The 72,089-nt window shown below is 37.3% G+C and overlaps 2 protein-coding genes across 2 annotated transcripts; one reads left to right on the forward strand and one right to left on the reverse strand.

Annotated features, from left to right (window-relative positions):
- The first annotated feature begins 308 nt into the window (after positions 1-308).
- On the forward strand, positions 309-26,571 carry LOC118810753 (methylthioadenosine phosphorylase). Its single transcript, XM_036574783.1, has 8 exons — positions 309-418; positions 2,860-2,946; positions 3,174-3,232; positions 5,520-5,687; positions 11,854-11,956; positions 14,518-14,757; positions 22,955-23,077; positions 25,417-26,571. The coding sequence occupies exons 1-8, from the start codon at positions 335-337 to the stop codon at positions 25,453-25,455; spliced, it is 903 nt and encodes a 300-aa protein (XP_036430676.1). The 5' UTR covers positions 309-334; the 3' UTR covers positions 25,456-26,571.
- Positions 26,572-29,655: 3,084 nt separating this feature from the next.
- Positions 29,656-35,242, reverse strand: cdkn2a/b (cyclin-dependent kinase inhibitor 2A/B (p15, inhibits CDK4)). The gene is made up of 3 exons (XM_036574784.1): positions 35,195-35,242; positions 34,948-35,089; positions 29,656-31,926 (listed from the first exon to the last, which is right to left on the reverse strand). The coding sequence occupies exons 1-3, from the start codon at positions 35,206-35,208 to the stop codon at positions 31,666-31,668; spliced, it is 417 nt and encodes a 138-aa protein (XP_036430677.1). The 5' UTR covers positions 35,209-35,242; the 3' UTR covers positions 29,656-31,665.
- Positions 35,243-72,089: the final 36,847 nt, after the last annotated feature.

The raw sequence follows: 72,089 nt of genomic DNA on the forward strand, positions 1-72,089 counted from the left end.
TTCTCTTCTGGGAAGATTTTACACTGCGTTGGAAGATTGCTGTAAGGATTAGATTGCGCTCTGCCACGAGAAGCGTCCCCATTCTTTTGGCAATGCTTTTCTGTGGAGATTTTACAAGCTTTGTGTGCGCAGTGTCAGCAGTGGGGTACCTGAAATTAGACGGGCTGTCTTGATACATACATAGGTAGTGTATGTCTTCTCCTTGTTTGTGCTGAATAATAATGAGGAACTGATGAATGAGAGTAAACGGAGAGCTGTGCGCAGAGTGACTGCGGGGGGGCGGCAAAGTTCAGCACCATAGAAGAAACACAGGCGGGGTATGTGACGTCTGCGCATGTGCACAGGGGCAGCAGGAAATCACTTTATTTTCAGAATTTCTGCAGTTTGTACAGATATGGCCTCGACACCAAAAATAAAGGTATTTTTTAACTCAATTTTAGTTCAGTTTTCGCGATATTTGTAGCTGTGTACGTCGCTGCTGCGGTGTGAGTGAGTGTGCACAGTTTACAAACTGTAGGTTAGCTAAGTGTGTATGGCCGTTATACTGATTGTGGGCAGGTTTTTTTTAAGCCGCCATTAACTGTAACTGTAATTTTTCTCTGCCGCACTAAAACGTGTTTTAAACTAAATGTTTCTCTTCCCACCTCTTTCTACATTTACTGTATTTGCTGTATTTATTGTAAACTTGTTGTTTCACTAGCATGTTTTTCCTGCTGGTTGTGCTTTGTTGTATCAATTACTGCAAATGTAGAGGTCACACAGGACGTTTAAAAACAGATGTGCAGATGTGACGTTTAAAACAGATGGAGCAGTTTACTATGTCCTACGGTTGGGCAAAAAGTTGCAAGAAAAAACTTTAAACCTTTTTGGTAAGACCTGGATTTGTGTACTTAATTGCCTCTAAAGTGTGATTTGTTCTTGAACTACACATACTAGTTTTAGTTGCTTTTTAAGCACAGGAAAAAGCAGAATCTGTCGTCTTGTACACTGTCAAGGTCCAGTTGTGTACTTTAAAGCAATTTTAAAGGTACACTACATTCACCTACCAAGGGGAAACATTTACTACATTTACTACAGGGCAACTGTTTACTATATACTCCATTCACTTTCCAAAGCACTTACCTTTTCATAACCTAATGTTTTAAAATAAATAGAATTGTATATTCTAAGATAAATAGAATGAAAAGCCTGGAATAAAGACAGCATATATTAAAGGTACCAATTCCTGGTGGAGTAATGTTATATTTTATCTCTTAAGGTATCTGCTATTGGTATTTAATAACATCCATGTTGGAGATCAACATATCAGGTTTCCTTAGAAATACAAAATATACCAAGGTCCATAGCAAAACAACACAGTGCCAAAAAGGTTTTGTTGTCATAATCACAGTATGAGACGAGAGTAGTCTTTCTGTCCTCCCCGCTCTCATCTAATTTTTTCAGCTCATCATGTTTTTCCCTATGTAAGGGTATTTTAGAGATATTTGGTCTATTCTTCTAAACAAATCTATTTGACACCATGTATCATTTGTCTTGTTAGAACAGGCTGAGGGATTTTGGTGCTGGTAGGCAGCGATTTGGTTCCTCCAAATATACTGCTGTGTACATTTACCTAAAAGTACCCAGAAAACTGTTCATGTAGCCCTGTGCGCCGTCTGGGTGGCTCTTCAGTTTGTTTGTTTGTTTGTTTGTTTGTTTGTTTGTTGGTTTGTTTGTTTATTTATTTATTTATTTATTTATAACTGAAGAGCAGTTATTTCCACTGTGGTATTCATGAACACCACACTTATTCAGTGTATTGACAGTTGGCCGACTCATAAAAACTGACATTATTAAGTGCAAGAGGTGCCTGATGGGTTCTTTGTCATGTATTTAAGGATTGTATGCAGCCCTTGCACTGTCATCCACTCTTAATGACAGTAACAGCTATGATAAATCTGCCTAACTGGACTGATGCAGTCTTAAGAAATATTTTTGGAACTTCTTGAAGTCTCATGAGCTACAAAACATTTATTCTGATGTCCATATTGAACTTGTCAGTATTGTCATTTGGGCTATAATGTGCTTGAAGAGAACTGGAGTAAAAAATAAGAAAGCTGAATTCTAAATGCTTCACAGACTTTTTTTTTGCAGCTGTAATCCTACAAGTGACTTTTCTATTTTGATCCGTCTTTGCCATCACAGAGGCTGATAGTGTAGTTACTCTGCAAACCACTCTCATATCAAAAACTATGAGAATTTCTTTCAACGTTTCACTCACTGTGCTGCTCTAAATCCAGTTAAACAGGGATAATTATGCTCTTGACATAAGAACATGTAGTTGATCAGTGTTCTTTAGGTTCTGACTGTATCCATTATATGATCAATATAGCATATATAACAATAAATACCATCATAATGCCCCTCTGTGAAAGAGAATAAACATCTGAATTTCTAATCAGTTATTAAAGTTTGTTTCATTAGGTTCTAAATTCCATCTTAAATACTGACTTTCACTGCTTACAAAATGGCTAAACTGAGCTGAAATAGTGGGTAATAACTGGGTACAAATACACCACTGAGGCCTGTCTGACACATACTGCCACAGCATGACCGATGCAACTTTGAGACTGCTACAGCTTGCACGTGTTGACCATTGACACATACGACATCTTTCCTAGTCTTATCCTGCTAGGACTACTCTGAAGGGATCCTAAATTTTGTATTCACCCTAAGATATGACCGATGATTGAGTTGTGTCCAGATGTTTATTCTCATTACAAGATCACATCTGGCTCTACGCCACTATTTTAGACTGAACTAGTGACAACTAAAAGCTAAAATGATAACGTTCACTCTACACCACCTATTTTCTTTCAGATTGGCATCATTGGCGGCTCTGGGCTGGATGATCCAGACATACTAGAGTGCAGGACGGAGTGCTTTGTGGACACACCCTTTGGAAAGGTCAGTTTGACCTTTCAATCCTGTTTACTAAACAAACCTGGCATAGTTTTGTAAGCGCATGATTTAGGATTATGCATAATCCTGAAGTAATCCTCTTTAGATTACTTCATATTTACTGAGATCAGATACTGACCTATTTGTTTTTCTGTCTGTTAGTACAATAGTGGAACACAAGTGCATAATTTGTACAGAAATTATCTAACACACACTCTCATCCTCTTTAACAGCCATCAGATGCTCTTATAATGGGAAAAATAAAAAATGTCGATTGTGTGCTTCTTGCCAGGTAACTGCTGAATTTTCTTTTCATTAGTCAGTTTTTAACTGAGTGATATAAATTGTAGTGATATATTTCTGGTTCTTGTTCTAAGAACTTTGTGTTGTATATTATATTTATGCTTTAATGATATGACTCATGCTCCACCCACAAATGTGTTTTTTCATAGCTACTTTTATGAGGTTGGACAAGCTTTACAGAAAACTGGTAAATTCACTTTTAGCACATCGAGAGACTGTAGAGCACAACTTGATTTTAGTCAAAAAACAAGTCTACATAGTAGAATTGGTACATAACGTTAATTCTTTTGATTAAAACTGCTCCACTACCCAGTTGATGAGAGACAGACTGTGTTCTTGTAGCTAATGGAAACTAGGCAGTTTGGAAACAACATCAAATTAGCCACCATGCTAATGTTAACTCAATTACACAACAAAAAATTACACCTAATCTATCCCGCTATGTGTAAACTTTCACACACATACAAAATAAATTACATTTGAAATTAGTAACATGCTGTAAATGTAGGTATTGTGATATTGTGCTACAGTTTCTCATTAGGTCAAATGAGATTTTCTTTAACCACTGTTCTGTAAAGCTTGTGGAGTCTCAGAACTTTGTTGAAGAAAGTCTGTATAAGTAATCAGTTAAGTACAGTACTGAAAAATAGTATTTTCCCACTCCTAATTTCTTCTGTTTTTGTCACACTTATAGTAAATTTAGTTTGAAGATCTGAAACAAATGAGACAAAGACAAACTGGGTAAACACAAGAGTTTTTAGTTTTTAAATAATCATTTCATTTATGGAAGGAAAAAAAATCCAAAACCAATTTGCCCTGTGTTACTTACTCAGTAAAGCCTTGCCAGCCCTGTTGGATTTAAACATGAGTGAAGTAGAAGCTTTCCAGTGATGTGACGTAAGCTTAAAGTTAGTCTTTTATTTTTCCTTTACAGCAAACAGCACAACAGGACCTAAAGCCAAACAAAGAGTCTCACTCTAATAATTTAAGTAACAAACTAAAGATTTTGGTTGTTGGTGCAGCACCTGGGGGCTGAATGCCTTTCAGTCATAATAATAAGTATTATAAGAACCTTTAAACACAGTTTAGTGCACACTCAAGGATGGTTGGAGTGTTCATACCTGTCAGAATGGACCGAACTCAAAGTTATTGGGTCTGCATCAAACAAGGGAGGTGTATACGTGCTTTAAGTCCATGGAACTCCAGCCAACCATATTGAAAGCCTTAATCTCGAAGTGGAGAAATCTTGGAACAGTGATGAATGTTTCCAGAAGTGTCTGGCCTACTAAAATTCCTCCAAGAGTGCTGTGACGACTTTTACAGGAAGTCACAAAAAAAAACCCAGGCGAACATCTAAGAAACTACAGGCCGCTTTAGAGCAGGGCTCAAAAGACACAGTATTAAGGTTTTGAGTGGCTTAGTCAAAGTCCTGACTCGAACCTCCTTGATAATGCTGTGTCAGGATCTTAAATGGGCACAACGATGATCTCCATCTGAAGGAAGCATTTGGTTGCAGTTGTTGCTGTTAAAGGTGGCACAACCAAGCATTAAGTTTAGGGGGGGCAATTACTTTTTCACTTTTTTCCTTCAGTAATTGAAATGATCATTTAAATATTGGGTTTTGTATATCCTCGGGTTCTCCTTATCTTATTTTTCATTTTATCTGAGCATGTGAAGCCATTTAGTGCGACAAATATGCAAAAATAGATGAAAACAAGAGGGGGTGAATACTTTTTCAGGGTGATATACTTGTAAGTAATCAAAGGGGCTGTTCAGCAATTATTAGTTTTCAGTAACTTGGGTTACTCAGGGGGGAGGGGGGCATATGTGTTCACATAGGATGTGTCACTGCCTTTTATGGCAAAATTACCTAAGATAAAGTTAGATTTACATTAGATTTACAAAGTATCATAAGTCATTTTATTGTCTAATGTACCTAGACTTATGTAAGACTTTGTAGAGTCATGTAAGATATACAAAGTTGTTTCTTAGGGCAAAAGTTTCACACAAGGATCTAATGATCGTGATACTTTTATCTATCTAGTTTTTTATTTGTTTGTTGCCATACAGTTGCTCTGTTTCAAGTCTTATCTTTACGTATGTAAATGTAGAGTGTAGAGACAAATTTGTACTGCATGCTAATGAAAACGGAGAATAAACCTCATGCAGATTCTGATTTTAATTTGTATAAAGTGTTCTTAGTTGATCAGTGGTAGGTGTGGCTCTAACTTGTGTGTGTGTGTGTGTGTATGTGTGTGTGTGTGTGTGTGTGTAAGGCATGGGAGACAACACACCATCATGCCATCTAATGTGAACTACAGGGCTAATATCTGGGCACTAAAGCAGCAGGGATGTACTCATGTAATTGTGACCACTGCCTGTGGGTCGCTGAGAGAGGACATCCAGCCTGGAGACATTGTCCTGCTTGACCAGTTCATCGACAGGTGCAGAGTATTTCCTCTCTGTTTCTGCATGACTAGAATTCCACTGATTTTAAATGTTGCATAGTTCAATGGTTGAACTGTAAACAAAGTCATTCAGAGTGGTTTGATGTAAAATGGTTCACTGTTGAAAAACTTAACAGACTCTTATTTCTTTACAGTGGTAGTCATGTCTACAATGCAAAAAAAGCCATTTTATTAATTTTTTTTCCTTCATTTCAAAATTTCAAAAATAAACATTTTATGGCAAACCTTCTCAGAACTATTGTAAAACAATGTCACATGCACCTGGCAACATATACGTAATAATTTCATATAATAACTTCCTGCGAGCTAGATTTTAGCAGACATTTAGAAGAATTGGTAGAATTGCCCTTTAACCTCCAGTTACCAGACTCCGTTCCTTAGATTTTGTGACTGGAGGAAGGGTACTGCGCACATTCAGCAAGTCAGTATCTTGCTGTGTTTGTTGTCAGACAAAAATGTCCTGAGGGTCTTTGTTGGTGTACATGCATGAGCTGTTTCAATTGTTTTACATGGAGTACTAACCAGGGTTAGATAGTCATGGAATACATGTAACAGAGTTACATAATCAGAATGTTAAAAGGTAACTGTAGTCACATGAATCATGTAGGTATGAAGAGTTTCTCATTTTTTGTGAAGAAGAGAGGGGTGGTCCTCCTGTCACCAGAGTTATGAAGAATCCCCTTTCCCCAGCAGCAGATTGATGTTTTTATTCAGCCAATCTATAGAAATTTTAGTACATATTTCTTTTTTATTGGCAGAACTACGATCTGCAGTGCTTTCCTGAAGAAGTTTGAATCAGGCTTTTACCCTGGTATTCTATAATGCCAGATCCTCCAGCAGCAAATTGATTTGGAAGTAAGCTAAGCTCCTTTGTTCTCATTTGTACTGCATAAAATGATACAGTTTGCCTAACTATAAAGCAAACTTTTACTGATGTTAACTGGCCTGGGTTTAATGCTTAAGTGAGCTAACATTAACTAACAGTTTCGAAACTTTTTTTGCATAAGTTATTTCTTTTTTCAGTAGTTTTATATTATGGATGCAAATGTTAAAGTGCAAATTAGTTATTTGTAACCAAGACAATCAGCTTCCACTTTTTTGGCTTACACAGTTTTTTGTGTGAAGGGAATGCTTTTATAAACTTGTGGGACACATTGCTGGTGTCCAAGCACCACACACCAGCATGAAGCCTTATGAAGTGAGGGGTCTAAAAAGAAGATGTGTTATATAATTGATTAATCTGGCTTTGGTATTTTACCCATTTTTTATAAATAATAAGTCATCTTGTCAAGTCATCATCTCTGCTCCCAAATGCACTTATGCATATATTGGCAGACAACTTCCTTCCTTCTCTTCACTTTGATCTCTCACTTTTGATGTTTGACAAAATATGCTTGGTTTTTTTGTTACTTTCAGGCTTTTCTGTAAAAGATGGAATCTCCAATTCCCTGTTCATTCTGGAGCGGCCAATTTTCACTTTTTCATCTGTCCCAAAATACATTTTTAAAGCAACCCTCCCAACACTGCTGCTAACTCAGTTTATAAATAAACTGGAGAGGAGATGAAGAAGCTATGCAGCTCCTGTTGTCTCTGCTAGGATGACTCGGCTGATTAAGGCAGTCACTAATAACTTAGCAGTTATTGAAAGTTGAAAGTTCACATTTTATTTATTAATCCGTTAAAGGTACTTTGTTTCCAGTTTGGCTGTAACGTGAACAAAGTTCATGGTATGAGAGGAGGAGAGAGCAGAGCAGCTGTAACCTGACAGAAACAGAGCTGATGATGAGCAGAGTAGAAAATAACCAGACTGAGCAAGTAAAGCATTTTCCTTACCTGCTGTCTTCATGATGTTATTTACTCTGACTTTAGTAGCCAGTAACTTAAAAATATGTGAAAAGTAGTTTTCAGTTAGCAAACATGGATTGTTTCATGTATAACATGTTTAAACCATGAATTCTCAGGGTTTTTTTTTCATTTTTCATTTTTCATTTTTAACAGTATAATGGGAAATAGGATGGACAAAATCTTAAAAGATCTTTTAAACTTCTTTCTTTGACACACACAAAGGTAGTAGTAATAGTAGTAGTAGTAGTAGTAGAGCTTTTTATAAGGCCACATCAAATGTGTCAGAGTGACAAAACATGCACAAAGATTCATTTAGAGTTTTTTCCATACCATGACCCTCTTCTTGAGACCCACCAGACATTTTAGGAAGTGAAATAAGACATAAACTCATCAAAAAAGTTCATAAGTCATAATACGTTTTCAGCCCACTTTTACTCATACTATTTTTTTTCAACCAACAGGCGCTGTAACAAAGCCAGATTAATCAATTATATAACACATCTTCTTTTGAGACCCCTTCACTTCATAAGGCTTCATGCTGGTGTGTGGTGCTTGGACACCGTCAGTGTGTCCCACAATGTGTCCGACATGGATCAAATCAGATTTTAGTTTTTTTTTTCTTTTCAAATTTTCGTTTTTCTATTCCACCATATGATAGATATGATGGAATAGAAAAATTAAAATAATGACATGTAGAATGGGGTGGACCAATCCGATACTTAGTATCAGTATCAGTCTGATACTGGCTAAAATCACTGGATCGGATGTTGGTACAGAATAAAAAAAACTAAAATCTGATTTGATCCATTAGCCTAAACTATCATGTGCTTAACTAAACTTTGAGCGAGGTGTGTCACAAAATAGGGCTGTCAACTAATATTCTAAATTTGATTATATAATTTGTAAAAAAAAAAACAAAACAAAAAACAGACATACTGCTGTGTGAGCAGCGCTGAAAGGTCAGTAGACGGCAAAATTGTGTAACCTCAAGATGAATGTAAGCTACAGTTAGACTACCATTTCAGCAGTAGCAACCTGAGGGCATATCTCGAAAATATGCACCCAAATGCATCTGATTCGGTTCCTCCTCAAATCCATGATCCCCCTGATAAATCATGGTAACAGCTGTGTGGAGTTAGTAATGCAGCTGACTTGATTTTAAGTGTAATAGCCTAGAGTTCCAGTTCTAAGTAATTATGGTCTGCATTGCATCTTGTTTTTAGAGGTATAGGCTACACTGAGTGGTGGAACGTTTGCACAAAGTTTGGAACTTGTGCCAAAGTGCTGCAGAGATTAGCGTTTACCCTCATCAAGTTCATGAAGGCTGTCAGGACCAAGGGCTATCCCTTCAACCCCAGGCCTCCATCATAATATTATGAATAAAAAGAAATCTTTTAATACTGGATAAATTCTTTCACTAATAACTATTCTAAGTTTTTAAAAGATGTCAAAAAGGAAAGAGTCTTCAAATGCTGAGTTCGTGGAAAGAGGGAAAAGGGCTTTTTCTTTATTTTAGCATCAGATGGCACAGGGTCTCGAGAGACCCAACTGCACAAACTGTTCCAAACAACAGTTTATATACCATTTATGTGGAGTAATTTGATATCCCCCTGCCTTACTTCTCAAATTTTTATATTAGCTTATTCTCTGATAGGTGCATCTCTTTGTCCATCAATTTGGCCATCGTGTGTTGCACTTACTCCTAAAAACTGGTTTCAGCCAGTTTTTACCAGTCTGCTTTACCTTTCAAGGTCAACTTGTCCCTCTCTTCCCTGGGTCTGCAGTGTTTTAGCCTGCCAGAACTGGAGCCTAAGACGTGTTCTTGACAACATAGTTATACATTCTCATTCTAAAAAGAATGGTGGTGTGATACCTTTTAAAAAATAAAATACATAAAATACTGCATTTCTCATGTTCTGCATGAGAAATTTAACCTGAACTGGCTGGAACACCAAGCTTCGTGAAACCTGGTGCTGTCTTAATACAAAACTGTCTAAAGGACTATGCAGTCTCTGTGTAAAATAGTGGCTATTCATGTGTTGTGTTAGTGTATGCTATATATATTAGCATATCACTGTTGTAACAAAACATGATATCTCTGAAGTCAAAAAGAACAGTAGCTTTAAATAAGATTTTTCCCCAAATAAATTTAGACCATTTTTCCATTTATAAGATTTTGACAGCAACATCTTAGTAATGTAATAGTTATGTTAATATTCAGAACGTTTTGAGTAGAACCTAATAGTGTCTGAAGTGAATGAAGGCTAAATGTTTGCTGCGGTTGTAAACTGATATTTGCTCGCACATTTTCAGACAATTATTTACATTCCACCATGAATTCTTTTACGTTCTGGCGTATTGGCTTACACAGAGAGCTCAGAAACATATTAAAGTCACGTTTGACGTTGTCTTCCTGAGAAACAATTCTCCGTTTCTTTCTCACTGTATAGCACTGAAATGTGGTTTGTCTTGTATGGTGGTTAAGGCCTGCACTGCGTACATTAAAGCTAGAATTATAGACAGCACTAAACACAGTGGAGAACCATTTATTGGCTTTGTAAGTCCATGTGATAGTCATTGACTGGGCTGGAATGATATTTGTTTGCGTGTCATGGTGAAGACGCTGAACTGTCTCTGCCATGGGACAGGTGAGGTTTTGTAGGAAGATTGTGTGGCTGTAATGGCCACACACAAGTTTTCCCCATACCTCATCTGTTTTCTTTGTTCAAACTTCAATCTTATCAATCTTAATTTACCATGTAGCCATCTTGTCTAGCACCACCTTCAGTGCATGCTCACAGTGCATTCCAGATTGATTGCTCAGGTCTTCTGTGGTTTGCAGACGGATACCAGCGCTGGGTTGGTGCTTCACTATTGTTGACCGCTATGAGTGAAATATATGGCAAAAATATAATATAATATGGCAAACTATTTTAGCTTTTAATCCTGTTTCATGATGTTTGAAATTTAAACAAGCAAACTGAAATTTCACATATAAATGTGAAAACTACATTTTACTAGTAAGAAATATGGTTTTAGTTCTCATTTCTGATAATTAATTTTCCCAATTCATTTTAGTCACGTTAAACAAATAGTTGTTTTTATTTATTCTTTTTTTATTTTACTTTTACCCAATTTTCTCCCCAACTTTCTCATGTCCAGTTTTACCCACTATTGAGATCTCCCCCATCACACAATACTGCCAAGCTGGCAAGCACGTGCTTCCTCTGAGAAACGTGAAGCTCAACCATGTCTTTTCAAACTAATGCAATGTCACTGGACAACTAAACATGCTTGTATGAGTTCGCTAACTGCGGATCTCCTTATATTAACGAACACATGCCTGCATGTGTTAGCATCACGCTGAGTAAAGGGGGAGAGGGAGGGCCATCCCAGAGAGAGTGAGGCCAGTTATGTTCTCTTGGTCTCCCAGCCAAGTGGTCTCAGGTTGTGATCTCCCGGTCAATGTGAAATACAACTTATTACATGTTTGAAATGAATTTTTATTATTGAAAAAATAAATTGTTACATTGTCACAAAAAACAGCTGTTTTGTGATCCATGCTGTTGTTCATGGACCCTACCCATCATAAGCTATGCAGAGTATTGTGCTGAAATTTATTACGATGGTAGTAATGTATCATCACCCAGCACTACTAGCTGTAATATTGTTCTATTTAAAAAATGAAAACAAACTTTTTCTTCAAAACGGCACCCACAACACTTAGTTAATGTGTCCTTTCTGGCTGTTTTCAGTAGTTTAAATTTCAGCACGTTTCTGTTTTAAGAGAGGACTGAGCTATGATTCACCACTGTAGGCACACAGGCTCCAACACACAGACACACTGAGACACTCCACAGTTTGGTTAAATGGAGATGTCTTCTGGTCATGACTCAGCTCAACCCTATCCAGCAGGCCGACTAAACAAACATTTAAGAGTTTGTGTGGGGAAGAGAGAAGGGTGGTGTGCATGTGTTAGTGTGAGTGTGTGTGTGTGTGTGAATGTGTGTGTATATATGAGTGTGTGTCAACGCCCATCCTCACACAATACACATGTCTACACACTAAAAACTGTGGGAAAGTAGCCTGTGCGGTAATCATGACACACTTTAGAAAGTTTCCAGTGTTTTAATTTCATTTTCAATATGGATCCTGGCTCTGTTCAGGGCAGAGGAGAGCCACTGGTGAGACACTCACAGCATTAATCTCTCTCTCTCTCTCTCTCTCTCTCTCTCTCTCTCTCTCTCTCTCTCTCTCTCTCTCTCTCTCTCTCTCTCTCTCTCTCTCTGAACTGAAGGACCACCAAGAGAGAGCAGACATTTTATGACGGCTCTCCCAGCAGCTTACCAGGAGTGTGTCACATCCCTATGGCTGAACCATTCTGCTCTAGGACCAGAGAAGTAAACACATGCACAAATCATTTCATCTCTCTGTTAGCTATGGCTGTATAACAGACATAAACTGCAGTGATAGTTATGAAGGCTCTGGGGAGATAATAATAATAATTCTAAAAATAATAATACAATAAATGCAATACAAAATATAAACATAATACCTACAAACTAATTTTTTTGAAGTCTCTAATATTTAGTAAACAGTGTTCCAATGTCTTGGAGATGTTATAGCAACGGCAAGATTTCCTTTCGTTTGCCTTGGCACCACTCTATACGGCTAACTTAACACAATGAAACGTACTGCTTGTAGGTTGCGAGATGCATTAAACATCTGTGCAAAAAATCACAGACAGGCATTTTAACTGTAGCCTTAATATTGGCAAGCAGCGATCTAGACCAGAAAGGTTCTGTATGTTAAACATAGAATTTCATCCACTCTAGCTCTTTACTACTGAATCGCACACAGGAAAGTGGAAGTCATACCAAATCAGGTCCACAATGTCTGCAAAAGTAGCATGGGTCACCATTAACACATGGAACTATAGACGGCTTTCTCCCACTCCTACACACAGATGCTTCTTAGGTAACATCACAAAAAAAATTAAAGCTTTATTTAAGTTTAATACAAAATCATCATACATTTTCCTAACACTTTGTTAATTTTATGGCATTACAGAGATTAGATAAATCATATTACAGGCTTGCTGGCATGACTGCAAGAGACAAGGCTAAACAGTTCCCCACACATGAAATGAAAACTCAGGAAAATGCTGCATGTATTATAACTACTATGCTATGAAAAAGTAAATACATTGCTTCTAAGGGTGTTTTTTAAGACATATTTACATGTAAAGATATTTTCATGCCATATCAACAATACTGATAATCAAATCTCACTTGTGAACTCACTTGTAATATTTAAATCGACAGGAATTAATTTAGTTGTATTTATCATTGCATCAGATGCCAAAAATTAAATTTGTGTTTCAAAACTAGTCAAATAATTGGCAAATAATGTAAACATAATCCAGATGACAAAATCATCATAAACTTGTTGTCTGGTTTGGCTGTAGCAGCTGTGATGTTGTTACAGGTCGCTGAGGTTCTCCAAAGAAAGACTGTTGATGCCTACATGCCTGGTAAGGGTGTTACAGCCTTTCCCAGCAATCTGTGGTCCACACTCCACTGTCTGAAAGATCATCTACAAATGAAAAAAAACCTAAACTGATGTTCTGTGTAGACCAGGCTGCATCACCAAATTCAGCCCTAAAGCAAACTAAGTCTACTAGATGAAGTCTTTGAGTGTGTGAGTCAGCCCTGTGAAAGAGATTGCATGACTTTGCCCTACATGTAAAATCAGGAGGGAAGAAGCCTCTGCTCTAAAAATAGAATATGGATGCACAACTGAAGTTTTCCAGACAGCACTAAGATGGAGATAATTGTTTGAATAATGTTCTCTGGACAGTTGAGACAAAGATACTGTTGTTTGGCCTTATCTACCCTGGAAGCACTATAAGTTAATTGAGGACCACATCTCGATCTGTCCTTTTGTGATACTTTTCATCCTTTGAGTCCCAAAGTAATCTGAGCTCTGTGTAAAATGAGAAGAGAAATGAATCCAGCTATGTAGATTATGATAACAGCAGGCTAAAGAAGAAGAATAAATGGTGGCACAAGCACCTCTCTGTTTAGACTGTTTAAACTGCGTAAACAGTTGCTACTGTTAGCTGGCTAGTTAACGCAGCTGGTTACAGAAATGTTAGCTTTGAGAAACTCTTGTTTGCTGTCATGGCTCAGGAAACTGACAAGAGAAAAAAATATCTTTGAGTTAGAGGGGTCTCCTTTCCAACACACCAGTGAACCATCTTATGTTCTATTCTCTTGCCCATTGTTCTGGTGAAATTAGTTGTTTAAGTATGTCATTCGATTGTCGTTGTGATCACATAATGCGTTATTGCTGCTTTGATTGGCTGTTTCATGAAGCATGTTTCATGAAGAGACACTTTCAGGTGTTGTGGCTGAGTTTCAAGTAGGGACACTTTACATTTTGCAGCTTAAATGCAATTTAGCTTCTTGTAGGTTTCAGGCAAATAAAGTTGCATGAAAGTTTCACTGTGTAAAGCCAGCCTGACTAGTGAGCTGCATAAGCAAGATATCTAGCTGAATTGCGGTGAGTGTTAATTTGTTTAAAAGAAACACTAACATTAGAAAAAAAATTTACTGTTACAGTTTGAGTGGTTTATTGTTCCAAAACAAAGTTCCAATGAACAATGTATCCAAAAGCTATGAAATAAAGTACATTAAGCATAGTGAAAAGACCTAAAGTGTTAATTATTTTACACTTTTTTTGGAACAGAGATTTTCCTCCCATTTATATTGCATCACTATTTTTTGGCCATCTTATTAATGGAAATGCCATGTAACTATATAAACATGCTTACCCACTTAATAAACTTAAACGTCATGCCAAAAACTCCAAAAACACTTCAAATATAGCGCTACAGTACAGTGTGTGTGTGTGTGTGTGTATATATGTATGTATGTGTGTGTGTGTGTGTTGATCTCAGGTGTTAATAGACGTGGTGAAGGGTTTGGGTATACGTTATCACCCCCGTGGGACAATGCTGAGCATTGAGGGGCCGCGCTTCTCCTCCCGCGCCGAAAGCCTTATGTTCCGCCAGTGGGGTGCTGACGTCATCAACATGACCACCGTCCCCGAGGTTGTCTTGGCTAAGGAGGTTGGCCTGTGCTACGCAAGCATTGCAATGGCAACTGACTATGACTGCTGGAAAGAACATGAGGAGGCAGTAAGTCTGTTTGTATTGTTATTTTCTATTGCAGCATTTTATAGTTTTTGCATTTTCAAAAGTAGAATTTGTCTATAAAAGTGGACCAAAGTACCAACAGAATTCAGGTGTCAAGATGACTAGTGCTGTTTTTAGCTATTTAATGATCTTTGTCTGTATTTCTAAACCACAGTATGTCATACAGTATCAGAAACTCCATCACCAAGTCTGTTTGAGATTACTTAACAACTCAATATGGTTTGAGGCAAGTGTGTGTGACTTAGGCTTGCAGTTTCCACAATGCTAAGTTATACAGCTTGCATTACATTTTAGCTTTATTTTAGCTCCAGTGCTAAAACTATGGAAGCAAACTTAAGATGCCAAATATGTCTTGGCAGTTAACATATATATGGGGTAAGATGGGGGGACAGGGGCAATTTAATTTTTTGCTGTCACTTTAATTTAAAGAAATATTTTACTTCTCAGGTTACACATTTGTTGGAGTCAAAGCGTATGGTTTAGAACAACAAGAGCCTAATGTAGTAAAGGTTTTAGAGGTTTTTTTTTTATCCTCTGATGTTTGGGTGGACTGATCTTTTTCCAGGCACCAAATTGTTGTCCTGAATGCTGTAGAACGTTCAGCCCTTGGACGCTGAACATTCTTACATGAGCTTCAAATACAGTTTTTCCCAGTACAGCTAGAACACACTTGCAGGCATTTAATATTGAAAAAAAAAAAACACCTTCAGGCCTTTTTCAGTCTTTCCTTATGTTGTGGTTTCATAATGCATTGTCAGATATGTCCATAGCATCATTAAGGGACTGAAACGATGAATCTATAATTATTTTTTATATTAAGCAAACAAAAATCCCTCTGTGTCCCTGGTAATGAATCATATTCTTTTTTTCTGGAACTGAGGTTAGATGACTTTTGGCATCTGGAAAAGCTACAAAACTCTGTGAGACAGGGTTGGCACTGATAAGGTTACAGCCTGTCATTCAATGAAGAACATTGGCAGGGATGTACACACTGCTGTCAGATTTTCACTGTTTTCCCGTTAGCTGTGAGACTGTCTTGTGTCCTTTTATCTCTTTTAGCTCTTGCCAAAGAGTAAAAGCCAGTCTGATATTTACTCTCTTGCTCTTCTTATAGCTAGCTGAGTTGTTGGGGTGTGATGTGGTGTTGTAAAGCATTACGCAGTTCTTGCGAGAGGTTTCATGCCCGCTCCTCCAAAGTTACATAGAGTGGTGCTGCATTAAATAATTGTTAATGCTATTAAACAACCCTATAGACTCAGTTTAATAAAAAATGCTTTAGTCCTTGAAAAAAGGACTAAAAACAGTTAATGACATCATGTATTTTAAATCAGTTTATTGGCTAAATTAAAATTTGTGTCTTGTGTTGGATAAATGTGCTGATCATTCCGTCTGTGGTGAAATGTTCTTCATTGAAACCCATAGAAAACCCTGAACAGCTCACCATTCCTCAGTACAGGCATTTAGCTAAATGACACCTCAACACTGATTCATTGGCATGCTGTGAATCTGCTTAGGACACAGAATCCTTGAGAAGAAATGTTTTGTTAAACTCTTGTAAGGCTGCCAGCGGTTACGGCGTGTTCAGGGTGTAATGCCATGGAAAGGAATAATCGCCACAGTCTCTCAGCTAGCTGGATTAATCCAGCCCCATGTCCTTCTGCACAGGTCACTCAGGAGCTCAAACACTGCTCTGTTTGGATAAAAATGAATACTTCCTATTTTAAGCAAACTATTAGGAATGCTGCTGCATAAAACCTGCATAAGTTAAGTTTCCTTTACTGTCATTGCACAGAGCACAACAAAATTGACATCAACTAGGAATAAAAAAAATAAAAGCTAATATAGTCCAGGCTAATATAAAATGCAAGATAATAGAAGTAAAAGGCTGTATAATTTAAAATTATAAAGAAGTAAAAAAGGGTGTATATAAAAGAATGTAGCAGCTGTGATATACATGAAGATATTGCACATTTATGAATAGTAGTAATTCTATTTACAGTCCATATGAATATATAAATATAAAGGTGCCAATGAATGTAAACATTTTTGTAGCATTCCTGTTCGTATATTGGGATGAACCGATAGACACTGAGTTCCTGTGCTTTCAGTGCCTGGGTGGCAGTGTGCAATGTCAGTGTTGGCGAGTGTTTAGTGCTCTTATTGCTCTGGGTTAGAAGCTGTTCTTTAGTCTGTTTGTCCATGATATGATGGCCCTATAGCTTCTACCTGAAGGTAGCAGGTCAAACAGGTCATGTCCAGGGTGGGATGGGTCTTTCAGTATGTTGGCTGCCCTGCTGAGGCAGTGGGCCCTGAATACCTCCTCCAAGGAGGGCAGTGGGAAGCTGTGTGTTTTTTTTTTTGTTTTTTTTTTCAGTTGTGTTTTGATGGCTCTCTGAAGGCCTCTCCTATCTGCTGCTGAGTAGGTAGTAAGACACCAGTAGCTTCTCTTGCAGATTGTTTTTCCTAAGGATTCTCAGGAAGTAGAGTCGCCACTGTGCCTTTTTTACTAGTGCCATGGTGTTGGTGGTCCAGGAGTGATCTTCAGCAATGTTTATACCCAGGTACCTGAAATCATGTAGTCTTTCCACACTGTCCCCGTTGATGTATAACGGATCTGGGTTTGTAGAAGTCCTTGGACTTTATCCCTGTAGGATGTCTGGTTCTCTTTTCGAGATAAGTCCAATCACGGTCGCGTTGTCCGTGCCATTTGCCATTGCCATTGAGTTTAGTGACCAGTCTGCCCGGAATAAGTGTGTTAAAGGCAGATCTAAAGTCTATGAGAAGCATGCTCACATAGTTCCCCAGGTGTTGAAGGTAGGTCAGTGCTGTGTGAAGAGCAGTGGTGATGGCGTCTTCCGTGGACCTGTTTGCCCTGTAGGTGAAGTGGTATGGGTCGAAGCTTAGTGTGAGGCTGGCTTTGATGTAGGACCAGCCTCTCAAAGCACTTCATTATGACAGGTGTGAGTGCGATTGGATTGTAGTCGTTTAGGTCACTGATGATAATACTACAGTTTCACTAGAGGGCAAATCTGTAGGAGTGGGAGACAGTGTCAGGAAAAAAATCCCTCGCGGCATGAGTAAGAGTGCTGAGAAGAACAAAGTTTCAAAAGGAAAAACTTTCTAACAACATGGGGAAGAACCATTCAGAAGAACCAAAAACATCCTAAGAGTTTAGTGAAGAACCACTGAGAAGGAACAAAGACTCACAAGGGGAGCCTATTCTCCTCTGGGATGTAGTGTAGTTAAAATAAATAAATAGTTATGTGGATTATGATTTAATATTAACACTATCAAAGACACTATTAAAAATGATCATAAAAGGACTGTCAGGAGTAGATTTGGTGGACTAGCAATTGTGTTAACATGGTTAGTAGGGAGCTCACTATAGTGTAGAGCAGATGTAGAGTGTCTAGAACAGATTAGGAGCTCATTCAGGGATCGGCGTTTAGTGATCTCGGCACAGATTAGTATTATTTAAAGATCATGATGAAAGCATTTAGAGCTTTAACAGAGTAAAGGTCTTTAAACTTGCACAGAATATAACCGTGTTCTCAAAATGCATCTCGATATTATCTATCTTATGCAACCTCATAATAAGAAGCAACAAGTGACTCTTTTGTGAAATACACCACAAAATGACCTAGTTAAAGCTCTTGCTGCAGGAATGCCATCTGTAAAGCAATACACGATGCAAGGATTTCTCCATTCTTTCGGAGGAAACCACTGATGTCTTAGACACAGAGCAGATGTCTTTTGTGGCAAACATATTAAATAGTTAAATTACAGTACAAATATTGGAAAATGAGTTTGAGACATTAGTTTGAATAGTATTACATCTGCTGTCACATAAGTAGACATAAGCCAGCTAGAAGATGGCACTTCCCAAGATTCTTAGCAATTTTTTTATTAGTTTCTGGTAATTACCTCTTATTTTTCTTGTTTTCAGTGAGTTCAGTGAGTTGCAGTTAACTGCATTTTGTGAAATGTTACCTTCTTGCTAAAGCTTAGGTTTGGATGCATTTTACCCTGTTTTTTGTATTGTAACCACAATGGTGTTTTGTGTTCAGTTTGTGCTTATGTAGTGCATCATCAGCTAAATGTTGGCCATGAAAGACAGAATTTAATGTAGCTTAAATGTTTTGAATGTGGTTGCATGAGCATTCCTTTAAAAAACAATTTTGAACACATTGTTTTAACTAAACGCATTATTGCTGATGCAAACACAGTTCTTTATCTGCTCTTCTTGTCTGTGTCCTTTAAAAAAAATGATAAAAAATATAATTACATAAGCCTTGTGTTGACATCGAGACTGCTGAAGATACATCAATCAACACAGACACATGCATTCTGCAGACGATGTGTTCCGCTAGCCGGACTACCGGCCCATTTGCCAGGTGTTATTAGTGTATTTTGGCAAACAAGCTTTGGTTCCTGCCGCATTTTAAAACCTCCTTCCGAGTTCCTTCCACTGACCTCCTCTCCAGCCCACACTACATCCTTCCGGCCCCATCGTCTCTCTCTCTCTCTCTCTCTCTCTCTCTCTTTCTCTCTCTCTCTCTCTCTCTCTCTCTCTCTCTCTCTCTCTCTCTCTTTCTCTCTCTCTCTCTCTCTCTCTCTCTCTCTCTCTCTTTCCCTGTTGGCAGTCGCTGAGGAGGCTGACTCACTCTGACTCACTGATCACACAGCTGAAGGGGGTGGAGTGGCGTGGCCGCATTAGCATCCTCAGTGGCATTGAATTTGTGCTTTATGCAACTGTCATCATGTTTTAGATTGAATGATGCTTGGTACATCTTGGTATCATTTTTGTTTAGTAAAATGAACAAATAGTGACATCATTAACATCAAAATAATTAATGTTTGTTCACGTTCACACACACACACACACACACACACACACACACACACACACACACACACACACATTTTCTAAGCCACTTACCCTCCTGGAATACACATTGTACAGGTCACCCATCCATTACAGGGCTGAACCCAAAATTACCAATAGCAACCAGGTGTGTGGAGCCATACAGAGATGTGATGTTTAAAATGATATAAAATTAGTTTATGAATATTTTAATGTAAGAATAAGCCTTAAATAAAAGGCTTCTAACTCCCCTTGCTCGGTGTCTCATTGTGGCCCTGCATCAATTGATTCATAGCCTGGTACTGATCCACAGACCATGGTTGGAAACCTCTGATTTACAGTTTGTGGTTAAATCAGTAAAAAAAAATGCAAGTCTACTCTACATCTTACTGTCCATCTGTCATAGTCTGGATGATGGGAAAACAATCATAACATAGACATACACACCTACACCTTGTCTTAGTTCCACACATGCTGTGTTCTGCAAGGATATTTGGTGAGAGGAAATATGGAGTTTGGAATTAAATAGGCTGTAATGTTCACAGCCATTCAGAGTCCTCTCTGAAGATTATTTAGCAAAAGATCCAGAGTAAATGACCAATCGGAGAGTCAATATTATTATTCTATACCTACACTTTGATTGGGTAACTGATCCCAAGACCATCTTCGTTTTCTTAACCCTCCAGTCACTGTTTAGAACCCATTTAGCGTTTCTGCATTGGATTTCGGAATGCAGTATGTCATGAAGATATTCCGGCTGCACGCTAGTACAGGTAGCCTGTGATTGCATGTGTTGCTTATGTAGTCAAATAGACTGTTTCTGTCAGAATAGGTGGTTCTTGGGCATGTAGAGCAACAGGCCTTGCCAGTCTCTCTGGTGATAGGCTGCACTCATTGCCATGTTTAAATTTAACCAGTGGTCACCAACCCTGGTCTTGTAAATCTGCCTTCCTGCGGAGTTCCAACCACAATATGTCATACTGCTCCACCTAGTTAACTTCTATGGAAGTCCTTGATTGGCTGGATCAGATGCATTAGTGCAAAGTATGGGAGGCAGCAGCCTGTTAGATGCACATTGGAACTAAACTAAGGAAAGTAAGTCTCCAAGAAGAGGACCATTGGACTACCCCCATTTCCATAGTCATGCTATTCCCATTATCATTGTTACAGCTTATCCATTTCCATGGTTACACTACACACATTTCCATGGTTGCTTTATAAGTAATGAGTTGTGAGATGATGTAGTGAAGATGAAGAGATGAAATTAGTTTAAAATGTTCAAAACTACTGATCAAACGATTGACTGATGTAAATGATTTGATGAGCTGATAATCCAGTGTGTCAGCACTAATTTAACTGGCATTAAAGTTTTCTAGCTCTGTTACAGAGTGAAATGGAGTGACTTAGTTATGCAAGCCTAGCTGGTGTTAACGTTAATACTATCTGTTATCATACAGAAGTTGATTTTGTCAATCTTAAGCTAGCTCCTATAACTAAAGTTAGCTAATATCCACACTGGCCATAATTGTATGTACAAATACATACACTGATTTTTGGTGTAATTGTGTGTGTGTGTGGTGCTCAAACTTCATAGAAGTAGTAGTAATAATAATAATAATAATAATAATAATATTGTAACAATAGTGCCTCTCCCACGAAAATGACACCCCTTGCTACTGCTGTACCTGAGGCACCTGAGGATGTCGCTGCATGTTATTTTTACACTTGTACATCGGCGTACATCAGATTGTAGAAAAGAAACTGAAAGTGTTGGTTGTGCAAACGCGGTTCACTGGCAGAAGTACTCGCTCATTATCTGGCCATTTATTTAAACGTGGTACGTTTTTATACTTGATGCTGATTAACTATATCTGTCTCAGTGTCCACATTAATGCAAACAATTCCAAAAGTGTGTGTTTCATGGTGTTTTGTTGACTGTATCTGGTTGTAATTTGTATCAGTGAGTTCTAAACCCCAGTGACTCAGTAGTTTCATGTTGTTAATATGTTTGCAACTATTTAATTGGGAGTAAAGATAGGAGTAAAAACAGGGAAATGGAAAGTATAAAGAACAAAAATGAATAACAAAATGCAGTAATGTACTTAAAAGTCCACTTTAATCTCTCAGTGATGGTATGAAATAGCTGTTAATCACCCTTTGAAATTCTAAGTTATAAGTAGTAGTAGTAGTGTAAGTCAGTAGTATGTTTAATTTAGCACAATGATGGTGTTTGTTTTATGCTTTTTGAGGTTGGCAGTATTTCAGTCTTACTACCTCTGACCTGACAGCAATGTATTCTCAGAATGTTAGACAACGTATATAAGCTAAATGTTGTTTGCAGGGCACACATGGCACTTCCAGTTTAGTAGCTCTGAAAGCAGCAGGTTAGACAACAGAGATTTTATCAAGCTTACATTAGTAAAGAAACCCTTGTTAACCTTCCTTACTGTAAAGCTGCAAACTGAAATGCATATTTAGGAGGCAGTACGAGGTATACATACCTGCCTGCTCTACACAAAGCTCTTTTTTTTTTTTAACTATTAAAAATATTTATTTTCTCTTTTAATGGAACATACTGTCTCAGAGGCAAATTAAAAGGATACAGTGAGACAGCTTCAAATTAAAGGATAAGGTTTTTCATCATTTTGCATGTGTGTACCAGACTTAAGACCATTCTCAAAGTGAGTGTCTTTAAATTAACTAGAATTATTAGCACCTTTACTTATTATGAGCAAGAAAGGCTACAGAAATGTCTGTTGTTTATCATGTGAATCTGAAATCAGTCCTTTTCATAAAGCAGAAACTATTCAAAGGTAAAATCATATATGAATTAGCAGCACCTCAGAAATCCATATCAGCAAAGCTTTACTGATATTTAATTAAATTAATGGTTTAAATGATAAATGGTTCACTGACCTTTGAATGAAGCTTTCTGCAGTTGCCATCCCGTCCGTCCGCCCTGCTGTAAACCTGTTGCCTGAAGAGGAGATTCCCAAATAATGAAATCTGGAGAGTTTTATATGGAGAAATGAAGGATTTTATGTAGAGGAATGGCTTCATATTCCTTTATTTATGTATCCTGCATCATTCAGCATTATAGGGGAAAACTCTGTTTACTGGATAAAGGGTAGGAAAGTGGACAAAGTACAAGAGTGACAGTATTTTAACGCGTTTTTAATTAAGAATGGAAAGTTGTAAATTATTTTTTAATTGAGAACAGAGAATATGTGCACAACACATTTTAAATAAACATAAATGAGGTTGTCTTAAATTGAGAGCATCTGTAACTGGATTTTGTTTGCGTGGCTTGTCCAGGTTTGTGTGGATAATGTCTTGAAGACCATGAAGGAGAACGCCAACAAAGCCAGCAGCATCCTGCTAACGGCCATCCCGCTAATCTGCCAGATGGACTGGGAGCAAACCATCGCCGGACATGGAGTAAGTGTTCCACAGCCACTCAGAGAGAGAGTAAGATTCCTGTCTTTTTGTTTTCATGGTGATGACCCTGCCAGGCTTGGAGTTGGCTGGCGTTCAACAACCTACATACTTAATTCACTCTGTGATGAACCCAACCCACATCTGAGTAACACTGCTAGTGTTGGAATCCAGCTCGTCCTGTAGACCCTGTGTGATCTGTGGGTGGGTCATGGATACAAAGAATTTCCAGCAAGTAAAGATGAACGAATCTAAGCCTATCATCAGACAAAGACACAATGGCAATTTGAGCTTCCTCTGTGGAGGCACTAAATTGTGCTTGACTAACCAAACCCCGTGGAAGTGAAGTGAAGATTAAAGTGAAGCGTTCTCCTACACACTGGCCAAAATAATTCTGGGGAGCATTCACTACCTTATCCTTCATCTACAAAACTAGTACAGGACCACGACGTAGGTGTTGTAGAAGAACTGTAGTAGGAGATAAAGAAGTTTAGTGAGAGTTGTAGAGGAGTCATTAAGGCTGTTTACACTTTGCATCAACCTCTGCATTTTGGTGATTGGATGACATTCGGATTTCATTTCAGTGCATGAAAAGTAAACATGCGATTGTGGATGCACCGTGATAGGTTTATGATCAGAAACCACATTCAGAGGTGGTCATAGACGTATCCTGATCAAATTCAACACCACAGGCATTCAGTACACACACCCACATACTTTTATTGGTTCTTTTTGACCAAAAATGAAGGCTCTTGTCTCTGACTTTTGCACATGACTGTTTGTAATGATGTGCTTTCAGGAAAATAAAATTAGATCTTGTCTGGTCAAACTGGGGACACATTTTAGTGAAAAAGTGTAAATGTAATCCTGCCAAAGTATATCTAGAAAAAATAGAGGCATGAAACACATGTTAATGCAATGTGTAAACAAGCTCACACAGTAATGGGTCACTCTCCCATTAACCATAAGCTCAAAAAATAAGAATAAACCACAGAAAATTGATTCTTAAATTAACCAACAGAAAGGTACTGTGCACGTACAGTTTTTGTTCAATGTAGTTGTACTGTCAAAGGTACAACAATGGTTTTAAGGTCCAACTGTGTACCTTAAATAAGTTTATATTCATACCTGTTTATAACCTAATGTTTAAAACAGAGCAGTAAAATAAAAGGCCGGAGATAAGAGTGAGTGTGTGGAGTCAATACAAGTTAAACAATTATAGTTGCAATGGATTATGGGTACAGTTATGTTCCCTAATTAAAAGTACTGAAGATGTACCCCTGAGGAGTCCACCCCAGTGACACTTTTGTAATTTTTTCTGAGAGTGCAATAATTCTTCTTTTGGATTTTTTATTTAGTGATCATGGGCATAAGAAAAAACAGCAGTAAGTTTAGAGATGCTTAGGTTTAAGCATTTTTACGTGAAACAACATTTATGCTTGTTTTAAAGTTTAAATTGTAAAATTGTGTCACAATTATTGTCTGTGCTTACAGAGAAATGCTGGAATTTTCATAGGATTTGTACAGAAGTTTCAGTAGCTTTCTAGCTATCAGTTCCACCGTACTGCTGGTAATTTAGCTAAAATTAATGCTGGCCTAGCTAATGTTATGATTGTTTGGATAGTGTTTTTCCTTGGTGGACTTTCCCATGATTATAGGTGGATCTCATATCTTTTATTGTTCGTCCTTAATTCCTTTCCTCGCATTCTTTTCTTGTGTCTTAGCTCCTCCCTCTAAGGATGCGAGAAAGAGATTTAAGAGGAATTGACAAACGTGTTTACCAAATGATGTCCTTCACGCACAACATAAAAGACTTTTGTGTAGGATGCACGTGTTTCCTTGTTCTGGAAGCCTCTTCTCTCCTCTTTCCTCACGCACATTTAAAGAATTGATATATCCTTGAAGATGGTGGATTTCGATTGATTTCCAGGTCACAGGCTCAAGGATGGAGGAGAGAGGAAACATCAGTTAGAGTTATACCCTATATAATGATGAACAACAGCTGTTAACCCAGATTTACAGCTCTACCAGCTGTAAAGAATATTGTGATTTCAGAATTACATTTGCTTTGAGAAACTATCCTAAGATCAGGGTTGGCTTTAACGTTTAGATCTAAGGATAAGAGATTTAAGAGGAATTGATACCAATATGTTTACCAAAGGAGACGTCCTTCACTCACGACATAAAAGACCTTTGCGCAGGATGCTGGTGAATGCATGTAGACATTGTTTAATTCTGAGCTGTAGCATCAACCTTTCAGTACAGTCAAACACATAAACACAGCAGTTGTGTGTGGTTTTGATGTGTGAGTTATGTGTGTGTGTCTCTCTGTGTTGCTACAGGCCATGGCACAGAGCTCCGTCATGCTGCCCAAACACTGAAGCTCCTCTCAAGCCGAAGAGATGACTGAGTCAGCCCATCTGTACACACACTATACCCCATACACTTATCGTAATACCGGATGAAAAGTGCCTGATGTGCGTGTTTCAGACTTCCTTACGTTTATACACTTACATACAGCTGTGTGCAAAGGTTTGGGTGCCCCTGCTCAAGTGACATGTTTTGTTGATTTTCTGAGTGAAAAAAGTACACATCCTCTGCAGAGAAGACATACATTTTAATGGACAGTTACTGTTTAATTTCTGAATTTAACATATTAGGGAGAAAAAAAACATGTCAGAATGTGGCCTGTGTAAAAATGATGGCAAATTTTATATTGTATGTTTATTTTTTTTCTTAGTCTTTAGACTAAGTAAATATTTAGAAAAGGTATACACTGAAATTAGCAGAAAAATAAAAGCCTTTTAGCATTTCAGAGACGGTTTGAGATTTGAGAACGAGAATTGCATGTATATCATTGAATGTGATCCATGAGCAACTTTTCTTGTATCCCTCTTAGCTTACTCGCTGATTATTATGTGCCTTGTTTTCTTTACAGACGTACATCCTCTCTAGTGAGGCAGAGAGAGGTCAGATAGTGGGAATGCAACTATTTTAAATTCATTCACATTTAGCATTTATAGTGTTATGTCTCCTTCTTCTGGTCTGCTTTTAGCATCTTTCAGAGCTGCTTTTGGAACATACATAATATGTTTTTTGGTTTTGGATTGAGATTTACTTATGTTTTACTCATGTTACACTGTGCTAAAAATATGATTTGGGCTTACCAAGGTAGACCCAGCTATTTCAATCACAGTTTCTATTTTTGAAGTGATAAACCGCAGCATGGCCCACAGAAATATCTGCATGACATTTCAATAATCTCTACTTTTTATCAGATCTTTATACCAGTTTTTTGTTTGTTTGTTTGTTTTTTTGGCATATGCATCCATCCTCTGGCTCTCCTTAAGTGAGACTGCAGCTGCATAGACTTATTGTGTTCCTTTCTGTTTTGTACATGGCATATATCTGTGTAGTTGAAACCGCTCTTATATCTATTCATATCCTCTAAACCTTGGTTTTGTACTTTTGTAGCTTCAATAAAAGTGTTACATGCACAAGCTGTGCTTTTTCTCTTCTGTTATTCACGTTAATGTTAGCATGGCAGCGACTGAAATTTACTAAAATTCTGTTATATATAAATATATAATATTGAATTTATAGCCCTTTGTGACAATTAATTTTCAATCATCATCATGTTGGGTGGATTTTTTTCATTTGCCTTTCTTTTAGCCAAAATTACGTCTTTTTCTGTTAATGCAGGCTTTAGTATTACTTTAGTAGCATATTAGCAAATATAGCAGAATAAGGCATGATGAAGCATCCGAAATGTTTACCAAATTAGCAGTAGCCTATATTTGCGAAACCATTGGTTCTACACTGCATTAGCCATGTTGTTAAATAAGTGTTAGCAAAACGATATGCTAACTATCTTCACTTTACTGTAGACAACACACTGAAATTGTTTATGACAAAACAGTTTCTGCAGATTATCAGCAGATTTAAACAACACTGCTTCTAACTACTTTGCATTCGCTAAATGGCTAGCTATATCTAGTTAACTTATTATAATTAGATAATGTGACAGATTCACGTTAGCAAGACTACAGCTAGCTTCACTGCAGATTGAAGCAGTTTGAAACTGTTAATGGCCAAAATAATTACTGCTTGTTATAACTATTTACGAAGATTAAGCACATCATTAAATTTAATGCACACTTTCGTCTGTTTCACATTCTGTGTTTTGAATCTCGTTGTTCTAAATTAGCCTCAATCTTGCTTTAATTCGAATAAAAGTCTCCACTTTTATTCGAATTGAAGCAAGATTGAGGCTAATGGCGCAGTGAAAGCGTTGTTTACTCTGCCACTGTAACACACTGAACAACGTGTTTATCTTTCCACATTAATAAAATATATTGCCTCAGTACTCAACCATCAAATGTAACAAAGACAATTATGCTGAGATAATATATTTTACTAATTTGGAAATGAGATAATTTCAGTCCAATCATTGTCATGTTTCAATATAAATCCATAATAAATGTGCACATTTTTTCAGTAATCATGAAAACCCACCCACCTCTGACTTACCTAAACGCAACGATAGATGTACGTTGTGCTCGATGTTGATGTGACCGCTGAGAGCAAAGTCTGCACGCTCGTCCAATCGAGAGTCGTATAAGCTGCGCGAGCCTTTTTGTGTTGCGCTTTTTTCTGGCCGCAGCTCCGCAGTCACCGCTAACACTCAGTAATGGGTCACTCCCCCACTGCAGCGGTAACTGGTGTCCCACAACACATATAGTTACCTCAAAAATAAGAGTAAACCACAGAAAGTTGAAGTATGTGTAATATTTGTTGTATTCTTAAATTAACCAACAAAACAGGTACTGTTTATGTTCATCAAGTTACAAACGATGTAGTTGTACTCTCAAAGGTACAACAGTGGTTTTAAGGTCCAATTGTGTATAGTAAGTTTTTCTTAGAGTAGAGGTACATATTTATACCTCTTCATAATCTAATGTTTAAAACAGAGCAGTAAAGTAAAGGCTGGAGATAAGATAGATTGTGTGGAGTCAATAAAGTTAAACAATTATAATTGCAATGGATTATGGTACAGTTACATTTTCTAACTAATACATTTTCTGATACTGAAGATGCACCCTTAAGGAGACCACCCCAGTGACACTTTAGTCATTTTTTTCTGAGAGTGCAATGATTCTTCTTTTTGAATTTTTATTTTGTGATTTTAATCATGGGCGTCACAAAAAACAGCAGTAAGTTTAGAGACGCTTAGGTTTAAGTATTATTTTTACGCGAAACAACATTTATGCCTGTTTTTCAGTTTAAATTGTAAAATTGTATTGCAATTATTGTCTGCCCTATCCTTATTTATTTTAACTATATAAGTCTAATTGTACTGTTATAATAGATTGTCCCATAGTGTTACAGGAAGATAAAAACAGGGACATCTTTTTGAATTAGTCCTTGTATGGTTATCTCAAATGAAGAAAGACTGAACTCTGAGAGGTCCATTGTGATCCACGTTTAGTGAAGTCTCTTTTTATATTTCTGATAAATTTAGTTAAAATTCTAAAAATTTCGTGTTGCAAATATGTTGTGATCAGTGGTGTTACTCATAAACATTGAGATATTTTAAAGAAATTAAATAAAATAACAGCATGAATGCAATATTTGTGGCAACGAACCAATTTTCGAAAAGCTCAGATTTGAGTAATTTTGTCTGTGGTGTTACAACTTTACTGCTGTTGTTCAACACAACAAATGTATACTCAAATTACAATTTAACATTCGTGCCCCTTTTGCCACCACAATGGTGGGCTGACCTGAGTGTAAGGCTAGCTAGCTGACTAATCTCAGTAATGTAAGAATGCAAATCAAAGCACGTTATTAGAAGATGTAAAGTTGGATTTGACGACATTCCTATCCAATCAATCAGGCTTAACGTCGATCAAGTAATTATATTCTCTGAACTCTTTCACGCTTTATACATAAATAAATGCACCTCATTCTGAAAAAAATAGCTAATGTTATTTTCATAGTTCTACAATCGCTTATAGTAGACTGTATTTAGTTTATACTGTTATGTGTTTATCATTTTCAGTCTGCAGTCTAGTTTACAGAAGGAAAAAAGGAAAACAAAAATTTAAAGGCACCTAAAGCGATGAAAATTTAAAGCCAAAAGCTCAAAAAAGGGGGTCCTGGGTGGGTTCAGGGTGACCTAATTAACCTTCTTGGGGCGTCCTTAAAAACACAAACAACACGTTGTAGTATTATGAGATCCATTAACCCCACAGTTTCCTACATAAGAATTCAGAAAAAAGTTTTTTCATTTTAGTCTGCTTTACCCTTGAAATGGAAGTGTTTCTAGTGTGAATGGAAATGGAAAACGTAAGCAGCACCATTATAAATTGTTAATTTATATTCTGTAATACCAAAGTTAGACACACACACACCACTGACTGCAGCGCATGGTAAGGTATAAAAAGTTCTTCTGTACAGAATAAAATATTCCAGCTTGCTGTGTGTGAGTGCTGCAGCCTTATTAATCTGATGACTAGTCTCTTTACTGCAGACAGTAAAACGGAGACTGGATTTTAAAGAGCAGCGCTGCTGGGATGATGACTTGCTGTTTGGAGAAGCTTTAACTGAAACATGAACTGAAATAAACAAACTCCAGCAAGCTCCAGTCATTTGACCTGTATTGCAAACCCTCATTTGTTTATGTTCAAGTTTAAAGAACTTATTTACATTCTTTCACACACACGCTGTAATTAGCTTCAAACTTCAAACTGCACTGAGAGAGAAACATCTCCGACCTGCTGTTATAACTTTTAAAAAAGACCAACATTTCTGTTATCATTTTGACAATAAATTCAAAAACAAGCACTTTATACAGTATCGTGTCTTCTCGCTCATAAATTGCCCTTAAAATGTAAAACAATTTTGGAAGAAAAAAAAAAAGTACGCTAATAAAATCAATAAATACAGTCATTTTGATTTCTGTCCGTGTGATGAAATAGTCATTTTTAAAATCCTATTAACACGGACACACACCATACAACAGCACTGATACAAAGCCTGAAAATAAACAGCACAGCGAGTTTAATCATCTAATCTGATACCTCAAAGATACAAATCAGACACCAGCGATGACTTTTACACTCAAGAGAGCAGAAAAATACAGAAATACAGGACAAAGCTCAAACGCAATAACGCTTATTCGTTCACTTTAAAATAAAGCACTAAATAAACTCATTAAAGGGTTTGAGCGCTTTGTAAAGCAAACATAGTTAAATTAACTGAACTAAAAGAACCAATGATTTTTTTATTCATAAATAACCTTCTGAGTGAAGCATATACAATAATCTCCAGTCTTAAACTGCTGTTTTAAACAGTTTCTGCAGAATAAATCCGCTATAGAGCTCACATTCAGCGCACACACACTTTAAACTGTAAATAAATAAGGAGCTAAAGCTTTAAGGTAAAATTGCACAAACAGTTTTAAAATAGTAGTAGTAGTAGTAGTAGTAGTAATAATAATAATAATAATAATAATAATAATAATAATAAGGTAGATTTCGTTTGAGTATCGGCTCTGCGCACGCAAAACAATAATGTTTATTAGTAATAAAATAAAGGTTGTATGATGTAAACTCTGCGCGCGCGCTACTGACCATTCATTACGAATTTTCAGAATGAGTCAATTCAGTTATAACTCAGCTCAGTAGAGTTTATTGAAATTATTAGTCATGATGTCGGTCGAACCCAAAATCAGCCTTCACTTAGCGCTGAGTTTTCACACATTTAATTCACAAATCAAATTTTTTTTTCAGTAAAGCCGAATAGAAATGCTCCTTACTTCTTCTCCTTTTGGACAGGCTTGATTTCGAGCTTTACAAGCATTGACTGCGTCCAAAACCACATACTACCATAATAAACAGCATGTCAAAATAAGACATCCCCTTTAGTAGTACACGTATTAGCATAGTATAGAATAGTATAATGCAGTATAGTACGGTATAGTTTTGTATAGTAATATAGGTATAATATGTGGTTTTGGATGCAGCCTCATTGACTTTAGCTAAAGTCTTATTGCAACTCTAGTTCATAGATAACTATTTAATGCTACACCATATCAGAGATATTACAAAGGTGGAGAAGACAGTTCACTGATGGGAATCTGAATGGGCAAGCACTTTACCCTTAACATGATGCCTATATTATGGAAAGTTCTGCCCCTCCACTTAAAAAACAGCCAGTCACCAAGTGGTAACGGTAAAAGTGGGATGCGCATGCAGCAACCAGATCAACCTGAAAGAACACATTTTTGAGCAAAACACATTAAAGTATTTGTGTAAGTTACAGCTTGTTATATAATACTACACTATATAAGCCTAGCATTACTACTTAGCCTTGGCTAATGCTAGGGTAAAGGTTTCTATCTGTGTGCTGTGGACAAAAAGTGTTCTGACCTTGCATTACTGACACACCCACAACCACCACCGTTCAATTGATCTGGATAACTGAGAACGTTCTTCTCTGTGAAGTTTACTCATGAAACAGGTTATTATTATCGTTGTTGGTGTTGTTGTTTTTATAGTCCGTGTTGTTGTTATGATTATAGTTGTTGTTTAGGTGATTGCGATGTTGTTGATATACTCCGCTAGGTTATTGTGTCCTGCCTCCCACGCGCTCTCCGCTGGTGTTCTGCCTCGCTTGTCTCTGTGCTCCGGATCAGCCTTAAACTCCAGCAGCACGCACACCGTGTCCAGGAAGCCCGCGCGCGCGGCGTCATGCAGGGGGGACGCGCCTGTGCTCCTGTCTGACACATTAGGCTCCGCTCCGCAAGACAGCAGCAAGCGCGCCACCCGAGTACTGCCCATCATCATAACCTATGATAATAATAATAATAATAATAATAAACATATAATTATTATCGAGAATGATTTCCCTATAATAGTTTCATTCTCGAAAATGAACTTTGCATATAAGATAAGCAGATGAATCACAATGAAATAAACAATGCAAAAATAAAATACATACAAATGCAAAACAAAGCGTGAAATGCAATGATTCTCAAAACATATATATAATAACATATACTACTACTACTACTACTACTACTACTAATAATAATAATAATAATAATAATTATAATAATAATAATAATAATAATAATAATAATAATAAAGCGCATGTGTTAGTGTAACACCGAGAGTGTGTGTGTCTGTGCTCTTCACGACAGCACAATTGTTTTAAACTCCATGGGCTTTATAGCCCTTTAGTATGTAATGTCTACAGTCTATATTATTATTTAAATTTTAGTCATTCGTAGTTGATGTTCACACACCAGGTTTCCTCTTTTGTGTGTTCTACCAAAGTAGTACTAAAACAACGCAGTCACTGTAAGATTGCCAGGACCTGTTTAGATTCATATTTATCTGAAGCTAATAACTCACACTGAGCTTTAATCTGCCATTCCCTCTTTTTTGTTGTTTTTTTTAAACAATACGACCACCAACTATACATATAGTATAAGTGAAAATACGTTAACACAACCACTACAGGGAGCAAACCTAAATATATATATATATATATATATATATATATATATATATATATATATATATATACACAGTAAATAAATAAGCAGTACACTGTGATTTGATGTATGTGAGGTTTAAGTGTGTTGGCTTAACTATTTTCAATTATTTTTCCTGGAGGAAGCTCAGTATAAACTCAATTCCCATCCAATACCTAGTTTATCTAATCAATCCTTTATTAAATTAAATCAGGTGCTACTGATGGAATTTCCACCCAAAGACTAGACTGCAGAGAGAAGTCAGAAACAAACCCTGTGTTTATTTATATATTCACCTTTAACAAAACACACTTACTGCCCAGATAAATAGCGATAAAGTTTTAAATGATTTCTTGGCTGCAAATAACCATACTTTCATAATGATAATTTTACACACACACACACACACACTCACTTCCAGCAAAATGATATAAATGCTGACTCCAGTGTGTGTGTGCTTGTGTGTCACTGCTGATGATACCTGCAGCTAGCACATAATACTAATGCTATCTTGCCCAAACTAAAACAATAACGAACAACTTTGTGTCTCCCTGATGAAAATCGGGGGTAATATGCTAAAGGGGCTCTTCTCCCCCATGTCCAGGGAGACTTCTTACCCCAAAGTCTAACTTTACACTTTCACTTCAAAAGTATTTTTTTCCTCTCAAAACCAATGACCAATATACAGTCTTATGCAAATATTGCTGGTTAAATACATGTTAATTCTAAGTGTCAAAAAGTTAATGGATTCTCCACAGGGAGCTAACTTAAATAAAGCAAAACTTTAATTTCTATAGCAAAATTTATTTTTATTTGCTCAGAGCCTAACATATTGGAAAAAAATCTCTCTATATATAAAATGTGCCATAACTTTTGCACAGGCCACGTTTAATGTTTGATTTTGTTCCCAATATCTTGAATTCAGCAAATAAACAGTAACTGTGTATTAACATGCACATGTGTATTCTCTGTAGAGTTTTTAATCTGTACAGTTTATTAGAAATGCTGCAGCACTTGCTTATTGTCAATTGTAGGACAATATAAAGACACACACACACACATGTATATATATATATATATATATATATATATATATATATATATATATATATATATATATATATATGAGTACATTTGCGCAATTTATAATTTTAATTTATATAAAAAGCACTCATCAGTTAAAGAGAGCAAACACACACACGCATAGAGTTAACTATCATATACACTGTGTTGTATTAACACTTCACTGTGGTATCATTTATTTGTTTATATGTTATATTTTGAAGTATTTTTTTTTTGTGTGTGTTCGGGAGCTGGTTGGCTGGTTTACTGCATTTCTGATCTTGTATTTTGTGTGTTGTTCTTTTAGATAAGACAACAAATTAGGAGATTAACCTGGCTACTGACAGAGTAAAGTTCCTACAATATTACGACCGATTTTATGTGAAGAGACTCATGCACGTACGTAACACATCCGCATATAAGGCATAACACACTCCTAAATGAAGTGCCTGAAAGGGTTTTTAAGTGAAGCCACAGAATAAGCACGTTTGCTTTGGTTGTGAAGAACATACACATATATTTGTATGTACATAGAATAAGACTGTCGTCTTCCTGGATCTTTCCCACTTCCCTCTTCTGTAATCAACACACAACTACGCACACACACGTATACATACAGTCGCATGCAAAAGTCTGAGCACCCCTGCTCAACTTACATGTTTTATTGATTTTCCAAGCGAAAATAAGTTGACATTCTCCACAGGGAACAAACTTAAATATGTATTTTTTTCTGCAAATTTTAGTGCTCACTTTCTATTTATTTATTTATTAGTTTAACACATTGGACAAATAAAATATCAAATAGAAAATGTGCCATAAGCTTTGCATAGGCTACATTTAATGTTTTATTTTATCTCTAACATGTTAAATCTAGCAAATAAACAGTAATTGTGCGTTAGTGCATTAAAATAAACAAAAGTGTGCTCTCTGTAGAGGATGTAAACCTTCTTACTTTCACTTAGAAAATCATCAAAACACGCAATTTGAGCAGGGACGGCCAACCTTTTGCATACAAGCGTAGATTATTTTGTGTATTGTTAAACTTATGTATCTGTCTATATTAATTTTCTGTATTTGTTGGAATTTATGTTGATATCAGCACCAAGAGCAATCATTTGAACATCTTGCGCTTGGAGAACAAAGATTCTGATTCTGAATATCTCGTTTTTATGATTATTATTATGATAAGTGCTTTATTATTATGATTATTATTTCCTGCCCAGGTGATGATGACAGTGATGATGATGACGATGATTATGTTGATTTTTACCTGTATAGGTGTTCTCCCGAACCTGTTCGTGCCGTTGACGTCAGCTCCTTTCCGCAGCAGTTCTTCAGCGCGCGCCGTGTCTCCGGTGGCCGCCGCCGTCGCAAGCGCGTCTTGCATCCGCGTGCGAGCCTCCGTATTCTCCCTGGCAGGTAGCACATCCGCTTAACGATCATATTTATTTACTTTTTATTGTGATGTATTTATTATTGTTATGGTTATTGTAAATGCAATTGTGATTATTATTTACCCTCCTCGCGCCATGTCGGGGTCTGAAGTGTTGTCTCGCGGTTTGTTATTCATTGGAGTGGATCACGCGCAAGGTCTGTGTTCGGACATGTCCGCGTTTTATTTATTTATTTTTTATTTTTTTAAACGCTCACGTCACTCTCTGCCGCAGCGGCGGTGCGATTTTTTTTCCACACCCGTTTTCCGGAGAAGCCCCGCCCCTCCTGCGCCAGGATTGGCTGTTAATTATCACGAAGCGTTCTAGAGCAGACTACTTGCGATGACGAACCACTAGCCAATCAAAGTGCAAAATGGGCGGGGTCTGTCGGATTACGGGTGGAGATCATCCGGAATTCAGGTGGGGAAAAAACACGAGTGCTGTGCTGAGTATCTCTTAGAAAGGCTCTGTAATCACTGAGAGTTTTTCACGGAGTGCATAAATATTATATTTGGGCTATTTTAAGGCAATAAATGAGACATTCTACAAATAGATGACGTTTGCTTTGTCTCACCAAAGAATGCATGCACAGTGTATTTAAAAAAGAAAAAAGAATTCACATTAAAATGATGTAAAATATTAAGAAATATTATATAAAATCACATGTGAAATTTGTATTAATAGCTCATTTAAAGTAATAATAATTATACAGTTCAATAATATTCCAAGCATATAGCATCATTTTCATGCTCATTAAACCTAGCAGTGACCCCTCATGCACTGTGGATGGGGGCATTGTCATGCTGGAACAGACCACTCCCATCAGGATACAAATGTTTCATCATAGGATAAAGGTGGTCAGCCAGAATAACTTTGTATTGATTTGCAGTGACCTGATGCCTCTAAGTGGACAAGTGGTGCCAAACTATGCCAGCAAAATGCCCCCATGGCATAACAGAGTAATCAAACTGCCTCAGTAAGGTCAAACGTTAAGGTCTGTACTATTTGCTTGGTGTATGTCACACATGCACTCACCTACTTCTAAAGAATATGGTGAGGAATGGCTCATCTGACTATGTTACTCTTTTCCACATGTCTGTAGATCAGTGATTATAGTATTTACACTACTAAACTCTGAAATGTGCACGTCTTTGTAATGAGGGGTTTATGCACTGCAGCCCTACTATAATGGCCCTCTCTCTGTATTTATGGAAAGACTTTTATTTACAACCATGTTTATTGATGTCTTTCCTATGATCTAAACCCAGATGTAGTCACTGTTCCTATTGAAACACAATCTTTGTGACTGAAGCTCCTGCCATTTGTGACCCAATAATGACCCCTTTTTCAGAGTCACTTGTATCCTTCTTTTGCCAATTTGATCCAAAACTGGGTCTCTTGTCTTGATGCATCTACATTTATGTTTCTCCACTCATTTATTTAGGTTTTTCTTTTGTCACCCATCTCAATGTAAAATAATTATTACTTCAAATAAACTTATAATGCAAAGTATTGTTTTTACCATTAAAATACAAATACATATAGTAAAATGACACTTTAAAAAACAGTCAATTTTTGAAAAATATTCTGTGTATTGAACAATTTTGGTGGGACATAGGCTATTGGTAGAATACCTTAAATATGGCAAAAATGCTAATTGGTAGCCATTGCTGTCACTCTCAAACCTCATCACAAAACTAGAGAGCTATAGCTTAAAGTTAAGCTCAGAGCTAGCCCACCATAAGCCTAAGCCTAACCATACAGCTAATCTAGTCTAAGCATGGCTTACCTGGCTGGCTAACAGCTGCTGGTTTTATCAACTGTGTGCATCAATAAATATGCATGTAGACCCTATAAATGTAAATTGGTGACTGTTCAATGTCCACAAGTACTTCTAATTCTGATTACTACTTATCATTTCTCTGCTTTCAATCCAAATTGGGTGGTCCTAATCTTGGGTAAAGCTTGTGTAAGCTACCACCTCATGCCAGCTTTTATCAAAATTATATAATAGCCATTGTCTCATTCTTTTTGAGTCTAAGCAACCAACTATGAGTGAAAGCTAATCTAGCAAGCAAAAGCTAACTTAGCGAGCCAAAGCTATTTTAGCAAGCGAAAGCTAATGTAGCAAGCCAAAGCTAAACTTAACCTAGTGAGCCACAGGTAACCTAGCTAGCAAAAGCTAATCTAATAAGAAAAATGTAACCTAGGGAGCGAAAGCTAACCTAGCAACACCTGAGAATGTCAGTTATCTAGTGGCAGAACGTCTCTCTGTCTCAAAATCAGCACTGATAGGTTTGTACATGTAGGGCAGAACAGTCCGGAATCTCTGGCTATACCACTTTGTTTAGGTGACTGTGTATAGCTCTGCATTGTGTATAGATCTGCACCATGTTTAGTTGTTTAGTTTAGTCTCAGACAGAAGGATGCCCATCAAATGTGTTCATTAGAACATGAGATCACACATAAGGTTCTTTGCTAGATCTGATCAGTGAATTCTACTGTTTTCTGAGTACTTGTTCTTTGTTGTTTATTCAAATTTTGCTGGCTGTTTTATATAACACTCAAACATTTTTTATAATTTGTAGTATAGTCTCTAGGCCTTTAAACATTTATCACCCACCTTATTAGAAATCCCTATCCTGTAGCTTTACCTTGTTGGTATACATGTAGAGACTTTACCTCAGATGGACAGTATGGTAAGTGGAAGCAGGTAGGAGTTTGTAAGATAGTGGACAGAGAGTATATAATACAATTTAATTCCTGTATGCTTTAGTACATAACAAATATGTACATAAACAAAGGCTTACCTGAGATCCTCAGTGTCCAAAGCAAAAGGCAAGGTGTCCATCAGTCATAAAGAAAGAAGCTCCAAAGAGACACATTAACTCAGTTTCACTTTAGCAAGTTGACAAACAGGTCTTTAGCTTTCATAATAAAAATGAAACTATGTAGACTATGTATGTACGTAAAGCATGCTTCGATACAAACTATTTCTGAGATCCTTTCATGTTTTGTGAGAAACATTTTGGACAATCAGGAGAACAGTGGTTAAAAGAATTTACCTAAACATCATGAATATGTTTCACTAAGTGTAGATATTTAAGTCTGTTTTAACCCCGTATAGATGGCTCTGTGATCTTTCCCATTAAGACTAACCACAAAAATGCTGCACTTTTAATTAATGATCACATTTAGACCAGTTAACCCAATATTACTTACTCTGTGGTGGGCAACCCAGTCTTTGTCTCCTTCAAAAGATTAAAATCTAGCACATGTCCACGTTGGCCACTGTAATTAGCATGTGGCACTGTGTGCTACTGTGCTCCTGTGTGCTACTGTGTTTTCTATCAATATATATTAATATATATTAATATTATATATTAATATAGCTCCATGCTACCTTTCTTGTTGGATGCATCGTGATAGTTTCTGAACAAATGTGTGCACATATTTAGGATGCAATTCAGTATTAATAAATGGTCACTGAAGCTTTTGGTACTGCAACAATAACTTTCCAGACTTTTACCCATTGGTATTACTGGCTTAGTCCTTGATTAGTTTCAGACATGTTTTACTAACGGGCAACAGTTTACCTCTATAGGTATTCACAAGTTGTCCATCACCCCTGCTGTTAAGGGAGTAACCCAGCATTCTGTCCTTGGTCCTCTTCTATTTACATTATACATCATTCAGATAATTCGTAATCATGGTCTAAAGTTTCACTGTTATACTGCTGATAACCTTCAGATTTACATTAGTACTGCTTTCCTCGCAGTTCCATCCCAGACACTGAGTGCATGCATCACAAATTTAAAACACTGGATGTGTAACAATTTCTTGAGACTCAACAGAAGAATGGAAGTTCTTTAAGCGGGCCTTAAGACTGGCTTAACATGGTGAAACTTTTATGCAACTTAAGTTAATTTTAAACTTAAGTAAATTTTATGCAACTTAAGTTAATCTAAGTTAAAACTTACAAGAAATTAAAGTAAAGCTTGTTTGAAACTCAGCCACAACAGTTGCAGCCATTTCAACTTCTTGAAACAAAGCTAAACATGCTGATAATACATCATGTGATCATGCTGAATACCATCATATTAAATAATTGAATTCATCAATCAATGGACAAGAAAATAAATCAGAAGATGGTGAAATAGAAATCTTCCTGATCAACTTTATGTAAGGCTGGCTTCAACTGTGAACTTTTTGTACAGCTTGCTGCATGTTGTAAGGTACAACAGAATTTGTGCATGTGACATAATTTCTGTGCAACTTGACAGTTACATGAAACAATTCAAAAACAATCAGGTTGCACACAACAAAATAGATTACTCCACTTGACCAAATTGGCAGCTCATATATTTAAATACACTCTGTATTTACAGCACTTTTATTGTCTTTGTATAACTTTCCCAGCCATTCACTGCCAAAATTAGCAGAATCTAGAGAGGAGAAAATAAATGTAGCGACATAAACCATGCTAACAGTAGGCTAATGAAGAACAGCAGTAGCTATTAGTGTTGGCTGGTTGTGACAGTTTATTACAGACTACTGTACTACTAAAGTCGCATGAAAGTTTCACTATGTAAAACCAGCATAAGGTTGGTAGTTTTTCATTTTGAGTCATGACAACAATTAAGCAGTTTTCTTGAAGCTAACATTTCTGTAACCAGCTAGCTTAACTAGCCAAATGTGTAATAATAGAAGCTGTTTAAATATCATTTTATTGCTTACTAATTACTTCTCTAACAATTCTTTGTTAGCCTGTTGTAGTCATGGTCTATGGAGCTAGAGTTTTCATTTTTGTACCCCCTAGTTTTAAACACAGCAGAGATTTCTATGAGATCCAAATGAACTTGCAGTGCTTCTAGAATGGGATGAGCAAGACAACCATAATTTCATATAGTGAAAACATAACAATTTAAATAAAAATAAACAAAAATACTAACTGCTAATTTGGCTAACTAGTGAAGTAACTGTATGTATCATGTAACTTTGTTTTGTACTGGCTTCATGTAACTGTTGTAAAGAAATTATGTCACGTGCCGTTCACAAAATGAATCTAGTTGCATGAAAGATTCACTTTGTAAAGCCAGCATTGAACTTGATTACCAGTTTCTCCAACTTCATTGTAGATGTTGATGATGTCCTGTTAGGTCAGCCCAAGTTATTAAAAATTTAAACTTTGATTCATCACTTATGTGTGAGCCCCCAAATCAATACAAGAATTCCACTGAAAATCTTGTTATTAAAGAAGAAGAGCAAATTAAACAGCTCAGTGTGTAATTGCATGCCTGCCCTTTTAAAGTATATGTAAATTAAACATGTTGTGTCCTTACCTTGTTACATTTGTGTGTCCAGTTAAGGAGACAACATTCTGTGTCACCGGTAGGGTAGAATGTGTTACAACAGATAACAGCTAGTGGGCTATTAATTAATTTATATATAAATTGTGTAGTAACAAAAAAGAAAATCAATTTTGGTCCCTTCTGTCATTCTTATGAGTGAACAGCATTTTTATTGGTGCTGTGTCAGGCTGTCTGTTGAGGCTCTGTGTGGGTGTATCAGGACATTTGGTTAAGTGTGGAAATCCCCGGCCATTCCATTGCTCATGAACACTGAATGGCATGCAGGACTGTTGAGTCTTAGGTGTACACTGCACATTTTGGCTTTTGGTATCTCTATGGTAACAATGGTAATCAGATTAAGAATAATTTTATTCAAACATACAAGCACTTTGTTTGTTTTGAGTTCTCATACAAAATATATTCCTAATCACTGATACACTGCTTTACTCATGGACTGCTGTACTGTTGCTCACACCTCTAATTTTGGAAACTTTGCATTTTATTTTAGACCAGACGGATCCAAAAAAGACGAATAGAGCCAAACTTCAGTTCCTTCAGTTCCGGGGACATTCCCAGTTTAGCGGTCAATGTATCTTTAAATGTATTATAATTAACATAATGTTAGCCTTCTTCATCTCTTGGTGCTCTTATAACAGTATATGGCTTATAATTGGCTCATAAATGGCTTGGTCAAACATTTACAATTTAACCTTAGGTAACATTACTAAAATATGTTTTCACACAGAACTACAAAGACAAACTATACCCTGGTTAGATTTATTATGAGAGTAAAGTAACCCTTTTACTATGAGAGGTGATAGAGATGAGGACCATAGTGGAGAGGGCAGAGGACAGATTGATAACACTTCAGGGAAGATGATGGAGAGAGAGAGAGTGAGGTGAGCACACTTTTAAATAAACTATCACTGTTACTTCCTTGGTCTGTGTTGTTTAAACACGGATAAAGTAGTTGGACTGTGTGTGCATGTGTGACTGCATCTGCTTTTTTGCTGATACTGAATGTCATAAATCATTCAGCAGTGTACTGAAAACATGGCCTAAAGGAACACCAGATATGAACGTTAATCTAATTATAAAACGTCATTTTTTAAAAACCTCCAGTGATTCATGTTTCCCTGTTTCATTTACTTCCTTTCTGTAATGTGCTTTGCTGCACAAAAGTCCAGAGTCTTAATTTTTGTCTCAAATTGCATGAAAATGGGGCATTTTGCTCAAATAAATAAATAAATAAATACATACATATATAAATCTCCTCCACACAAAATGATCTTTACACACCTCCCTGTAGAAGAAGTCTGAGCTAAGCCCTGAATATCTTTAGACCTATCAACACCCCTGATTTCAGCAAAGTTTTTTTTAGTATTTCAAAATAAATAAAGTACTTCAGGATTTGTGTTCAGCAGAAAAAAATATTTCTGTTTACTTACCATGGCTGTGTTTCAGGCACTGTCCTCAACTAGTCCCCACAGCGCCGACTAGTGGATGTGCTGATCGACTAGTCGAGTAGTCTATGCATCCCCTATTTGGAAACAGACTTGTGAAAAGGTAGATCTCCAGGAATAGGTATGGTGACCACTGTCCTAGAACATAACTAGAGAAAGATCGATACCTTCAAAGACTGTGATGTTCTGACAGACAAGTTTTTGCCTAGACTAGACCTTACTTGTGAGACTTCTACCAATTTGACAATGTAAATGGGAAGTTTTCTGAATAAAGAAGAGTGCAATATGGTGTTCAACAAGGCTCTGTTTCAGGGCTATTACTGTTCTCGCTTTGTTTACAGCCCCTAGAACATAAACTGTAAACTGTAAAATTTTTGCTGATGATATTCAATGACTTAATGTTCAGTTACACATTTACACATAACATTATATTGTGTTAAAGGACAAAAATGCCTGGAGGACCAGGAACATTCTCCTGCTCTATACTGATAGAACAGAAGAATTGTTGTTGGGCCGTAAGTCCACTCAAAATAAGGTTGCAGATTTCATCATTGACATGAATTGTTTTTCAGTGCAACCAAGAGCTATGGTCAAGGATCGTGGCATAACCCTGGATGCTGATTTATCATTTAAGTTGCCTTAAAATCCCAGGCTTATTACATACTAAGGCTTATTATTTAGTAACTACAGGGACATTAATGTGAAGTGGAAGAAGAAGTGAAATAGAAGTGTGTAATAAAACTTTGGGCCCACCGGCAGGCCCTGGCCATGTAAGAGGTTAAATAACATCTCTAAGACTGCATTTTCTCACTTATTCAAAATAAGCCACATGCTAACCCTACAAGACGCTGAGAAATTAGTTCATGCTTATTCTGTCTACTCTAGCTTCCTGTAAAGTTTCACATTGACTACAAGGTCTTGCTTATGATATTTAAAACTCTTAATGACTTAGTTCCAGCATATGATCTGCTGAAGCCATATAGTCTGTCTAAACCACTTCCCTCAGCTGAGGCAGGCTTACTGCAACCCCCTGCAATCATTCACAGCTTGACTGGTGAAGGATCATTTTCTTATATAACTTCTAAAGTCTGGAATAGCATTCCAAAGAATATCAGGAATGCAAGTTACTAAATACTAGATAAAATACTAGATAATTATTTTGGGTATCATGATGGTGAGTTCCAAGACAGTTTAACTAAATTACAATGACAGTACTGCAGTTCTAGCTATTACATTCATAAAGGTAATTAGTAAAATATCTCATAATAATTTGGAATAACAAGGCAGTGAATACAAACAAACTCACAGGAAATTGCACTGTAATGTCACATGTTTAAACAGGGAAGTAATTCAGAAACACTTCCTGTACTGGGTAGTTATATGATGTAAAATGATGGCGCAATGTACAAAGAAAGTTTTCTGAAGTAAATAGTAAGGACATAGCAAAGCCATAACAAGAATCCTTGCTTTTGTTTACAGCCCAGATTCAGTGTTGTTTTTAGGCAATAAATAGATACATATTTGTTCTCTGGTCACTCTTCCTGTTTGTAATTCTGCTGTTATATCAGACCATTTCATGGTAGACTGCAGTATTTTAGCTTTCATTGTTTTATTTATTTATCTGCATAAACCACTTTGAGAGTTTGTAACTAAAATGAAAAGAATAAATAAAAAAATAATTATTTAATTGGGTCCAGCAAGCTGTTTGTAATTGTTTGTTCCAATGGGGCAAGTTTGCATCTGCATCAGGTTTGTATTTTCAGGCCACTGACTGGAGAAAAAACAAGCAGTATTTCTTATGATGGTTTACTGACACACAGATGCCTATCCTGTGAACTCAAGTCACTCTGTTTTTGTCTTGTGGTTCAGGCCACTTTAGAACAGGAAACGTCTCTTTGGGAGAGCTAATTATTTCTCCATCAATGAAAAGAATTAAACGCTGTGGCCCATTGCTTTCGGTTCAGGTGTTCTAGACTGTTACAGGAAGATCATTCCTGAGTACATAAGGTATGTGGAGGGAAACAAAATGCATCACACATGAGCATTTGTTAGATATTAGTGGTGTAAGGTATGGACAAACTACCATATTTAATTATAAGCCCAAACAAAGTTTTTTATGCCTTCTAACTACTCTTCTTTAGTAACACGAATAGTTAATGTTGTTGTTACATTCATTTTAATATGTAAATAACATAATCTAAAAAAGGTGGAGGTTTATAGATTTTCATTTTGTCCTCATCACCAACTACCTTTTTAAACAAAGGGTTAATCACGTAGTCTTGACAGCCCTATCGAGTGAATGAATGACAGAATGACTGAGTCTGTCTGACAGACAGAATTTAGCAAGCAAAGGAGAGAGCTAAACAGCAGCAAGACTTTTTCCTTTACTGTTTTAAATGTTTTTCAGCTGCTGGACAGTGGCTATGTTTACATGCAAAGATTTTTGCCAATCCGAATGAATACATTACGATTACAGAGTAAGACTGAGGTGTTTATATGAACACTCTATTCAATAATCTGATGAAAATCTTAGTTTATATGCTCACTGCAAGTAATCTGATCCAAAATGACGCGCATGCGTGGAGTACCACTTAGAGTAAACGTTACCATGACAGCGAGCATCACGTGAGGTCCAGTCAGAGTGAGATGAGATTCCAGTTGGCGCTGGAGTTTTTAATTACTTTAAAATGATGTCAGACTCAGGAAAACATCCTTCACATGTCCTTCACATAGCCACTGATGGTGATTTGTTCAGACTTGTTCAAAAGCACAGTTTAACATCCTCTACCTCCACACACCCGCGCACACACACACACATGTTGTTGCTGGAGAACAATGGTGTTTTTTGTGAGAACCTTACTTAGATACTAGAGAGAGAGAGAGAGAGAGAGAGAGAGAGAGAGAGAGGGAGAGAGAGAGAGAGAGAGAGAGAGAGAGAGGGAGAAAAAGAGAGAGGAAGAGAGTAGAAAGAGGAGAAAGGAGAGTGAGAGAGTAAGAGAGATGAGAAAGAAAAGAAAAAGAGAGAAGAGATACAGTAAACATGAGAGCCGAATGAGAAGGGGTGAGACCGAGAAAAACAGAGGGAGAGGAGAGAAAATGAAGAGAGAGATAGAGAGAAAAAAGAGAAAAACAAGGGGAAGAGAATGTGGGTGGGTGTGTGTTATTCTGTGAATGAGGGTGTGTGTATTAATCACATGCTGCTGCACAACGTTCTGAGACGTGTTGCCTCTGGGTCTATTGGACTATTCTGTAGTACACACACACACACACACACACACACACACACACACACACACACATTGTCACACACTCAGTAACCTCACACACACTACACATCAAAAGTCTAACGGTAACTCTTTTTATCCCCTTACTTAAGGTATTTAAACCACCTTTGGGCCAAAAGAGTCAGTATGTGCTTTTAACAATAGTTCGTAAAAGAAAAGTGCCTAATCCTTGTTCGGTAAAACCTGCTCTTCATACCAAGGAAGAGACTTTGATGAACATGAAGCTGAGTGTTGAAGATAAATTTACCCAAATGATTAGCACATAGCTGCTGTATGATAATTAAACCTTTCTCCTACATTATTGAAAAGTAACATTACTCTCAAAATTTCAAAATAAGGTGAGGTTTTCTCAGACTTTTACTCAGAATGCTGGTGATTCCTGATAAGCAATGCTAATGTTCTAATTCTGTCCATATTAGCTGTGTCATGTTTCTGTCACTGTTGTCACTAAAGCTGCATTTCTTTGCATTTCCATGCAGAACAACGCTTGTGTAGCTGTAGCATTTTACAGGTTTGATTACGCACCCAGCCCCTTGCCCTCCACAAATCAGCACCATGGAGAGAACCTGCTTCTGCTGACCACAGAAACACTTTCCATCTATTGGCTTTTACTGGTCATCCATAGAAAAGTTTCTCCTAGACAAGAATGAGATCAGATGGAAAGACAAAAGAGAATTTTCTTAGGTCTTCTGCTGCTCAGATGTTTCTCCTGAGCAAAAAACTCCAATAATCTCATATATCTCCTCTTGAGTTTTAGCAGAGAACTGAATAATCATACATTGTTCTCAGATTTGCCAAGATAATAAGGCTCATGTTTATCTGCAACTAAACTGTTACCTCTCTTGTATGTCCTGTCTCCTTTTTGTCTAATGCCATTTCTCCTAAGGAAATTCATGAGAATCACAATAAAGCCTCCTGAGCCATCAAAGAGTGACATTTCTTTCTCTGCAAAGTCGCAAATGTCAGCAGGGCCACAGTTAAATGTTAGCATAGTCACTAATTCATTGTTGTCATTTCCAATCTGCTTAGTTTGATTAGCTACAACAACACAGTCCTGCTCAGTAGCATTTTAAACTCACTGCTATGACAACGTTTAGTGACTCTTAATAGTGTCTCTTCGAGGTTGAGTGAGATTTTTACCAGCTTTCTGTCAAGCTGTCCAACGTCACAACAGAAACTGTGGTGAGGAGCATGTACAGTGTGTCTGAATACTTTTTAATATTATCATGTGTGTAACTTTTAAGTGGATATATGCAGTGGAAGTACACTCACTTTATTAGGAACACCTATATACTTACTCATTCATGCAAATATCTAACCAGCCAATCATGCAGAAGTAGTGCAGTACATACAATCATGCAGATGCAGGCCAGCAGCTTCAGGTAATGTACACATCAACCATCAAAATGGGAAAAAATGTGATGCTGGCATGCTTGTTGATGCCAGATTGGTTTGAGTATTTCTCTAATTGATTTTTTTTTTTTTGTATTTTTATGCACAACAGTCTCTGGAGTTTACTCAGAATGGTGCAAAAAGAAAACAGATCCAGTGAGTGGCAGTTCTGCGAATGGAAACTCCTTGTTGATAAGTGAGGTCAACAAAGAATAGCAAGACTGACACTAGCTGACTGAATGGCCATGGTGACTCAGATAACCACTCTGTCCAATTGGGTTGAGCAAAAAGACATCTCAGAATGCACAACATATTGAGGAGGATGGGCTACAACAGCGGAGGACCTCGTCAGGTTCTACTTCTGTCATCCAAGAGCAAAAAGCGGAGGCTTTAATAACAATCAATTGTTGTTACCAATCAATGCGACAGCCTGTTTGAGTATTGTTTCTGACCATGTGCATCCCTTCATCACCACAATTTATCCATCTTCTAATGGCTACTTCCAGCATAATAATGCACCATGTCACAAAGCAAAAGTCATTTCAAACAGGTTTCATGAACATGTAATTGAGCTTATTGTTCTTTATTGGTCTTCTCAGTCTCCGGATCTGAATCAATAGAACACATTTGGGATGTGGTAGAATGGGGGATTCACAGTATGAAAGGGCACCTGAAAAATCTAAAGAATTGCATGATGCATTAATGTGCAGATGGACCAGCATCTCAAAGAAACGTTTCCAACATGTTGCAGAATCCATGCCATGAAGAATTGAGGCTGTTTTGAGAGCAAAGGGAGGCTGTACCCAGAATTAGTGTAGTGTTCCAAATAAAGTGCTTGGTGAGTGTACATTAAGTAAGAAAACCAAAGTGTCTGAATACTTATCTCCCCTCACTGCAGCAAAGTATAACTCCATTTCCAAAAAAGTTGGGATGCTGTGCAAAATGTAAATAAAAATAAGAATGCAATGATGTGCAAATCATTTAAACCCTATATTTAATTGAAAACAGTACAAAGGCAAAATATTAAAACTGAGAAATTTAATTGTTTTTTGAAAAATATATGCCATTTTCAATTTGATGCCAGCAACACATTCCAAAAAAGTTGGGAGGGGGCAACAAAAGGCTGGTAAAATTGTGTAATGCTAAAAAAACATCTGGTAGTTGATTGGCAACAGGTCAGTAACATGATTGAGTATAAAAAGAGTCTTTCAGAAATAAAGATGAGGAGGGGTTCACCACTCTGTTCACAATCAGAGTGCAACAATTCAAGAATAACGTTTCTCAACATAAAATAGCAAAGAACTTTTGCTTTTCATCATCTACAGTACAAAATAACATAGAACGATTCAGAAAATCTGGAGAAATCTCTGTTTGTAAAGGACAAGGCCAAGAAACAGTATTTGTTGGGCATGATCTTTGGGCCCTCAGGCAGCATTGCATTACAAACAGACATGATTCTGCAATGGAAATCACTGCATGGGCTCAGGAACACTTCTGAAAACCAATGTCTGTGAAAACAGTTTGTCACTGCATCCACAAATGCAAGTTAAAACAAAAATGCAAAGAAGAAACTATACATAAACAGGATCCAGAAATGCTGCCACCTTCTCTGGGCCTGAGCTTATTTAAAATGGATTGAGTGAAAGTGGAAAAGTGTCTTGTGGTCCGACGAATCAACTTTGACATTTTTTTTTGAAATTATGGACACTATGTCCTCCGGGGTGCATTAGTGCACATGGCATGGGTGACCTGCATATCTGTGAAGGCTCCATTAATGCTGAACAATATATACATGTTTTGGCAACATATGCTGCCATCCAGACAACATCTTTTTTTTAGGGAAGGCTTTGATTATTTCAGCGAGATGATGCCAAACCGCATTCTGCATGTATTACAACAGCATTGCTCTGTATTAAAAGAGTCCGGGGCTAAACTAGCTTGCCTGCAGTCCAGACCTGTCACCACTAATAACATTTGGCGCATTATGAAATGAAAAATACAACAAAAGAGATCCAGAACTGTTGAGAAGCTGAAATTCTATATATAAAAAGAATGAGAAAACATTTCACTTTCAAAACTACAGCAGTCGGTCTCCTCAGTTCCCAAACACTTACAGAGTGTCATTAAAAGAAGAGGTGAAGAAACACATAGGTAAACATGCCCCCATCCCATAATTTTTGGAATGTGTTGTCTGCATTAAATTCAAAATAGGCATGTATTTTTCAAAAAACAATGAAATTTCTTAGTTTCAACATTTGATATGTTGTCTTTGTAGTATTGTCATTTAAAAATATGGTTTACATGATATTCATTTCATTGCATTCTATTTTTATTTACATTCTGCACAGTGTCCTAACTTTTTTGGATATGGGGTTGTAGTTGATGGTTGCTAAATAACAGCTACATGCCATTAGGTCAGCCACAAGATATAAAACTAGATATAAGATATATAAAAATTAGCAGTGTAGGCTCATTAAAAAAAAACATTACTATCAACAATTGTTCAGAAAACTTTCAAAATTCTGACAAATACGATATTAGATAAAACAAACACATAGGCTTTTAAAGACAGTACTAAAGGTTAAAAGGCTGTGCCTGTTGGAGACATGGTGTGTAATTAGCACTTTCTACAGCACACAGTTGATAAACAAATGGATGTTTGCGAATTATGAGCAGACCAGGTGTGAGTTAGTCATCTACCTGTTTTTCCCTCATCCTGCTTTTTGATTGGATAGAGAGATGACCTCATTGCCATCTGCCGTGTTTTTCTGTCTGACTGGCTGGAGATTGTTCACTGTGGAATGCCACTGTGCTGTGAAAAGCCCTGTGAAGCTGTAATGCTGTGTGCGTGTGTGGGAGTGCTGTAATGATATGCTGTTAGCATTTGTCCTATACCTGTGTAGGTGTACAGCAGGACAATCAAGCTTTGTGTGGAGTTTTACAGGGAGACTCAATTGTGCTCTTAAACACAGTGATTCACACTCTGCATATTTCTACACCATTTATAAACCCATCATGTAATGTTTATCACTTCTGATTCATGTCTGGAAACATTAAAAGGCCCATTTATTTTAAACTTTGAATTTTGAAGAATGAACAAATTATTCCTAAAGATAACATATTATGTTTGTGTGATTTCACATGACCATTTTTCTACCTCCCCTTAGCCCTTTATTAAACAGGCTTTTTTATTATTGCCTTTAGGAGTGACATAAGTTTATTACCTGTGGTCTGACTGGCCGGCCTGTATTGCATCTCATTCAAAAAGCAGTCTGGATTGAAACAGTCCATGTAATTTTAGCATGAATGGGGCTAATCTCTCTGTAAAGCATTCAAAACAACATCTAAACATGTCAAAGGCACTTTGGAAACAAGTGCTGTGAAATGAAAAAGTGAAAATGGAACTCTTTCGCCACAGTCAACAAAGGTATGTTTTGAGGAAAAGAACACCTTGCCAACTGTTAAGCATGGGGATGGATCTATTATGCTTTGGGGGTGTGTGGCAGCCTGCAGCACAGGAAACATTACATGGGTAGAAGGAAGAATCGATTCCAATAAATATCTGCAAATTCTGGAAGCAAATGTGGCATAGACAGTCAGGAAAACAGATTTGAAAAGATGCTGACTTCTACAACAGGACAATGAACTGGGGGCTAATCTGGTCTAGGCTGAATGGATGGGGCCAGTCTACTGTAGTCTAAATGGGTGGAGTACTTGTATGTTGAATAGATGGAGCTAACTGCTGTAGAAAAAAAATGGACAGGACTAAAACACTGTAGGCCAAACAGGCATAGCTAAATGGTTGTAGGTTGAATTCAGGCTGAATTCAACAGGGCTCAACTCTATTAGACTGAATTTATTTTAAGCTTATATTTGAGCTTAAAAAAGCAAAAAATAAAATAGGTGCAAAACTTTGGAAACATTTCCAGTTCTAAAGTCTCTGAACTCCTTCACTTGTCAGACCATAATTGATTTGTTATGACTGCTTAGTTAGGTCAAGAACTTAGGAAGGCTATAAAAAGATATCAAACTGCCTCCATCTCATGATTTTCACTGTCCAAAATGTAATTTAGAAATTGCAGTTAAGGGGAACTTCCACAGTTCCTCTTAACACAATGATATTTTATACAGTAAGACCAAGGAAAATCTCACATAGAACTGACTTCATGCTGGCCAAAAAGGCAAAGCAAAACCTCCATATGGCAACAAAGGACCTGCAGGAAGGTTCAGCTGATGCAGGAGTGGTGGTGCGCGTATGAGTTGCTTAAACAAACATTATCTGCATGGAAGAGTCATCAGCAGGAAAACTTAACAGTGACCTCATCACAAAAGCCAATGACTTGCCAACTGTTAATCATATGTGTGCGGGGAGGGGGAATATTATGCTTTGTGTCAGCCTGTGGCTCAGGAAATATTGCACAGGTAAACGGAAGAATTGAATCCATCAAATATCAGCAGATTCTGAAGGTACATGTGGTATTGTCATTCAAGAAACTAAAGCTGACTCCTACTACAGGACAATGATCCAAAACATACCTAGAATCCACTATGAACTACTTCAAGAAACAAGTTGAAGCTTCTCAAATGACCCTCAAAGTCCCCTAACTTTGTTAAAAATCCGCAGATAGGTCTTATACAGTGCATGCAAGTTGGCCCTAGAATATCACAGAAGTGTTCTGCAAAGAAGAGTGGGTGAGAATTTCTAAAACAAGAACTAAAAAACTCCCAGCTGGCTACAAAAAGCATTTACAAGCTGTGATATCTGCCACATGAGATGTTACTAAGTACTCACTTAGTAGGGTGTGCAAACATTTGCACGTCACAATAAAATGTTTTAGATTCTTCTAAATTTTATTAGATTAGATTAGATTCTTCTAAATATTTTTCCTTTTATATTGTTTCACCCTTATTATTATTACTGTACTGTGATGTGTGACTGCTACTGGCTGCTACATTTCCCTCGGGATCAATAAAGTATCTATCTATCTATCTATCTATCTGTCTGTCTGTCTGTCTGTCTGTCACTGTGCATTAACATTTGCAGCTATGTTTTTAATAGTTTGCTGCAGAAGTTGTGATTACTTCTTTTCACTCCAAAAGTCAAAAAATATGTAATTATTTTTGCATACAGCTGTCTGGATTAGTAGAGTGAAGTGTAGGCTTTGATACTTTGTGTACCTCTAATAAAAAGTGAGTGAATTATATTTTCCCATGATATGGGCCCTTTATCATGACTGAGCTGTATAGTCTTTCTTGCATTTTCTATTTACAATAACAAAAGAATGTTGGTGGTCTTAGATACCACATAATTAAAGTAAAATTATTAATAGTCCAAAATAGTTTCATCTTAACATCCTTTAAGAACATCAGTAAGTATATAATTTCCTTTTATTGGAGTCTGTTAATGTGAGTAATAATTCCAGCTGAGTAATCTGCAGCAGACTGTTTTCCTTCCTGTGAGAAGTGTGGGCAGCATGGCTCTGTGTGTGTGTGTGTGTGTGTGGGGTGCCTTTGAGCCGAATCTTTTTTGTTATGCTGCTGTTTGATTAACATCTTAACCCATTGCTACCCACCAACTGATTTTTTAAGACTGAAAAATGTTACAGATCTTGTTCTGGTTGGTTGAAAGTGATGAAATTTTGTATAGTTATACCTTGAATCAAAATCTAACAGATTTTTGTTTGAATAACATGTAATATTCCTTCTTTTTATTCACTGTCAAGTGTGTGTTTTTTTTTTTAAATCAGTAGTTCATATGACTAAAAAGAACAGATTCAATATGATAATTTAAGAAACACTCTGGCCAAAATGAAAAATCTCAACATCTTTTGTAAACATGCCTACTTGCCTACAGTTATGCTGCAATTGTCTCTACAGTGAGATTTCCCACTTTAAAGCCTAGGAAAACCCCCTTCTAATGATGTATCTTAAAGGTTTAAAAAGTTCAACTGCCTTGGGGTGGATTTTTAGGGACTGGCTGTTTGAAAAGTTTTTTATTCATTAGCTGGTGAGAAACAAGACGTATAGTTTTAGGTAGCTGAATATCTAACCACTTTGAATCATCATTCAAATAGAGAGAATGTATTACTCAAACAGAAATGTCTCAGATGAAGAGAACAATGAGCTAAAAGCTACAGTTAGCAAGCTGTCTACATAGCAGATCTTCAAATGGCTTTTATTTTCATTTCTCAATATAATTTGAATACACTGGAACAAAATGTTGTTCTTCACTCCTCATGACGCAAAGCACAACATAGGACTACATAAAGTGCAGATACATAACAGTGCGAACCGAGAATCAGACTTTCCAGCAGGACAACGATCCCAAGCATACATCCAAGTCAACCAAAGCTCGGTTCAGGGATCAGTCCTGGAATGTCCTTAAGTGGCCATATCACTCCCCGGATTTAAATCCCATTGAAAATCTTTGGTCGGATTTAAAGAAAGCTGTGGAGGCATGAAAATCAAGGAACATTAATGAGCTGGAAGGTTTTGCACATGAGGAATGGGCAAATATTCCAATAGAGAGATGTCATAAACCTGTGAGCACCTACTGGAAGCTTTTATAGAGTTTATAAAGGATACGCCACAAGACTCTGACTTTGGGGGCTGAATAATTTTGCACATGGACATTTGTAAAGAGAATGATTCTTCATCTGAACTGTTCACAGTAAACTCAAATTTATGTTCTCACAATTGCTTGAACATGTAGTAATAAACCTTTGACTGTTTACCAAAGTCTTGACTGATAGATTTTATTAGACTTTATTAAGTACACCTCCCTGTATCTACACTCAGCTCCACTTACCATACAGGAGCAATTTGTAGATCTACAATTACAGACTGTAGTCCAACTGTTTCTCTGCATACTTTGTTTACCCCCTTTCACCCTGCTCATCAATGGTCAGGACCCCCACATGACCATGGACTAGCCATGCAGTCTGCCTTTACAAACATTTGTGAAAGAATGGGTCATCCTAAAGAGCTCCCTGAATTCGAGCATGGTACTGTAATAGGATGATGCAACATGTCAGTTTGCGAAGTTTCTTCCCTTGTAGATATTCCACGATCAAATGTGAGTGGTATTATTGAAAAGTGGAAGCATTTGGGAAGCACAGCAACTCAGCCACAAAGTGGTAGACCATGTGAAGTTATAGAGTGGGGTCGCTGAGTGCTGAGGCACATAGCATATAAAAGTAACCAGCGCTCTGCTGACTCAATAACTGCAGAGTCCCAAACCTCCTCTGGCATTAACTTCAGCATAAAAACTATGCAATGGGAGCTTTATGGCATGGGTGTGCAGACTTACATCACCAAGTATAATGCCAAGTGTCAGTGTCTGCCACTGGTCTCTGGAACAGTGGAAAAGTCTGGGTTTGGCTAATGCCAGGAGAATGTTAAACAGGAAACACCGATGGTTCAATTAGTGGTTGTAAAAACAATTGTCCATATGTTCAGCAGTTCATTGGAAGAATGTAGCAATGCCCTTTGCTAATTTCTTTACTCCGTCATCTAATTAATCTAGTGTCTGGCCTGATCAGCTGGTACCTCATTTTAACAGTGCAACAATGGACTGGAGATAAAGATCCATGGATACAGCCTGGCAGAAACTGATCCCCTGTTTGTGATGCCAGATTCTCTAAAGCTTTAAAAAGACGTATAAAAGATCTTAAGACAAACAAATATTCATATATATATATATATATATATATATATATATATATATATATATATATATGAAGAATATCTCATGTATAAGAATATTCTTAAATGCAGTTCGGGCTAAGGTTGAGTTCAGACAGAATTGTGTCGGGCTACAGTGAAGTTCAGGCAGAATTTGGTTGGGTCAAAGTCAGGGTCAGACAGAATTCCTTGAATTCATCAGTTCTCATAAATGTGTGGTGTGTGTTCAGACACGAGTGTGTTTAGTCTGTTCTCCCTCCTCTACAGGCCTGTCCTCTGCTCTGACAAAGTTCAACTGATAAGAAAAGCCTCTTCACAAATAAATATGAGTGATTGTACTCATCTTCCTGCCTGCTCTGTTTGTGTGTGTGTCTGTGTGTTTGCACACACACAAGCCTCTTCTGTGGAAACCTTCTGTGCAGCGGCTGAATATGTGTTCATCTGGCAGTGTCAATTAACTTGCAAAAATGCTTTTCTTTGAATTGCTTTCATTGGTTTTTGCTAAATAAATAAATAAAATGAAACAAGCATTACCTACCTACTATGAAGTGTTGCAAGAAGAAGCAATAGAATGTCCATCTGTGTATGATGTTACTGTGATACTATGAAACAGGCCTGCTATAACAGAGCCCTGGTATTGGAATGATACGCAATATCAGCCCATACCTTGAGTTTACATATCAGAATTGATGAAAGAAAAATTTGGATTGGTGTATCCCTGTTAATCAGTACAATCCTGTGCAAAACGTGAGCCAAGCCCAAAATGGCAATACATTAAGCTTTTAATGGTCTTAATCATTAGTTAGTAAATTGCAAGAATTAAACAAATAGATAAAGTAATGTAGTATAAGATAGCTTTTCCCTTTGATTCTTTAAATGTTTAAGAGTTGCGGGTAAACTTACAGAAAGCCTTTTACAGAATGAAGAGTTCCCCAATATTGTTCTACTCAGCATTGATGCCTTCAAACAGTTAAAAACATCACCGAGCTAGTTTATGTTTAATGTGAGATCAAATAGTCTCAAATATTAATTTCTTATCTTATCTTATTTAATGAGTATGTGTTTGGTTGATGACCCACCCCCAGCTGAAACATTTTAGTTGGTTCTGCCACTGGGTTTTACTGTCTGTCTGTTTGTGCCTGCAGGTCGGAGGTTTGTGCAGTTAGAATAGAATAGTGGGTTTCTTTTTTTAAATAATTAGCCTGAACTCAATCTAAACATGGTGGGGCAGGTCCCTAGAAGTTGGAAAAGTGGTGGGTCAAAAGCCCGCTCATCTCTGTTGTTCCAGTGGCCATGGTCCAAGCCAAGAACCATTTAGGAACCTTACTTAAAAAAAAATGCTGTAAATTCACAGCTGAATACTTTTGGTTATCTACTTTATTGTTTAAATTACTTTATTACTTTATCCTTTATTACTTTTTTGCATCATGGTAGGTTCAGGTCAAGCTTCACATCAAAGAAATGAAATATTGGATTTTACTAATTTGCTGTTAATTGCAGAGCATGTTGAGAAAGTGACTTTTAATCTGTGAAAACCTGAACAGCTTGTCTCAGAGCTTCCCACAATTCCTTGCAGTTTTGTCAGTTTCTTAATTAACTTTCATTTCTTTATATAATTGAATGCATTTTAAATGTTTTGCTATTTCCAACCATTTCCATGATGATTTCAGCAAAGTAGTTCATTTCATAGTGTCAATACAGATGTTGGGTTACTGTCAGCTTTGCAGTCTTAAAGGTGGCGCAAGCGAATGTATTCTATTGGCTACTAAAAGCATGCAATGAAGTGCTTTGGTGGTTTAAACACCTGATGGTACGTGTCCCCTTGCAACTTCACCCCACCGCTCTGCTGATGGTTAGCGGTCCTACAAAATCTTCTTTATGCAAATGAATGCAGCCGCCACACTGTGCTTAACCAATCAGGCAATGGTAGACTGGCCTTCGTTATGAAAACATAACTTCCTCTGAGAGTACACCGCAGAAACTATGACTCTGTTCCTTACGGTCCATGACAGTTTTATATAATAATAAAACTATCTGGTTTTGTGCAGATCTGTTGACAGTGAAGCTTTCAGTTGCTGACAAACCAGGGCCGAGGCCAGGCAGCAGACAAACAGGCGAGCTGCCTTGAGACGCCACATAAGTTCCACCCAACTGAGACTGTGTCTGTTCCCCGAATAAAACAAAGCATCAAAAATCCTCAAAAAGTTTGCTCTAGTAACTTGATTAATATCAGACCAATTATACCAGTTTGCAGTGACAGCACCTTTGGTCTAAAACTAGTACTGCTTAACATAAGATCTCTTACATCTAAAGCCACCTTTGTAAATGAAATTATTACAGATCATGATTTTGATGCTCTGTGCCTCACAGAAATGTGGATTAGACCTGATGAATACTTTAGTCTAAATGAAGCCATCCCCACAGGCTACAGTTATGGGCCTAGCCCTCGTTTAAGCGGCCTGGGTGGAGGTATAGCAACCATCCATACTAAAGCTTTAGCCGTGAGCCAGAAAGTAGGAAACAAATTCTCTTCTTTTGAAGTTCTTTTTCTTAATATAAGTGATCGAGGAACAAATAAGAATTCCTTTTCACTAATTACAATCTATAGGCCGCCAGGGCCGTATTCTCAGTTCTCACAGGAATTCTCAGTCTTTCTATCAAGTTTAATAATGTTTTGAAATAAAGTAATAATTGTCTGAGATTTTAATATCCACTTTGACAAACCTCAAGATGCACTAAGTAAGGCATTTATATCTATCTTAGATTCTGTAGGTTTCACTCAAAATATAAAGGGGCCCACTCATTATTGCAGCCACACTTTAATTCTGACCTTTGGTGTAAACATAGATAACTTAGCCATTCTCCCCCAGCACAGCAGTCTCAGTTCATTACCTAATCTCATATGAAATTGGCTTTAGTGGTAATGTACATTTATCACCATGCTATCGTGTTAAGCGGACTATAACTTCCTCCACAGCTGGTAGCTTTATCAGAAACCTTCCACAATTATCAGCTTCTATCAGCTGTCCATCTAATACTACTGAATTAGATATTAAGACCAAAGGATATTTTTCGATCTACTCTAGAAAATGTGGCTCCATTAAAAAGTAAAAAAATAAGGCAGAAAAAGCTTGCCCCATGGTATAATGATCATACTTCAGCTTTAAAACAGACTGTCAGACAACTAGAGGGAAAATGCCTCTAAAGTATTCCAGTCTGCCTACAAACTCGCTGCCTTATAATGCCAATCTAGATCTTGAGAATTTTGTAACTACTGCAGAGAGGCTGGAATCGTTTACCTTACTTCAACAAAATGAACTACTTAAAATTGTTAGATCTGATTCCTACAGGTTTACTCAATTTTTTGCCAGATTTTGCCAGAAATAACCAAGCCTATTCTGTCAATAACAAACTCCTCTCTTAGCCTTAGCTATATCCCAAAAACTCTTAAACTAGCAGTAATTAGACCTCTGATTAAGAAAGCTAACCTTGATCCCTCCAAACTATCAAATTATAGACCTACCTCGAATCTCCCCTTTATATCAAAGATCTTGGAAAAAGTTGTTGCAAAACAATTAAGTTCCTATTTGCATAGGAATCATATACATGAAAAAATTCAGTCTGATTTTAGGCCACATCATAGTACAGAGACAGCACTAGTGAAAATTGTAAACAATCTTTTATTATTCTCTGACCAAGGAAATGTGTCTTTGCTAGTCATCCTTGATCTTAGTGCAGCACGATAGACCACTCTAAATTACTAGATAGACTAGAAAACCTTGTAGGGGTAACAGGAATAGCTCTTTCCTGGTTCAGATCTTACCTCACTGATCGCTAAAGTTTCCTTAATGTAAACGGTGAATCATCTGTCCTCGCAAAAGTAAAGTATGGTGTTCCACAAGGCTCTGTTTTAGGGCCTATATTATTCACATTATATATGCTACCACTGGGCACCATTATCAGTAAACACAACATCAATTTCCACTGCTATGCCGATGACACACAGTTATATATATCAAGCAAAGCAGATGATAAAATTCAACTTAGCAAGATTGAGGGCTGTACAAAAGACATTAAAGACTGGATGTTGAGTAACTTTCTCCTACTTAACTCAGATAAAACAGAGGTTCTGCTTCTTGGTCCAAAAGCTGCTAGAAACAAACTGTCTAATTTAACACCTAAACTTAATAGTTTCTCAGTTGCATCAGGTTCATTTGTAAAAACTCTTGGTGTCATGATAGAGCCTGCTCTGTCCTTCAACGCACATATAACAAATATTATTAGAATAGCCTTGTATCTCTGCAATATTGCTATATTAACTTGCTATATTGCATTATCTCTACAGAATGCAGAAAAGCTAGTTAATGCATTTATTACCTCAAGCCTGGATTACTGTAATGCCCTGCTGTCTGGATGTTCCAGCAAAAGCCTTAACAAGCTTCAGCTAGTCCAGAACAAGTCCTCACAAGAACTAGGAAGTTTGACCATATCAGCCCAGTTTATCAAACCTACACCAGTTAAATTTTGCATCGATTACAAAGTTCTTTTACTGTGCCACAGCACTCCAGATTAAACCACACCTACAGTACAGGTGTTAGAAGCATCCCTAAAATTGTTTATTTCAAGTCAAGTCAAGTCAAGTGATCTTTATCATTCCTTTACAAAGGAGTTTTTCCTTGCCAGCGTCGCCGGATTTTTCTGTAAAGCTGCTTGGTAGATAGATTCAGCAAGCTAAGTTTCTAGCTTGTGTGTGGATGACTGCATTCTGAAAATCTTAAAAGCATATGTCTATATTTGAGTCAAATTGTAAGCTTCTGTGCAACAGCAAACAACGTGTCAGATTGTTTACTGGCCAGTTATATATTCAGTGAAGTCCCTTCATTTCCATAATGAAATGCCCACCAGCAGCAGAAGATCCTGTATAGTGGAATGCGGTGAGAAAAAGTGCAAAAAGTGCACTTGCACTGCAAAGGTACTGCTGAGTGCTGACATCACAACAAGGGGTTAAAATGCATGGCTTTTGGCTTTACTCCGAGGCAGTACAAATATTTGTTCTTTCTTAGGATTTATACATCTTCTTAAACTTTAATATGGTAACTTACTGTAAACTGACAAAGAAAACAGGATCATTTGAATTTAAAAAAATTTGCAAAACTAGGTACACTCAAATTTTGATGGGTACTCTTTGTCCTTATCTGCTGCTCTCTCTCTCACTCACTGTGTTTTTTGTTTATCTCCTACTCTGTATGTGTGTGTGTGTGTTTTTGACCTTAGAGTGTGACTCAGCGGACATGTGGTTTTACAGTATCCGGCAGAGGAAAAGAGAGAGGGACGAAACACAAGCGACTAAGCGTCTCTCAGGAAACGGAACTGTTAACAAACTGATTAAAGCATCAGAGTTCATTAATGAACAACACTGAGCTCGCAGTGATCCCAGCATGACCAGTAAAACAGAGCAAAACAAAGTGCTTAAACTCTAAGGGTCCACACATGGGTCAACACTTCAGTTCCACACATAAATAGTATATAATAGTAAATAATAAATAGTAAATAATAGTAAATAGCTCATAGTAGTTACTGAATCATTTATAATAGATACTGAATAATTCATAACAGTTATTGAATAAATTACAGTTAATTAAGTCATAGTTGTTATTAAATAAATAAATTCATTCATAGTATATACTACATAACAAGACTATGGTTTAAGAGGTTACAGCAGTGAGAGTTAGTGGATCAGTGGGATACATGGTTTTCATGGTAACACTGCAATCATTTTCATGGTTCACACATTTCATCTCACCTCAGTACATTTCCATATTAACACATATATATATATATATATATATATATATATATATATATATATATATATATATATATATATGTGTGGCACATTTAATCTCAAAACTTTGTGCGCCATTTTGCTATGGTTTCCAGGTTGAACAACATGTTTATTTGAATCATGTACATAAACCTCAATGTATTAAAAAGGCAATGCACACAATGGATTCTCAAGTCAAATATGGCCCTTTACAAATGCAGCCGCTGCAGCTGGTTGCACGCAACAATCGAAGACAATAGAAGACATGTTTTATTGTAAAGTGTTTTTAATAGAATAAATTAATAATTGTTCATTTTAACCTATTCTTTGGGTTATCGTATGTGAAGATTTCCGCAAACACTCTTTATGTCATATTTTTGAAAGCATTTCAACTTTATAATGTAGCTGTTTATATAATTATACAATTAGCTTCTTTGGTAAAATGTGTGCTCTTGGAACAGGCTGGTGCATCAAAGCCTCAAGCTCCACTATGCCTACACATTCCTGCTGCACCACTGACGTGTCCGGCTAACGCGCCACTGAAGTTCCTCCTCCACCAACTAATATGTCTTTTGCTGGACCATCACACGCCTCTGCTCCAGCACCAGACTTTCAATGTCCTGTATTAAAGAAAGTAGAAAAATAGAAAAAAGTAGCTACAGAAATGCTGGCTAAAGCATATGACTTTGGCACAGAGTCATGTAACAAAAGCTTCAGGCAATTAAAACATAGGTTGGTTTTTGGAACTGACATTAGCATTTTTTGGGAGAAGGGAACCTAAGATGTTTGCTATGTCTGTGTATCTGTTCTTAGATACAGCCTATGTCCTCATTTGCTGGTGATCTTTTCCATGTCATTTGCATGGCATGAGGTATGAGGACACCAAGGTCCGGACCTCGGTAGTTTCAGAAGGATTCAGAAAGGTTTTAAGAGATTTAGTGTCGAAAAAAAAATGACATAACGTTAACTAGCATAGTGATGGTATAGCATCATGTAGCTAGCATTATCAGATCATTATCAAATTATCATTATCAAATCAGTTTATGGAACAATAATAGCAGTTTATTGAACAATGGAGATATGGGGAAGGAACAAATGAAAGGAAATGATGCATAACAGTTATGGAAGGGCATCCTAAAAGTGAAACAATGGTTGGTGTAATACTCATATTCGGCAGTTAGTTTATTTGCCATTAGATGTAGGTCACATTTCTGCAAAATGGACCTCACTAAAATTTTGTTTCTAGTTACGGCCCTGGTCATTTGATATTATCAATTGTAGATTTTATTTCAGCCACATCAACATAAATTAGCACAACAGATGGGTCGTGAGTTGTGTGGTTTAGGTAACTACACTCTGTTGCATATTTGAGGTAGCTTTGCACTTGACTCTCTTACAGTATGCAGACAAGTCCATGTGAAAATGGCAAAATGTATTTGTGAGTGATGTTTGTTGCCTTGATCACTACCATTTAGAGACCACCAGGTTTAACATGCTCTATTAAGGTGGCAAGTAAAAGGAATGACATCTTAAAACAATTTGTTACTGTTACATACCCCTAGCATCATTGAGTGTACCCCTGGGTTTAAGCATACAGTTTGGGAACAACTGTACTGCACCCATTCCTATAGGCAGGCCTTAGTGAGATTGGCACTGAGAAGGAGTGTACTGGGATGATGTGTAAGGGTTGCAGCTAATGTGGCACACTAACTAAACCTTGTTTTCTTTTGCCTTGTTTATGCTCCTTCCCATCATGTGGTGAGGGCTTTTGGCTTTTGGCTTTTGTTTGAGCTGAGAGCTGGAGGTGCAAACAAATTATCCAGCAAGCAAGTTACAGCTTAAAGCCAGCTGCTCTGCTTTTCTGTTGCTTACTTGTTTTCATTTTCCTAGTAGAGAAAACAGAATAAAAGTGCTCAACACAATATTTATCCTGAGTCTGTTGTGTTTTCTGGGTTCTCCAGTTTTATGAAATCTGTTACACTGGAGTTAACATAAGATCTGCTCACAGATCAAAGAAACTTGGACATGGAGTGTCCCATGACCCATGTTGTTCAATTACTTGTGAATTTGCAAGAATAACAACATCAAACTGTTCTCAATCTGTAGAAGCAACAAAACAAAATGTTCACAAAGATCACTGATGTACAGGCTGCACATCAAGGTGTTCTAACCACTTCCTCCCCACTGTCTACTCAATCTGCAATATGTATATATATATATATATATATATATATATATATATATATATATATATATATATATTCTGAAAAATCTTAAACAGGTCATGCAATCATGTTTGGATACAAAAGGAGCAGGGAAGGATGCAAGGATGTGTTGAGGCCACTTTGCCAAAATCGCATCAGCAAAAAATCCAACAGTGTAAAAAAACTCTCTCTGAAGAAAGAAAAAAGAAATCTCTGAGTATGAAGGGCATAGCTGAAAACCACAAATGAAAACCCATGACCTTTGATCATTCAGACAAGACTGCATTAAAAATCAATATGCTTCTGTGATGGATATCATCATGTGGGCTTGAGAATATGTTGATAAACCTTTGTGAATAAACACCATCCATTGCTGCATCCTCAAATGCAAGTTAAGACCACACTATGCACAGTGGGAGCCAGAAACACTGCTGACTTCTCTGGACTTGAGCTCATCTGAAATGAACTGATACACAGTGGAAATGTGTACTGTGGTCTAATGAGTCAACCTTTCAGAATGTTTATGGAAACAATGGACATTGTTTTGTGCCAAAGAGTAAAGGACCATCTAGATTGTTACTAGTATAATGTTCAAAAGTTAGGGTCTGCATGGTATGGGGGTAGTGGGTAGCTTGCACATCACAAGCACGTCAGTCAGTTATGTTGAAGACATTTTGGAGCAGCATATGCTGCCTTTTAGACATCATCTTTTGAAGCTCAAAATACAACAACAGAGGCCCCATACAGTTGCACAGCTGAAGACTTGTATAACAGAAGGATAGCAAAAAAATCTGCTTTCAAAATTGGATCAGTTGGTCTTCAGTCCTCAAACGATTATGGAGTGTTGTTAAAAGGAAATGTGATGTAACACAGTAGCACACGTGTAATGTGTTGTAGGCGTTACATTTAGAATAAATGTATATTTACAAAAAACATTTGAGTTCATAAGGTCAAACATAAAATATTGTAATTTTGCTTTCAGTTTAATATAGGTCAAGCAGAGTTTACTAATCACTGCAGTAATGACTGGCAACATGTAATGGCAGTCATAGAGGGCTGGCAGTATATTATCTTAGATTCTGCCTAATTTTTTGGACCTGATTAGCCTGCTGACTAATCACAGAGGGCTGGGAGGTGTTTTGTAGGTAGTCTTCACTTTCATTATGTGTGTCCTTCAAGATCGAAGATGACAATGGCTTCAGGTATAGGGACATAAACAATGGATCTGGAGTTGGCTAGAGAGGCCAATCCAGGGCCAAAAGGATCTCCTACATATAGAACACACAACCCACACCCTCATTATCATCTACCCTTTTACTGTCTTTTGCTCTGCATGGCTCCTGGAGTAGCACCACCACAGGAAGGATATCATGTGGATCACTCATCAGTATCTGGCCTTGCGGCCTTTTAAGTTCATTGTGGTCCGTAGGCCCAGAGCACATATAGTAGTGGCTGATTTCCTCTCTTGTCAATGTGTGGAAAATTAGTCACAAGTTGGACGTCTCCTCAGCTGCATCCAGCGATTTCAGTATGCAGCAACTGGGGAGGTGTAGTTTAGCATGAGTTGACACAAGGAGGGAGTGACCTGGGATGAAATGGAAGGATACTGGCTGATGTGACACACCTAAACCTTGTTTCCTTTTGTTTGATCTGTCTCTGTAGTGAGAGCTTTTGGTTTTGCTTGGTCTGAGAGCTGACAGAGCAAAACAGAGATCTTACCAAGCAAGTTAGCTAAAAGTCATAAATGCAAACTGATTTTTAATTATTTTTGTTTTAATTTTTGGAGTTGTTGAAACAGAGAATAAAAGTTCTCAACATAAAATTTACCCTGAGTTCTTCAGGCAAAATTCTGTAAAACCACTTACAGAATTACACTTGAAACAACTGAGCAGAAAAATTTCTGTGTATTTATTTATATAACATATAAGCATTTTAGTTCCAAAACAAGAAAGTGTTTTACACATAAAACATTATGGTTTAAGCAAAAATATCGAATTATTAAACAACAGCACACTTACAAGTTAAAGAAGAAAAAAGAATAAAGGAGATGTAAGTCATGAGAAGATAATCCATTCTGTCTGCAATAACTCTGCATTACCAGATAAATAGTGAAATTGTTAATGTTTATTTATATATCAAGGTCAATGCACTGAGATGACTTCACTTCATCAGAAGTTAGCTGATGCTAACAAACAGCTGTTGTCTTACAGAACTTGATTCTATTTCCCTAATGATTTGTTTTGTACTGTGAACAATAACAATTATATACAATTACAATAATCCTACAATAATGTACTGTTATACAATAACAATAATCCTATATCATAATTTTCTATATTTTGCTCCCTTTTATTGTGCTCAAATCCTTTTGTCTATTGATTTTACATTTTTCAACAGTGAACCAGTCTTACACCCTTAAAATTCGAGTTGAGTTCTACCTTTTCAGTACTCAGGGCTTGGTTGAAGTGTAGTGTAATGTGGAGTATAAAATGAGAGACCATTAAATCAGACTGCAGATTTTGGTGTTTAACATTTTGGTTTTGGTGAATAATCACACAATGCTGTTAACAATTGGATCCAATCTATGTTTATAAAAAACAAGTATGTAACTACAGCCCTTATTTTAAATCAGTTACAGCACTCCTGGAGTTTGTAGGCACCTGACATTTTTTGATTTGATTCATCTACTTTTTTGACTTTGTCTTTTTTAATCTTCATTTTTTATTTTGATTTTCACAACATTGTATTTTACTGTCACTACCATACTATTTTGCTGTTTATACAGTGTATAAAAAGCTGTGCCTGGGTTGCCTTAAAATTTTGAATACAGATTCTTGTTCTGTTAACTTACTATTCAAAATTCAAAACTGAAGATTTTAAAACAACAATTATTTTTTACATTGTATATTCTGAGTCTATGTTTTTATGTACTGTGTTTTACTGTCCTGTTTTAAAATGGTTTTTCTATTGTATTGGCCTTGTTTTATTCATGTACACTACTGTTCAAAATTTTGGAATCACTTAGCATATTAACATTTTTGGAATATAATAATAACTTAACCCATGTGTGTAATATAAATGTATAGGGGGTGTACAGTTTTCTTATGAAGTACAGGACTAACATATTTGTGTCACACCTCCTACCGAGGACACCTTCCCTTCTCGTTCCCTCTCACATGCACAATCTCTGCAGTCTATAGACTGTGCTAAGAACGACATTTCCCATGAGACATTAGGGAACCACCTGACAATGCCTTTACCCAATAGAAACTCATTCCACGATCCACACCACCAGAGTTTGGAGCGTGTATAGTCCTATTCAGATGGGATTAGTTTTCCATGGGGAAGAGGGCAATGCCAATTTAGCTCAGGCCGTCTGTAATGTTTATGAGCAATCCGCTCGGGATAAGAAATCTCAGTCTAAATGCCAGAGATGGGAGTGGCTACTCAATTTATGTGCTGCCTTCACTCCAAAAAAGAGTAGAAAAGATGTTAAAACATGCAATTTAGCCATTATTTTGTTTGCCCTAAGCATTTACCTTTCTGTTTTAAGTGAATGCAGTGTGTCATTAGCATTACCACTAGCTTGTGAATTCACAAAAACAGTCACCTTCACTGCATAAAATCAAACTTTTGTTCTGTTTCTTCTGTGTTGTACACGTGAGACAGGACATAAACATTACATGCCGGCCTGATTTTAGCCACAGAGGACAATGAGGCTCAAAGCAGCTTCTTGCTCAAATTTTTCTGTTCCTTCTTTAAGGTGGATCAGGACATTTCAAGAAGCTGGCAAATAAGAAGCTAACTTTGTGAGAAAACGTAAGCGCTTGTTTGAGTGTCTTCGTACTCCCTTCCCACAGGATATAATAGCGTTTTTACTCGACATGTCGATTCGCATGGGATTAATATAACCTGAGATAATTTTTATGGTTCACTTTCTAGATGGTAAAAGGGGCAGGAATCTTTACTGATGCAGGAGCACACAGTTGGTAAAAATGACTAACTTGGCATATTCAGACGAGCCTAATTTCACTGAGAAACGAGGATAATAATCACATTACCACACCCCCCCAACAGAATCGAATGCTGTTTATAGCGGATCATTTAAAATTCAAAGCATTAGAATGGGCTACAGCTGTTTGGCCCAAAAGCCCTATTAGTCAATTTCCCCAATGGACTAAATATGGACATTCTGTCCAAACTGGCATGTAAAGATGAAGGTCTAAACTTAGAGGAACTGTTTAACCTTGCGATTCGTCAAGCTTATCTCATGCATACCTGGAAGCCCAAGGTTTTACGCTCCAGCTCTGCTCACCACAGCTCAAACTTTCAACACCACAGAACCAGCAAGAGATTCGAACCATGAATTCCTGCTGAGCTTAGTCTCAAAGAATCCAGTAAGTACCCAAGTCCCATGCAGTGTGATTCTTCCTATCTTACCCAGGAGGAGAGGCTTCATCATCTTCATGGAGGTTTATGCATATACTGTGGTGCAGCTGGTTACATTTTGCGTGAATCTCAGGCTCACCACGTAAACTTAAGGTGCCGACCCCTGGAGATTCCTCAGTGCATTAATGTGGTAAGTAGTATCACTAAGGGGTTGGTATTGAAATCTTTTTCTCCTCCTGGTCACTGTCCACTGGCCTCAATCCACCTTGATCAACTCCGAAGCAGAGGGGAACTTCATCCATGCCAGAGAGGTAGAACAGCTGAAAATTCCTGTTAAACCCTTAACAAGGCCCCTATGCTCTCAGCCCTAGATGGGGATCCACTAAGCACCAGCGTGGTGTCTAAAGTAACCATCCCCATTACTCTCACCACCAGCACCTTGTACATCAAGAAACTTGAGCTGTTTGTGATGGACTCATCCAAAAACTTCATCATATTAGATTTGCCTTGGCCAAAGAAACACTTACTTTATAGGCAGAGCTGCTCTCATGGTCACCTTATTGTTTTTGAGTAATGTCTCACAAGACCCCAATTATCTCTCCAATCCACTTCCGTTGAAAGTCCCAATATTGAGACAAAGGTAGGCATTCTCCCAGAATATGCAGATCTCAGATGTCTTTAATAGGTCTAAACCCACCAAACTACCTCCACACCGCCCAGGGGACTGCGAAGCAAATTCAACTTGCAGAAGGTTTCATTTTTTGGCTATGTAATCAGCACTGAAGGGTCATGAATGATCTCAAGGTTGAGGCCGTTGTTAATCAGCCAGTTCCCACCAATATTAAAGGACAATTTTTAGGGTTTGCTACTTTTATTATCGTTTTTTTAGAAATTACAGCACAATAGCTGCTCCGCTAACTTCACTCCTTGAAGGAGCAGCTAAGCATCTCATTTGGAACCCTTCAGCTGAGTCGGCTTTCCAAAAAACTAAAAAGGTTTAGTGGGAGCTATTCTCTCAACTTTCTACCAGTACCAACAAACCTCATCCAGTCACTTTTAACTCCCACAAATTAACTCCAGCAGAATGTAACTATAGCATAGGGGATATGGAGCGTCTGGCCATTAAGTTAGCCCTTGAAGAATGTCGACACTGGTTAGAGGGAGCCTAGCACACTTTTCCAGTTTTAACTAAACATAAGAACCATCGAATATTTGCGTAGTGTTAAAAGACTCAATCCACATCAGGCTTGTTTGGTTGGTTTTCAATTCACCATCACTTATCGAACTGGTACCTCCAACACTAAAGCAGATATCATGTAACTTTGTGCAGTGTGGGTTAGATAGGAGGTGGATGAGAAAATAAATTGGCCATTATAACTATAAGTCCCCCACAAAATCCACCAGCTAAGAAATACCTAGCTGCAGAATTCAGGGATCGATTAATCACCTAGGCTCACACATCCCTCACATGTGGTCACCTAGGAGAGACACGTGTCCAACAGTTAAGTCATCAGTATTGGTGAGAGAACATGTTCGCATAAATTCATTGTTTTGTTGCAACTTGCACCATGTGTTCACAATGTAAAACCCCTAAACCTTTACTCTGTGGTAAATTGGTCCCTTTGCCTGTATGTTCCTGGTCTCACATTTGCATGAGAAGTCTGATTTATCCCGTTCTTGAAATTGCCCACAACCTTCAAGACTACTGAAGTCCTGTTTAACCATGTTCTGGATTCGTTGGATGAGGTTATACCTGCCAAGCTGCGCCACCGGTGGTCATTGAAGGAGCCTCAGGCGCTGTCCACAGATTGCTGGGCTCCAGGTGAAGAGGAGGCCATCTACACATCTGACTGACTGATATCTGATTCCAAACTTTTGAACAACTATTCTTAACCTTTTGAATGGTAGTACATGTTGAAATTGTTCAGTGTTGTCTCCTGAGAGTAAATTCCTAATGAGCTCACGGTTGATGTGCATGAAAATATTAAAAGTTGACACGTTAACATCTTAAATTTCACTTAAAGACCTGGCTTTTTTTAAACTGGAATACGAGATTTTTAGTGAGCTGTTTTTTATTAAATGTTTTAGACATTATGTACTTTTTTACTGTCTTTTTTTCTTTATTTTTAGTTTCTTCTTCTTTCATTCTATATGCTTTACATATAAACTTAACATAATCTTTTAAACTGCAGGCTTGTTATTCAGGAAGTACTACAAATTGTACAGTACATACTATGAATTATTCTGTGTTTTCTTGAATTCTGTAACTACTATGAAACTAACCATAACTTATCTTCAAATACAAATTATTATATATCGTAATGTGGTATAGTAGGTTTGGAATCTAGATAAATAGATAACACTTTATTAATCACCAAAGGGAAAATAGTGTTCTAGCAGCATGCATACAAGACAAACATAAAATACATATACAATTTATAAATACATAAAACATGTGAATATATAGCTATACTATAGCCCAGCTAAGGTGCAAAAGATATGTATTACACTTATATATATATAAAGTATTGGAGTTTCCACAGTAATACATAGAGTACCCAATGCAGTACTGCTGTAAAATACAATATTCATGCAAAAGAGCATTGACCACTGCAGAATAAGCAGTATTAAAGTGCAGTGCAAATTATATATAGATGTGCAAAGATGCTTCGAGGAATAGATGAATTAGAGTGCACAGTTGCACAGTCTAATGACTGCAGGAAGAAATGACCTGCAAAAGCATTACCTCCTGCAGTGAGGCTGGAGCAGTCTGCTGCTAGTTGTACTCCTCTGTCCCTGTAGTATTTTGTGGAGTGGGTGGGAGGGGTTCTTCATGATCACTGACACCTTTGCCAGCATCCTCCTCTCCACCACCATCTCCACTGTGTCCAATTTAAGACTGAACTGGGCTTTCTAATGATCTTGTTCAGTCTGTTAGTGTCCTTCACTGTAATACTGCTGCCCCAGCATAAAAATCGACACTTGACATCACAGACTCATAGAAAGTTCTCAGCAGCAAGCCTCTCACACCAAAAGACCTCAGCCTCCTCAGAAAATAGAGTTGGCTCTGGCCCTTCTTGTACAGCTTGTCCATGTTCACTTCCCATCCCAACTTGTCACACATATGAACACCCAGGTAATCTACCTATTCCCCAGTTTCAGTGAGCTCCAAGTCAGAATTAATAATTTAAAAATTCATGAAGGGGCATTTGGAGGCATAATCATCATGGGGGGACTTCCTTCCCAAAAAGTGAGCAGACTGACATCTGGACAGACTCTTGGTTTGGCCTTTACAGGCTTTAAAGCAATATTCAGGTTCAGCCAGCAGATGGCAGGTGTGGCCATCTCATCTGTGTACTTCTGCAGGCCCAAATGAGTGTGTGGAGACAAAAGAAAAAAAAATAAAATTCTCTCACACACACACACACACACACACACACACACACACACACACACACACACACACACACACACGCACACACTTTCTAAACCGCTTATCCTTTTGGGTCGTGAGGCAGAGCATTTTATTGTACACTTTTCCAATGGTCATTGTCTCAAAATAGCAAAAATATTGCATTGACCGTTTAGGAATTTAAAAAATGTTTTACAATGTAAAAGATTTTCACAGGTTCAAAAGTAATTAGAGAGTTGACTGATAAGCCGTTTCATGACCAGGTGTGGCCTGTTCCCTCATTATTTTAGGACAAATTATGGAGATAAATGGTCTGGAGTTGATTCCAAGTATTGAATATGCATTTGGTAGCTGTTCATGGGAATTTTCATTATTTGGTGATGTCCATGGTTTCTAGGCTTCAGTCAGTCATTGATCAGTCATTGGATTTGCATCCAAGTATATAAAATAATCCTTGTAGTTATAATTATGTTACTTTGTTTAATTACTTTTAAGCCTGTGAAAATGGAGGAACTACATAAGAAATGGCTGTAATTCCTAAACGGTTAATGCAGTGTTTTAACGGTTAATGCAGTGTTAAAGCCCTTGAATTAAAGCTTAAATTTTACACTTCAATCACAATTTGATTGTTTAATTTCTAACCCATTCTGGTGGCGGACAGAGGCAAAACTACAAAAAATGTGTCACTCTTCAAATACTTATGGACTTGACTACACATGAAGCCCCCAGTGAGTACTGACAAGGGGGAAAATCCCTAAGAGCAGGCCCAGATCGTCAAGTTATAGGCCCCTGGGCAAAATCTTTTGGTGGACCGCTACCTGGCTACCATTTTTCGATGGTCAGTGATTTTTTATGATATCACAACAGGTTACATGAGGCCTAGGCAGCATTCCAATAGCAGCACACTAACCACAGTGTTGGGCACATCACCACTATAAGCGCATTTTTTTTTCCAATTGAGACAAAACAGTCGCATGATTACGCACACATTAATGAGAGCACAGGTTAACATAAACTCCAGCACAACCAGTGCAACACCCTATAAAGCATGTGCCCATTCTAGACAAGCAAAACATTTACTCCAGTGAAAATGACATAATTAAAATTGGACAGCTGAAATGTATCAAGTCTTGTTTTATAGATCCCCAGCACAATATCTGGAGCAATTCAACGTGCATTTATAGGAACACTTGGTCACTGCTAAAAACCTGAAAGTTTGACTGAGGTAATGGCGGATAGTGGAACATTTGCTAAGCAGTGACTGAAGGAGAAAATGAGGCAGTCGTTTAGAAAAGACATGGAGAGCATCAGGATAATGATTGGCCATAACATAATGACAAACAACATCATGTCCTTACAGCAAGCAAAACAAGTGAGTGACAACAAAACACTTCCATCATAATCAATGAAGCTGTCTACACCAGCTGAGAGTGGCAGAGCACGATGTGATAAGACGCAATGCGATGCACTGTTTCTAACAGATGTTCCGTTTCTGTTTTCGAGATGCCGTGTCACTCTGCTATTCCACCTCAAACTAGGAGAGGAGAGTTCATTTTTTTTCCATTGTGTCACTAGTAAACTTCCCACAGCTGTTTAGATTTTCTCATAATTGCTTGTAGGGGCCCTCTAGTGGCTTGGGCCCCTGGGCATGTGCCCATGAAACCCATTGGATGATCCGGGCCTGCCTAAGATCATGAGGAAGAACCAGTTAGAGGAACTGAGACTCACATGGAAAAACTCTCTAAGAGCATGAGAACAAAATACTGGGGAACCCTTCCTCCTTATCCTCCTCTGCACTGTTTGATGGAATATAAAAAATGTTATTCTGCAACATCATTGGGTTATTGGCCGCTAGTATTAGCAGCTAGCATATTCACAGGTTTAACCTTTTTTACACTCATTATGCTTCATATATGAACAAATCTAAATAAAAATTATCACATAAAAAATGAACATTGTCATCATTGGCATCAGTAC

This window comes from Colossoma macropomum, unplaced genomic scaffold (genome assembly GCF_904425465.1).
Source record: "Colossoma macropomum unplaced genomic scaffold, Colossoma_macropomum, whole genome shotgun sequence".
Classification (NCBI taxonomy): Eukaryota; Metazoa; Chordata; class Actinopteri; order Characiformes; family Serrasalmidae; genus Colossoma; species Colossoma macropomum.

Excerpts from the sequence above, each read along its gene's own strand:
- cdkn2a/b (XM_036574784.1), bottom strand. Across the intron at positions 31,927-34,947 it reads TCGGGAGAACACCTATACAG|GTTATGATGATGGGCAGTAC; the intron begins GTAAAAATCAAC and ends TTATTATCATAG.
- LOC118810753 (XM_036574783.1), top strand. The coding sequence starts at position 335 with ATGTGCACAGGGGCAGCAGGAAATCACTTTATTTTCAGAATTTCTGCA. Across the intron at positions 419-2,859 it reads CCTCGACACCAAAAATAAAG|ATTGGCATCATTGGCGGCTC; the intron begins GTATTTTTTAAC and ends ATTTTCTTTCAG. Across the intron at positions 3,233-5,519 it reads GATTGTGTGCTTCTTGCCAG|GCATGGGAGACAACACACCA; the intron begins GTAACTGCTGAA and ends TGTGTGTGTAAG.